The sequence below is a fragment of the Euprymna scolopes genome, chromosome 7 (assembly GCF_053919585.1).
Source record: "Euprymna scolopes isolate OS-2025 chromosome 7, ASM5391958v1, whole genome shotgun sequence".
NCBI classification, from domain to species: Eukaryota; Metazoa; Mollusca; class Cephalopoda; order Sepiida; family Sepiolidae; genus Euprymna; species Euprymna scolopes.
In genome coordinates, this window is record NC_136488.1 from 105,859,894 (window position 1) to 105,931,982 (window position 72,089).

Below are 72,089 nucleotides of genomic sequence, written 5' to 3' on the forward strand. Positions count from 1 at the left end.
CGGCATTGACAGGAAAAGAAAACGAAGAGAGCTCACCCAGCGTTACTTGAAAGCTTCGACAAAATAAAAAAGACTTAATGATGTCAAGGACCTTACAGCCACTACCACAATCTCGAAGTTTATATAGAAGAATTTCACACTTTGTCGAACGCATTTCGAAATGTCGAGTGCAATGGTCGTACCCTATCTTGAATTATCCATAAATCGACAGGTCCGCTCAGTTACAACATAATAACGATTACGATCAGCTGTTGAACGAAAATCACGAAACTTATATTGAACGTCCAAAGAGGCCAAGACTTTCCAGAAATTAAACGATTGCCGTTGACGAGCTTTTCAAAAACTTTGCTAATAAAAGTGAAAGAATAATAGTGCGATACATAGTTGGATCAGGCCGATCATCAACATTTTTAAAGATAAGGACAGCAGATAACTCCAACAAGAAGGGAAACGGACTGAGAAAAGAATGAATCATTTTGATAAAAAAGAAGAATGTTTAAGGGCACAAAGTTTGAAAATAACAGGAATTGAATCAGAGAAGAAAGTTTGAGACTTGCCAAGACGAATTCTAAAAAAAAAAGAAAAGAAAAGGTTGATCCTCGTGATTTTAAGAGAATCTTATAACATGATTATTAGCATGGTTATTCCTTATCTTTTTAATGGTCTTCGGTTTATTTCATCTTTTAATGATCATCGTTTTGTTGACAATTTTTCCTTTGATGATTCTGGTGTTGTTCCTGCGGATTTTCTTTCGAAAAATAATCAATCTCTTAATTTTATTCATATGATGGTTCTCTTGCAGACATTGATAACTCTTCTGTATGATTGTCTAGAAGCATTAGGAATATCTCGATAATACTGATTAAAATAACGATTACGATGGGCAATGACAGAAGACAAACAGATGAAAACCAGGAAGGAGAAGGGTTTTATATGAAACTTATTATGAGGAATGAAGGTGTCAATTACAACAAACTAGTCAGTAAGCGCATTAACAACACCTTTCAGAGACATACTAAAGATAGGATTGCATGGAATGTCACCTAAGAAGCTACGAAGCCTGTCTCAATCAACCTTTCTAGAGTTAAACGTATTTCAGTGGAAAAGACAATGAATTGAAGACTTCACAGAAAAGTCTTAATATGAACAACAGCAGGGAAGAATAAGAAATGATTCAGGAACAGAAGTGACAAAAAGATTCTGAAATGGAACACGTACATCAAATCTGTTACCAGGGACGCTGGGAAAATGGTGGGATCCTTCTACCGCTCAAGAAGATATCTCACTACTGATGCAATTCTCTATCTGTATTAAAGCCAAGTACGTCCAAGGATGGAGTACTGCTGCCACATCTGGGCAGGAGCTGCTAAAAACAGTCTATCCTGCCTTGACAGAGTACAAAATAGACTTCGTGGTTTAGTGGGGGATGCTCTTTTCTCTTCCCTGCAACCTCTTTCCTACAGAAGAGACGTTACAAGCCTGTCTTTATTTTATCGCTATTTCCATGGACGGTGCTCGTCTGAGCTCCAATCCTCGTCCCCCCTCGCCAATCTTTCACGAGAAACACCCATCTAGCTGAAACTACTGTCAATAATTTTCCCCACTCTTTATCTATGCCTAAATCTAAACGTAGATTCGATGAGCAAAGCTTCTTTCTTAGAAGTGCACGCCAGTGGAACTCTCTGCCGCTTGCCTGTTTCCCACCTGACTACAACTTGGACGTTTTCAAATCCAACATAAACAAACTCCTGACAAACCGCCCCCTTAAGTAAGACACTCTATCAAAACCCCAAATACTAATGATTACTACAATACTATCTCATTGGCTACTGTACACGCAATAACCCTTATCCCTGAGTGGCCTTCGGGCCTTGATAAGTGGTGACTGCCATGTAAAAAAAAACAAAGATCGAGGATGGTTGATGAAGGCCATTATCAGGAAAGCGTGTAATACGAAAATTTTAAACATGTCATGAGACCAAAAAATAAAACGCCAAATTTTACAAGCAAGACATGTACGATTAGAGTGAGGGAGTCAGTCAGAATTATTTGCATTGAAATCTCCGAAAACAAGAAGGATGAAGTAGTAATTTATTATCAATGTATATATATATATATATATATATATATATATATATATATATATATATATATATATATATATAGTACGGCTGTCATTTTTGGCAGTTACAAAGTTACGTGGTCGTTGTTCATTGTCTACACATTGATCTGTAATATGTATGTATATGTATTATGCGCTCTTATGCGTGCGTCAACGTCTGTATTAACTCTTAACTGTTTAAAAACAACCCACTATGAAATGAACAACGACCACGTAACTCTGTAACTGCCAAAAATGACAGCCGTACTAACCCTCTTCCCTCTCCCTCTCCGTCTCCCTCCCTTTCCTCCCATCTATCTCTATCCCTCTCTCTCTCTCTCTCTCCCTCTCACCTAATTAATATACCTTATCGAACAGGAAAAAAAAGTAGTCAAAATTTTAAAACCCCAAAATTGAAACTCTTTCCCCCTCCTCTCATTACCCCCTCTCTTTTTTCTTTTCTCTTTACAATCCTCTCTCCCCTCCCCCTCCCTATATTCACATATCTCCACCCAAGCCTACCTGAATCTGCTACCCCCACACACACAATACAACCTAATATACTTTAAACTTCAAAACTGAAATATTGTCATTACCCGCCTTCCTCCTCTATTATCTCCTACACTCAAACCCCCCTCATTTCTTCCGTATTCCTCCTAAAAACAATTCTTCCTAATACTAACCAACCATTTCTGTAAGGTCTGACGAGTCTGTTAGATCGTAAACACGGTCCAACATCCGAAACATATGTAACCAAACAGATAAAACGTTAATAAAAAATAAAACACATAATTGCTCTGCAATAGTATTGAGCACTCACTTCAGGTTTTTACTAATTACCAGTGTTACCATATATATATATATATATATATATATATATATATATATATATATATATATAACATCAACAACAATAACTGTCACTGTCAGAGAGGGAACGGTACGAAAAGAAAAATAAGGAAGGGAGTGCTTGAAGACAACCCCAGTCATATAAAAGAACATTCATGAGATTCACGACTGAGGAAACGTACAATGAGGAAATCCTAACAAAGAAAAATAGCAAGACGATGTAAATGCGTAGAAGAATCTTAGTGGACAATAGATAAATACCTATCAATAGTAGAATCTAAATTAGTCTCACAAACAACAAGAATATGAGGATATTTGCATCAGAGGAAGGAATGAACAGCAGGAAAGTTTTACCTGTGACCTCTGATGTTTCTATAAGAAATAGTAAAGTATTTGTTGTGTGGATTTATAGAAGGTATTATAATATGAAAAAATAAAAACACAAAAAGAAGAATCAGTGAAGACAAATAAAGCTTGAGAGAGACTCCGTTACCTTTATTCAATCCCCTGGACTCCAAACAGGGTAGTTAGAAAGATTACCTTTCTAGAGTACAGTAGAGAAGAAAGGGGTTACTCGGCTTACCGATACACGTCTACTATAAAAATATTAATGTAGGTCTACCCCAGTTGTCGATATTATTAATATTTCTGATCTTCATAAACGACCTACCTGATGCACTTGTGTTAGAGATAGATATATTTGCTGATGATACCACACTCTATTTTCAACACGTGGGAAGACAAACGTGCACATATCTAAGGCAATGGCTGAATCCATTAAAATGATCTCCAATTTGTAGTTTAATGGGGACATAAATGAATAGTAACATTTAATGATACCAATGCTTCTTCTCATTAACAATTAGAAGACCTTTTCACGCGTTAATTGCCATGGCTGATAGTACCCTGAACAAGAGTTCATCATTCAGATTCCTCGGACTAACATTCCGAGGTAGCATGTATTGGAACATGCATAGAAGATACTGCAAATACTGATGCTAGTAAAGTGGGATGCTCTATCATGCTAGAAAACTTCTGTCACCTTCCAGCATCCTATATCGCTACAAAACCCCCGTTCATATATGCATGGAGTATTGTTATCACATCTCGGCTTGAACATCTCCTTATAATCCTTCCCTCTTAGAAAGCGCCTTTACAAGATTCTCTAATCTAATATGTCTCTCACTGTCTACCAAGCCCCAATCACTATCGCATCGCCGTAATATTGCATCCTTGAGATTTTTATTTTTTTTACACAGTGATCACCACTTATCAAGGCCCGGAAGCCACCCAGGAATAAGGGTTATTGCAAGTACATTACGTTAGTGTGGAGATTTGATGAAGTGTTTAATAAAGGGCCGGTTCATTAGGAATTTGTTAACATTGGACTTGAAGAAATCCAAGTTATAGTCCGGAGGGAAGCAGGTAGACGGAACAGAGTTCCACAGGCGTGCAGTTCTAAGAAAGAAGCTTTGTTCATGGAACTGCGTTTTGATTTAGGCACAGGTATAGAGTGGGGGAAATTTTTCACAGTGGATTCAGCTAGACGGGTGTTTTTCGTGAAAGATTGGCGAGGGGGGAACAGAGATTGGAGTTCAGACGAGCACCTGCCATGGAAATGACGATAAAACAAGGATAGGCTCGCAACGTCTCTTCTGTGGGAGAGAGGTTGCAGGGTAGAGAAAAGGGCACCCCCACTAAGCCACGAAGTCTATTTTGTACTCTGTCAAGGCAGGATAGGCTGTTTTTAGCAGCTCCTGCCCAGATATGGCAACAGTATTCCATCCTTGGACGTACTTGGCTTTTATATAGATAGAGAATTGCATCTGTAGTGAGATATCTTCTTGAGCGGTAGAAGGATCCCACCATCTTTCCAGCGACCTTGGCAACAGACTTGATGTAGGCGTTCCATTTCAGATCAGGAGTAAAGGTCAAACCCAGAAGCTTGTCAAAACACGGGGCCTCACCCAGACGAGAGCCACCCATCACAATTGATGCCAGATGGGGATCAGAGCGTTGATGATGTAAGGATAGGAGTTTGGTTTTGGATGCATTAAAGGTAACCAACCACATCTTCCCCCACTGAACCACGCGCTCGAGATCAGAGGAGAGAGAATCAGAGAGAACTTTGTCATTTACAGCCTTTGATGTGTTGCCGTAGATGGTCGTGTCATCAGCATAGATGTTAACGAATGATTTAAGTATGTGTTTAGGGAGGTCATTGGTGTAGATCAGGAAGAGAGTTGGGCCCAGGATTGACCCCTGAGGGACTCCAGCATTTATATTGCAGGCCTCCGATTTTTGTCCATCTACCACTACTCTTATGAACCTATCGGAGAGAAATGATTTAATGATTGAGAAAACATTTCCAGTTATACTGTAGCTGGAAATCTTGTGAAGTAGACCCTTATGCTGTACCTTGTCGAAGGCCTTTGATATGTCAAGAGCAATTGCCCTAGAAAGGAAGCCTTTGTCAAGAGATTCACTAATCCTGTGGGATATAACCGTCAGCACATCTGCGGTAGATCTTGCAGAGCGGAAACCATATTGTGTGTCACTAAGAAGGTTATTCCTGCTGAGGTGGTTGATTATTTCTCTATTTAATATGGATTCCAGCAACTTACTCATAACACACAGGAGACTTATTGGTCTGTACTGAGAGGGAGATGACTTATCACCTGAATTCTTAAATACAGGGCAAACTGATGATGTCTTCCAGGGAGTCGGAAAGCACTTCTCCTGAAGGCAGTGCTTAAATAGTTTGGTAAGTATGGGAGCAAGTTCTGGTTGAAGCTTTTTTAACACTATAATTGGGATGCTATCAGGGCCAGTTGCTTTACTGGAATCTAGGTTCTTGATTAGCTTGGCGACCTCATGCACGGATATTTGTATGTTCCCTAGCTTGTTCTGTGTTATAGGAGGAAATATGAGGAGTTGATGGCCTTCGTCGTATATGGGTAGAATTAGCTGCAAAGTTCTTTGCAAATAGTTTGGCCTTGTCTGACGCTGACGAGATGACCTCTGGTTCATTGATAATGGTTGGGATAGAACGCACACTTCTGTTCAGGATCCTATTTGTTATTTGCCAAAACTGGTGGGAACCAAGCCGCTGATCAGCTACCTTGGATTTAACAGACTGGGCATATAGTTCTCTTGCATTTTTTATTACTCTTTTACAGTGGTTGCTGGCAGTCCTGAAAGCAGCTTTAGTCTCAGTGCATCTATTACGTTGGTAGCTATGGAAAAAGTGATTTCTGTGCGCGATAGCATCAGCACATTCTGGGGAGAACCATGGCTGGCTGTTATGTTTTTGTTGGAATTTTTAGATGGTATGAATTGGTCTATGCCTACAATTAACCATTCGGTCAGATCTGATACTATAGAGGACACTTCCTTTTTAAACATGGAGTGCAGAGGTAAATCAGATATGAATGTAGGAAGCTATCCCAGTCAGCCATAGAGTATCGGTATACAGTACGGTGGAGGGGTACGTCTGGGGGCTTCTTACATTTCGTTTTTATCTTAACTGATACGACAGAGTGGTCGGAGGATCCTAGAGGAGAATGAACGGAACATAAACATAGCTCAGGGGAAGTTGAGAGAAAAAGGTCTAAGAGGCTTGCATCAATATGCAAGCCTCTTAGACTTATAGACTTAGACCCAGTAGTATTGGGCACACGGGTGGGTTCGTGAACAATCTGAGTGAAGTCATAAGCAATGGCAAAATCATGACAAAACCTCCCCTCATCATCTGTCTTATTTGAATGGGTCAGCCATTCCACGTTATGGACGTTGAAGTCACCACATATGTGGATGTTAGCCGATGGATGTGAAGACAGTATGTGGTCTATTTTCTCAGATATGCTCTTAAAGATAGTAACTCCGATGTTGTGGGGCATATAGAGGGTAAATATAAATGCAGTGGTGTTAGCAAGTGCAACCCTGAAGCACATATAGGGTAAATTAGGATCTTCTCTAGAGATATCCCTGCCACACGGGAAGCCATCCTTAATGTAGGCACATATTCCATGCCCATGGCGATCTTGGGTGTCAGATTTAGCTGTTAAATTAGAGTATCCGTTAATTATGAACTCATCTAGGGAAGTGGTCGGCCCTATTCCAGTTTCACTTAGAAATACTATGTCCGGTTTTGTCTCCTGTAATTGGGTTTCAACCTCTGGAAGGTTGGAACGTAGACCCCTGATGTTGGAGAAGGAGACCTGGTAGTAGGGGTCTAGTTGGAAGATGGGGTTCTAGGTTTAATCGAGTTTTTATTCTGGAGATATTTCATGTTGAGGTTTTGGGATTTGTGGAATAGGTCGGCATACTTGGTTAGAGCAGTACAGAGAGGGAAAGTAAGAGAGAAAAAGACAGGAAATTTTTTTTTGTAGCACACGAAAAGGTAAAGCCGTAACAATTACCCACTAGTATGGCATCGAGAGGCCCTACCAGAGACTACTGCATGGTCCAGATCCACTCACCAAATGGCAATACAGCAGTCCCAGTACTTTGCGCCTGCTGATAGGACAGCCTCCTTAGTGGTTAATCCAAGGTTCGGGTCCCTGACTATCAGGCGGATAACGTCAGCCCAGACAAAACGTTTACCTCCAGCACCCTTACTAGTGACATGACCACAAGGACAGACAGAGACAGAAAAATTTCCGACATCTCAGACTACTGGTCACCAAGTAATACCTATTTTACAAGTAATTTAATCGGATGTTCCCCGATGAACTTACTGAACTGATTCCTTATCGACAGAAATATATTCGATTAAGATAGAATTAGTTAAATCCCACATTAAATCCACCGTTAAGGACCCCTGATGCCGGAAGCCATTCCCAATAGCTCCAATAGCTTCTTCGAACATTTCATTGCACAACTTCATACTTAGGATGCACTTATGGATATAATTCTACATTCATATATACATACTTACGCCCCACTGACGATGTGCCTTGCTTGAATTAAAATAAACTATATAAAAGCAAAGATAGACCCAACAAAACAGTTATAATGTAAATAAATAAAATGTTCAATATAAATAAAAACAAAAAATTTTCACAGGTAGTAATACAATTGAACCCGTAGTTGGACAGTAAGAGAGAGAGAGAGAGAGAGAGAGAGAGAGAGAGAGAGAGAGAGAGAGTGAGAGAGAGGTTAAACTTAAAGAAAACATAAACATGATTAAATAAAGTGTAACCCGTTATCCCTATATATATATATATATATATATATATATATATATATATATATATATATATATATATATATATATAAAGACTCATTTTCCTCTCTGAATTTGACCTTAATAGGAGTAAAAATGAAGACATTTCATGCAAATGTGATACATAAAAACTGCAACACAATATCTGAGGTGTGTTATAGGCCTATTACCTATCCACTTCATCGATAATCGTAGATTCCTATATTCTATTTGCTGAGAGTTCACTGCAAAAATCGATCAATGGAAGGGGTATAATCTTTCCTCTCTAATAAATTCCTCCTTTCCCCCCACCACTTAACACCGTTGCAGGATCGTCCACAAGAGACAGTTACGAAGGAACATCGGTTTGGGTTTTCTTTACTTCGTAGTTGCTTAAAAAAACTGGAATGGAATTTCAATTCTACTGGGTGAAATGCACCATGGAGTTAACCGAATGGAAAGGTTATTTATGCCATTTTTTTCGCTTTTCGCTGTGTTTTTTGTTTGTTTTTGTTTTTCCGAACACGTCCATCATTTTTTTCCCCTTGATTTATGCTTTTTGTTTTTCCGTTGCTTTTTTTTTGGTTTTGGTTTTGCCGATTTTTTTTAAAGAAGTATAACATCGCTTTTTTTATTATTTAAACAGGGTTATTACTTCGCTTATTCTTTACTTTACCCCCCCCCCGCTTACACAGACGCCTCCAAACAACCAGGCAACGTCGGGTACCCTCGCTAGTAGTTAAATAATCCCCATGTTTATATATTGTATATATCAGGACTGCTGCATCACTTTAACTTATATCCGTGCGAAAATATGTATCTAAACGGTTTGCTCATCTATAGGTTCACACTCGGATATATATATATATATATATATATATATATATATATATATATATATAAATGCATAGATCATGGTATAACGATTAGATCACTGTCTGACTTACGTAAATGAACATTTATAATTAAAATGTTTAAATTCAACGTTATTTCACGTAGTTAATGGTAGCCCAATTGATACGGTCTTCGCTAATTGAGCCAGAGATGTCTCGTGTTGCGGGGCTCGACTGGTGTTAATCGTGACATCCTGCACTGAAGATTCCCGAAAGGATGAAACACTAGTGTCTGTAGGTATTTAATTATTATAGTAAAAAAATAATTATATAATATATATATATATATATATATATATATATATATATATATATATATATATATATATATATATATATATACAGGGAATACACACATACACACAAAACACATACGCACACACACGTTTACATGCATACAAAAACAAGTACAAACATATGCACGTATCCGTTCACACAAACAAGTACGTGTATTTACATACACACATCGGCACCAACATTAAAATGCAGACATTCTCGTTTACACGGACACATTAACATAGTGTGGGTCTCATCAACAGCAACAAGAGCACGTTCTGCTACACAAAAGTATGATAATGTGAGCCACCTGATATCCAGCTGTAAGGTTCAACGGAGGGACGGCTACTATATAATGCAACACAAAGGAGTTTGTCAATACCTTCTTTGGACGATTTGTAACAAGTTGAACATCGAATCCAGCAGCAAATCCTGGCAACATATACGAGAAAGAAGAATTGGAAATATATCACCATTTACTACAACTATGCAATTTCTACAGCTTCGTATTTAGAAAAGGGAGCTGTTAAACCTGACATAGTGATAGGGGAAAAAGCAGCGATTTTAGTAGAAGTTAATATCACCCATAAATCTGTGTTAAACAGAGTTCACACGGGGAAAGATAACGAAATGCAAAAGTCATATGTACAACATATGACAACAAGAAACTGGAATCTTAAAAAGATCTCCATCATTTTTGTAATTATAGGAGCAACTGAACTTATGAAAAAGTACCTAGCAAATATACCCGGTGAACCATGTGTAAAACGATTTAAACAATTGGAACGGTTAGAATTTTGAAAAAAATCTCTTGGGTGTAAATATGAGATAGCGGTTGAATGTCTACCATTCCCCGTTTGAACTAAACAAAAATGAAAATGGAAATCTATCTATATATACGTTGACACACACGAAATCATATGTACACACACATACGCAGACAGAAACACCACGAAATAAAAATAAATAGAAGAAATACCTTGTTAACAAATTGATTTTTATTTGTGTTCTTTCTCGCTGACCCGCTCTTAAATCACCACATTATTTCATGATTATAACAAAATTCTCAAATGAACAGGTGCGAAAATCAGGTCGACTCACCATGGAAAAGGACTGCCACAGGTGCAATAAATCCTCTAAACACTAGAAAATCAAAACATCCGAAGGATCTGGAGATATTCGGAGATATATATATATATATATATATATATATATATATATATAATTAAAACATGTATAAGTATATATTGTATATATAATACATATATATTATATATAAGATATATATCAATCTGTATATAAGTATATATTGTTATATATTTGTATACATTTATATATACATTGATATATATATTTATATATATTTATTTATTTATAAATATATTTGTATATACATATAAGAGTATATATATATATATATATATATATATATATATATATATATATATATATATATATATATGTACGTGTGTGTATGTGTGAGATTTAGTTTGTCTGAAATATTGCGTATAATATACCTCTTATATATAAAAAGCACTGTGTGTGTTAGTTACTTCTCTATAGATTCCGAAACGGTTGAACCTATTTATTTTTAATTCACACAAATGTACTTTATATATCTAGTGTTGTTATTAGATATGCTTTGTATCGGAATGCCTCTGATAAATATACAAGATCGAAAACTGAAAAAATCCGATTAAAGTAGAAACAGTTCGGCTTTAGCAAAGTTAACATCTTTGTACTACATCCTAACCCTAACCCTTGTACATTCTAAGATCACAAGTACATTATGAAATTTTAACACCGCACAAGCAAAATAGAATTAATGTTTTTGTTTGGAGCACATTTAACCATGATACTTGACTTTTGCATTTTAAACTGTAAGTGAAGCCGTTATATATTAAATAAACTTAAAAATAAATCAACAGTAGGTTCTCTATAGTGCAATGTAGATTATAATGCCTTGTGTACTGTCACTGCGAGAGAAATGGTGGCTTTCTTACATTGCACCTCTGTGGATCCTCGTCTAGAGCAGGCAATTAATCGATTTGATTAAAAAAAATGGGCGCTTTCACTGATGTCGATGACAATAAAAGTATTAGAAGTATAGAACATTCGTTGATCCGCATTCAATCCCAAGCAACGTCATTTTGTTTTTATTTTGCTTTTTAACAGTGACCGTGTTCATTTGTACGTTTCGAGGAAAGACCTCTTTATTAAATGGTTTGCAATATTTTTGAAATACTTGTGGACTGGCGCAGTTGTTTTATGTTTACATCGCAGTAAATATTGCAGCAAATAAAATAAAGTTAAAATGTTTTTATTTAAGTGATGCAATGACTTATGTTACATTCGTTTAAACTCTGTTATTTCACTGTAAGTCTATAAACTAAATGTGTTATTCTGTATTTATTACTATTATCTATGTACTAATGCCTACTACTGTTCATATGCTGTCGAATGTGAGGGAAGCTCATGAGAAGATTAACTTTGTGCTAAGCATTTGGCAATGCATTAGGAAAGATAAGGTTTTCCAGAAATATGTATTATTTTTATAATATTTCATCTAAAAGAAATACGTTACATATGGAAAATAATTTATTAAAACATTTTTTTAAAAGTCAGTGAGTGCAAAAAAGATTACAATAAATAAATAAGAATAACAAAAAATCATATAAAACTATTTTCAAATAGTTGGTACAAATGAGTGTTCTGAAAGCGTTAAAAATATCGAGTACAAAACTGACTTTAAATCGGTAAGATTGGACAATACAAAACGAAGAATAACCAAGACAACGTTAATCCGGTCAAGAAAGTTCAAAAGCGCACATTTGTTTTTCCTTTTTTTATTTAGAAAATGATAGATTTAATAGATACTTTCTTTTGAGTAACTGTTTAATCGGATTTTCATCAATTCGTTTAAAAACTTATTTACTTTCCATACCAGCCAATTTTGTTAATCTTTTATTAGGGAAAATATGTCCATGTTTTGAACAAAACCGAAAATACCTTTCGGTCTCCGATCGAGAACGATGTTGTTGTTCATAAGTATTTCACTTTTCATCAGTAACGCAAACATGGCTTCTTTTTTTAGAGTCGACGGAAGATTTCTATTAAGTGGATTAACAAGTGTTTGTTTAGCTAACAAATAATGGCTTCCCCTCACCGCCATTTTGAATGTCAAATTTACTTTATTCTTATCTTCTTTTTATATTATTCGATTGAATAAAATAACGTACAATGGAATTCTATAATTTCAAGGAGTGTCATTGTACTGAAAACACTGGACGCGACTTGATGTATACATTAGATAGAATTGGGTTATAAAACTCAATCACAATAACGCTTTCATAGATCATTGGAAGATAAATCCGTCGTTTCAACGCTTCGACCCTTCTGGTGACATAGTTGAATAGAATACGATTCCTGCGTACGTCACGGCTTAGCATACACCCAAAGTCTCAATGGGCTGTCATCACATTCTTGTTTTCGGTTCAATATTGCAGCTTTATCATGCGACAAAAAAATAAATAAAAAGTCACATAAAAAATGGATTAAATCGTCATCTGGACAGCTGGTGTTGTTTAAAATGCGAATGGTTGAATTAAAAAAAGGACCAGTGTTACAGAATAGCTAATAAAAGCCTACGAGCTTTTCATATTTCTTTCGCAGCTGAATACTTATGTCAACAATGACCTCTGACCCAGTAGTTGCTTTTGAGCACACACAGAAAATCACTTACGTGTTCATCAGTGTTTACTTAACCCAATCAGAGAATTAATCTTTCGCTTTGTCAAGGCAGATAGTCAAATAGGCAGTATCTTTATCAAAAGTGACGGTAAAATCTCGAACATGACCTCTGTCGATAGTTATTTACAAAGTGTTTTTTCAGTCTCGTTTTGCCACACTCTCGCGAGATTTGGATCATTGCTGCTCTTTTTCTTCGTCAAACAAAAAAAAAGAAGCACAAAATAATGAACAAATATGACGACTGCTACAATTATAATAGAATGTTATTTGAAATCTCACGGTTTTTAGCATTTACTCTTTTAATGCTTAACGTTTCTATAACATTTATTTCTGGAGGTTGAAGTGTGGAGAAATCATTATTTTCGAATAGGGAAGTGTAAAGGTTATTGTATGTCTATCAGTGTATGATGCAGTTAATAAGGGTGTCGGGACAACATATTTATATTGTGTATATTTTTACTCGGTCTTCACTGGGAGCGGGGGTAGTACTTTTTATTTAGAGGGGAAAATAACAGCTACTTCCAGTGTAGATCGTTGCGACCGTGATGATGTTTCTCCTAGGATGGAATGTAAGATTTTAATATAGCAGATGTGTGTAAGATGGCGTTCGAAAGTTACATAATATATTTCCTAATAGTCTAGACATAATAATTTTTTATGTGGCCTTTTTGGAGCAAACCCAGTGTACATTGGTCCAGAGTGGAATTTCCGCAATCAAATTATTATATAAACGAGAATATATTTCATCGTTTCCTTTTGTTTCGTTTATTCTTTAGGATGTCTTTAGCTTAATAAATGCGAAACGTTTGATATATATATATATATATATATATATATATATATATATATATATATATATATATATATATATATATATATATATATATATATATTAGTGATTCTTTTTTCTTCCATTTTTCTAAATATATTTTATTGGATAATTTTTTAATTTACCGATCAGAGACGACACTATAATTGCATTTTCTTATAATAACCAATGCATAAACTATACTGTAATTACTTTATTATTATTATTATTATTATTATTATTATTATTATTATTATTATTATTATTATTATAGCCAATGGATAATAAAGAAATGGAGATTTTCAAAAGCTGTTCTTGCGTTCGGCGTTCATATCTGAAATAATTACGTCTCTTTCAAGATAAGTGAATGGAGAAAGACATGATTAAACTTTTCAAAGTATCAAGCAACGATGCGTGTGTTAAGGATGTGAACAAAAACAGAAAGAAAAATATACAGAGGAAGGAAGAAAGGAAGTCCAGTGCAGTGTACCGGACGTGAAGGACTACGGTATATGACTGCACAACACAAGCCTTGTCATCTTCCAATAGAAAAAGAGAAGAGACAACGGCGAGGTCTGACTCTGGCAATTTACACCCAGATATCTGTTCAATTATCGACCTTTATACTGCCGTATACGCCCGGGCGGCGGAGCAAGGAAGCGGTGTGTGTGTGTGTGTGTGTGTGTGTGTGTGTGTGTGTGTGTGTGTGTGTGTGTGTGTGTGTGTGTGTGGAGATTGATTGAAATTCATTATCCCCATCAGCATTGGATCGTCATCTCATATCATTAGTTAGCGATGGCGAAGCGGGGGGGGGGGGCGCTCATAAATCGGCGTTTCTTTATCGCGCGAAGGGGTTTTTATTACTGATTGCTTCTTCCATGTCTTTTCATGTGTACGAACCAAAAGGACGGAACGGAACAGTCGTCTATTACTTACGCTATATTTCTCACTTTGGTCGAATACGTGCAACGTGGAGATCTTGCTCAACAGCCAGCCGTGGACGACATTGAGCGCCAAACTATAGGTCGTCGCGCGAGCGGACCATGTCTGTGCCAAAGTTCTCATCATATACAATCGACATCTGATTCCCTCGTTTTCCAAATATATATATATATATATATATATATATATATATATATTTATATATATATATATATGTTTGTGTGTGTGTGTGTGTATATGTCATATATATATATATATATATATATAAGGCGAAAAGAGAAGGAAAGTGAGAGAGAAAGAGAAGAGAGGAGGATAAATAATGACGAGCCAGTTAATCAAAACATTTGTCAACAAGTTGTCTCTGCCAAAGCATAAATCATGCTAGCAACAATCTTTTTCTCTATATCCTGGTACTTACGTACAACACGTACATACACACATAAGTAAACGTATCTAGACATAAGTAATTTATTTTATCGAGTGCATATATATATATATATATATATATATATATATATATATATATATATATATATATATATATATATATTTATCTTCAGAAGTTTAGATATGATAATCCATCGTTAATGTCGGTTTCAAACTTGATAGGAGGGAAAATAGTTTAGATCCCAATATCAAGGTCTCTTCAGCCGATCTATCTTATCTGTCTATCACTCCCCCCTAAAAGTATAACTAAGCATATATATATATATATATATATATATATATATATATATATATATATATATATATATATATATATATATATATAAGGTAAAATTAAAAGCCAAGAACAATGCGAGCTTTTTTTTATATAGAGTAAAATTAAATGAAAACAAAAGAAATAAATTTCTTTTTTTTGTTGTTTGTTTTTTCTTTTTACACAAATTTTAACTCTAAACAACAGTAAATTTTTTTTTCCTGTTGTATTCAATGGTGTTATAAATCTCAATATATTTCAGACATATTAGTCCTTTTTCAAGTGAAGACAGCGGAAGAGTGTTCAAAATTGGAAAAGCAGTTACAGAGTTTGCCACGTGATACCGCGAAATATAGAACAAAAAATGACGTTAGGAGAATGTTAAAATAAATCAGTTGGTGTTTAAAATACTTGTTGCGTTTGTGAATCAAGGGAGATGACTATTCAAGCAAGGGTTGAAGGGAGGCAACTCTGTGAGATTTTATTAATCTTTTAATTATTTTAAAACAATAATTTTTTTTTATTATTATTTTAATTATTGTTTTTCTTATGTTTTAAACTTATATTATAAAAGCGGAGCTCAATTCCAGTCTATTGTTTAGTGTGGGAGTATTTTTTGAAATAATTAAAGATTCGAGAATACGAAGTTGACCTACGTTTCTTGAAGAAGCAAGAATGTTGATGTGAAAATCCGGTTCTGAATTAATGCAAGTGCGAATATGTTTATAGAACGACGAAGTAGTAGTGTTTAAATGCTCTTTAATGCGGTGGTGAAGCAACCTGGTAGTGCTTCCAATATAAGATGCACTGCATTTAGCGCATTATAGGTCGTAAACAACGTGGTTCTTAAAGCATAAACCTGTGTGTGATATTGGGCAATTAGAGAGTGAACAAGGGGAAGGTGTATGCGATGGATGTTTTCGGTTGAGCTGTTGTCTTAAAGTAGATCCAGTGTGGATGAGTTGAATGTTGAGTCCCTCGCTGCGGATGGCTTTTCGGATTGAAGATGAGATTTTGTCACTGAGGAAGGGTAGTTTTAGAAAACAATTGTTAGAGAAGGGTCGGGTGTTGCGTTTTTTTCTTTTTAAGTGAGGATAGGATCGTATTAGGGTAGCCGTTTAGTGAGAGGGTCTGTAGGAAATTGTTAGTGTGTGTATGTTTGTCGGCGATGTTAGTGCATTTGTCTTGTATGCGTGAGATTTCGGCATGTGCGTAGTTTAGTTTGTCCTTGAGAGGTAGTGCAGATTTGAAATGTACGAAGAGGCGTTTGCTGGCAGGTTTTCTGTAGAATTCAGTGCATATGGCACCATTTTTTTTTATTTGTATTTTAAAATCAAGTAGAGAAAGAGATTCAGAAGTGTCTGGGTGTTCTATAGTAAATTTTAAGTTTGGGTCGGCGTTATTGAATTTGTGGAAAATGTTAATAGCTTCTTCGCGGGAGTATGTGATAATTAAAATGTCATCAATATATCTAGTAAAAAGGAGATAAGAGTAGCAGGTACTAAGGGTGTATCTTTCGAGTTTGTCCATATAAGCAATGGCAAGAATACCGGATAGACTGGAGCCCATGGGTAGTACAGATACTACTTATATATATATATATATATATATATATATATATATATATATATATATGTGTGTGTGTGTGTGTGTGTGTGTGTGTGTGTGTGTGTGTGTGTGTGTGTGTGTGTTTATTTCAACCTCGTGGCATATTTACTTAAATCATAACAAGTTGTTTCTATAGAGAGGATAAACAAATAATCCCGTCCATGTCATCAGACGATTTAAGCCAAAAATAAATTATAAGAAAAGATTTTTTTTTATTGCATATGGGTATTAAATTCCGAGGTGGAGTAATGGATAGAGATGGGATAGGGGGAGGAGAGAGAGAGAGAGAAAAAGGGGTAAGGGATGGAGGGAAAAGTATATTTAAATAAATTAAATTAAAATTAGAATTAAAAAGAGAGAAGGAAATAAAGGAGATGGAAGATGTTTTGTCATATTTTCCCTTTCTTTTTTATTTTATCCTTTTTAACAAACAATTTCTTCTCTCCCCCCTCTCTCTGTCTCTGTCTCCGTCTCTCTCTCTCTCTCTCTCTCTCTCTCTCTCTCTCTATATATATATATATATATATATATATATATATATATATATTGCACAATCACCGGTTCTCGCCAGATCACCAAAGTTAAACTACGATGTGCCTGGTTAGTACCAGATGGGTGACCATTTGGGATGTATAGGCGCTCTATGTACCGCACCCAGTCGTAGAAATTTCCAGGTTGGTATCTGAAATATCCAGATTGGTATTCACTGGGAGAGATGCATTCCCTGTCTTCGTTAAGACATGCGTCTAGTAGAAGGAAAACTGATGTAAAAAAAAACAGTGGTCTACTGCATACTATATCTTGTTACAGTCATCTGCATTGACAAAGGCTGGTTGGTTCTACACAATGCCTTCACCACTATAAAGAAATCATCCGCGTGGAAATTATTATCCAAGCATGTATTGTGGAGCGAAGTGATCCTGTGTTTGCCATTTTCTCGAGCGCTTTCGATAGCGTGATCGTCATTGTCATCAGTAGTAGCATTTTTTGTTGAAGATGATTTATTTGGTTGTTTTTATATACTGTTTCGAAGTTGTCTGGCAGGGAGAGAGGACAAGGAAAGGGTGTGGTCGAGTCTATTTATTTCTTATAATTATATATAATTTTTAAACATGTTTATTATGTTAATATCTGTATAAAATGCTATTTTTATTTGGTTAGACTTTATTTTTTTAGAATTACTTTTAATAATTGCTGTCATTTTTATTCTTAATTATAGTTATTTCGACATACTTTACATATATATATATATATATATATATATATATATATATATATATATGTGTGTGTGTGTATATATGATTTTGCAATACGTTTTGAATGAATTCAATTATTCATACGAAAGTGCATTTTTACCTAAATGCGAGTTGGAAATAATTTTTCCTTTGATCAATTTGGTACCCCCAGATGAGGAGCGGCATATATATTGGGTTTTAAAATATAATTATAAAATGAAACGTGTTTCGTTGTCTAGGACTCATCAGAGTGGCTGAATCTAGCGAGATTCGAAATCGGGACCTTATGGTAAGAAGCCTAAACGCTTACCACTGAACCATCTTGACACACCCACAAACAGGCGCAGTATCTTACAATTTTTATTCAGTTTTCATGATTGCATGTTATGTTCCTTTGTGTTTTACATCTGTGGCCGTTTGTGTCTGTAGTTCATGTGTGTTAGTCTCCCCATTCAAGGGTTTCCCTTAATATTTCTGCAGTTTTCACTATTATTATCCGTTGTATCTTCTCTACCATCCCTCTGATTCCAATCTCTCTCCTCATTTTTCCAAAGTTTTTTGGTATTGTTCCTAGCGCTCCTACCTCTAATGGTGTTATCTTGACGTTCTTCATCTTCCAGATCTCTTTGAGATCTCTGGCCATGTATTTGCCCCGCTTCTTCGTCTCCTTGATCTATGGCTGTTGGACATCAAAATCTTCAATCTGGCAAGACTTTTCCTTCTTGTGAACTATTATGACATCTGATCTTCTTTCTTGGATGGGTATATCTGTTTGTATATTCATGTCCCATAGAATCTTGTGATTTTCGTTTTCCAGTACCGCTGCCAGTTTGTTCTTGTACCATTTTTATAGGTGTTCAAGATGCAATTTTCTGCATAATTGCCAGTGCATTGCTTCCCCACTTGATCGGGTCTATTTTTATATTCCTTCTGGGCTAGTTTACTGCATTCATTTACTATGTAGTTTATTGTTTCGTCTCTTTGTCTACAGAGTCTGCATTTGCTTTTTTCTTGTATCTTGTCGATCCTTCCTTTTTGTGGTTGGTTCTGAGCGCGTTATCTTGTGCGGCTGTTATTAGAGATTCGATTTCCCTGTTTAAGTTTCCTTTTTTTTTGTAACTATGTGCTGCGATTGTTATTCTTTCAGTGTTCTGCATTATGTATTTTTCTAATTCTTTTTTCGTGTTATTCTATACAGTCGTCTATACAAAGCAGTCCTCTTCCTCTGTCTTTCCTTTTCACATAGAATCGGTCAGTATCACCTTTGGGTGTAGCGCATTGTGAATTGTCATGAGTTTCCTGGTCTTCTGATCGAGATTCCTCAGCTCTTCTTTGATCCAACCTATAAACGGTCTAGAGTATGTTACACAGCCCATTAGGTTTCTACTATATAGTTTAGTTTCGAGGAGTTTTCTTCTTCTTCTAAAATATTCCTTTGCAATTTTCTCTTTCATTTCTGTTACTTTGATGGTGTCTGCTTCCAGGTATTTGTAGATTTCATGTTCACCTAGTGTCCTCATGTCTGTTTGATTGAGTAGTACTATAACTTCCGTTGTTTCTAGTTTTCTCCTCCTCATGATCAGCAGTGCGTGGATATCCTGTCTGAAACTTTTGGTTGTGTTCATTAGCGTCTCTAGTTCCGTCATTATTTTTGCCAACAGTTCCAGATCAGAAGGCCCGAGGCCACTCAAGGATAAGGGTTAAAGAGTGTACAGTAGAAATTGGTCAATATAGTAATCATTAGTAATGAAAATTTGGTAAATTTGATAACTTATATGGAACGGCTCATCAAGAACTTATTAACTTTAGACTTGAACACAACCATATTGTAGTCAGCCGGAAAGCAGGAAAACGGAAGACAATTCCACAGGCGTGCAGTTCTAAGAAAGAAGCTTTGTTCATGGAATCTACGTTTAGGTTTAGGCACAGATAAAGAGTGGGGGAAATTATTGATAGTGTTTACAGCTAGACGAGTGTTTCTTGTGAAAGTTTGGCAAGGGGGGACCATAGATTGAAGCTCAGTTGAACACTTTCCATGAAAATAACGATACATCAGAGACAAACTCGCAACATCTCTTCTGTGAGATAGAGGTTGCAGGGAGGAGAAAAGGACATCTCCTACGAGGCTACGAAGTCTATTTTGAACTCTATCAAGGCAGGACAAGTCCTTTCTAGCAGCTCCTGCCCAGATGTGGCAACAGTATTCCATCCTTGGACGTACCTGGCTCTTATATAGATAGAGAATAGCATCAGCAGTGAGATATCTACCGGATCGATAGAAAGATCCCACCATTTTTCCAGCGGCCTTGGCAACAGATTTGATATACGTGTTCCATTTAAGATCAGGAGTAATGGTCAAGCCCAGAAGCTTGTCAAAACTTGAGGCCTCCTGAAGACGAGAACCATTCATTTCAATTGATGACAAATGTGGATTAGAATGTTGATGATGTAAAGAGAGAAGCTTGGTTTTAGATGCATTAAAAGTAACCAGCCACTCCTTTCCCCATTGTACTACGTGCTCAAGATCAGAAGAGAGAGAATTGGAGAGAACTTGGTCGTTTACTGTCTTAGATGTGGTACCATAAATGGTAGTGTCGTCAGCATAAATGTCTACAAATGATGTAAGGATATGATTTGGAAGATCATTAATGTAGATCAGGAAAAGAGTTGGGCCCAGGATGGATCCCTGAGGGACACCGGCATTAATACTGTGAGCTTCTGATTTTTGCCCCTCAACTACTACTCTTATGAACCTATCGGAAAGAAATGATTTAATAATTGAGAAGACTTTTTCAGCTATACCATAGCTAGCGATCTTATGAAGTAAACCTTTTTGCCATTTCATCTGTATTAATGAATTTATATCCGGCTTGATATTTTCTTAGTATATTTTTCAGGAGAATCATGGCTATAATGAACAGTAGTGGTGATTGGAAACCACCTTGTAAAATTTGTATTTTATTATTATTATTATTATTATTATTATTATTAGTATTATTATTATTACTATTATTATTATTATTATTATTATTAGTAGTAGTAGTAGTATTTACAAAATGTTTAAAAATGGTAAATTAACCCAACCATTTTGTTAGAAACAGTCTTAGTTTTATAATTTTAACGATTAAACAAATTAACTTGTCAGGCTTATAATTAATAGTAAACATTTCCCTTTATATTACCATAATATACATTCATCTCTATAATTTAATGATTTATACATGCCTTCATTTTCAATTCAACCCAGATATTTCAATGTTTAAACTTTAAGACAAAGATGCATGAATCATAAAACTAACTAATATTAATTATAATACATCAACCTAAATAAAAAACATGAAAAATAAATATAATGAATAAATTAATAAAATAAATAAATAATGACTATAAAAAATAATTTTAATGTTTATTTGTCGCCAGAATTTTTTTTACATAGAATTCACCACTTATTAAGACCAGAGGCTACTCGAAGATAAGGGTTAAAGAGTGTACAGTAGTCAATGGGACAATATGATAGTAATCGTTAGTAGTGTAAATTTGGTAAATTGGATTACTAAAGAAAAATGGCTCATCTAGAACTTGTTTACGTTGGACTTGAAGAAGATCATAGTGTAGTAAGCTGGGAAGTAGGTAAACGGAAGACATTTCCACAGAGATGAGATATCTACATGATCCGTAGAAGTATCACACCATTTGTTCAGTGACCTTGAGAGCAGATTTGATGTACATGTTTCACTTCAGATCAGGAGTAAAGGTCAAGCCAGAAGCTAGTCAAAACATGGAGTCTCCCCAAGATGAGAGCCATTCATTCTAATTGGTGCCAGATGAGGGATCAGAACCCTATTTATTATTATTACTATGTTTCATTATTTTGTTCAAGTTTTGACTATTTTATTTATTCAGAGAAGTAATATATTATACAAAATTTAAAATATTTAGCCTTGTAATAAGATTAAAAACTTTTTTTTTAAATTGTAATAAGATTAAAAACTTTTTTTTTTAAAATTGTAATAAGATTAAAAACTTTTTTTTTTAAATTGTAATAAGATTAAAAAAATTTTTTTTTAATTGTAATAAGATTTTAAAATTAATTTTTTTAAAATTGTAATAAGATTAAAATTTTTTTTTTAATTGTAATTAGATTTTAAAATTAAATTTTTAATAAAAACTATGTTCTTATAAACAAATTCAACCAAGATCATTTTTAACAAGATTGACATAAAGCTTTAAAGGTCATCATCGTTGTGAGACAGACGTTTAACAGTTGAAAAAAGGGCTCAGCCATTCTTTTTCCCCCACATGCCTGGCTTTTTTTGTCTGATTCGTTACTTCCGAACACATGGGCGTTCTGACATAATTTAAGTAACGAAAGATACTGTCATTATAATTAGCGTCTCTTTTTTAAAAAACAAAAAACAAAAAACAAAACAAGCATGTCTACAGGCTTTGTTTTAAGAAGGAGTCTCTAAAAATTTTCTTTTTCTTCCTTTCTTATTATTTTTATTATCTTTTCTATTGTGTTTATTCGGTTTCCATTTCATTGTCTCCAATAAGAACACAAGTCTCTTGTCGCCTGACGATGTGTTTTTAGACTAAATTAGTAAATTAATTTTAGCGGCCTGTGTGTGCGCACGCGCGTGTGTATATACGATCTACTGATATAATAAAAAGTGATATAATATAATTCCTTGTATATATATTTTCTGTGTTTAATTTAACATTAATACATTATTAGAGATTCAAAATAGTATGAAATATATCTATGGCAAGTAAAATGTCCACGCCAGGCTTAATATATATATATATATATATATATATATATATATATATATATATATAGACGATACCAATATTTTCCCCATTCACGGGTTTAAAATTTTCGGATTCAGATATCGATTCCGATACCCCACAAGTTCTGATTTTTCTGATGCCCCATTCTAATTCCACTTAATCGTCACAACACTTATATATATATATATATAAGGAGATATCACTTATCAAAGGTTGAAGGTAACTCTAGGATAAGGGCTATTTATGAAACGGTCGTCATCGGGACAAAAGCATAATAATCATTAGTAGTGGAAATTTGGGTCTAGTTTAATTATTTAAAGAGACAACTCAACAGGAACCTTTTTACAGATAACTTGAAGACGATCATGTCGTAGCCAACTGGAAAGCAAACCAGTGGAACAGATTTCCACGGGCGGGCAATTCTAGGAAAGAAGCTTTGTTTATAGAATTTGCGTTTAGATTTAGGCCAAACAGAGTATGGAGTAATTGTTGATAGTTGTTGTAGGTAAACGAGTGATTTTTATGAAAGTTGGTAAGTGAGGACCATATATTGAAGTCCAGAAGAGTACTTACCAGTACAAAAACCGATAGAGTAGTGACTGGCTAACAACGTCTCTTCTGTGAGAAGAGAAAAGAGCATCGCCTTCCAAGTTTCAGAGATGGTGTTGAACTCTATCAAGTCAAGATATGTGCCCCGAGCAGCTCTTTCCGAGATATGGCAATAATACTCCGTCCTAGGACATACTTCGCTCTTAAACAGGTAAAGGATTGCATAATTTACTGGAACAGTAGAATGATCTAACTATTTTTTTCCGGCAATTTTGGCAACGGATTTTATGTGTTTAATTTCAGATAAGGACTGAAAGTCAGTCCCAGAAGATTTTGCAAAACATTGTGCTTCCCCAAAACGGGAGCCATTCATTTCAATTAGGACCACGTACTCAAGGTCAGAAGAGAGAGAATCAGATAAACCATTGCCAACATTTGAAGTGTTACCATAGATGGTAGTGTAGTTTGTATAAATGTCTACGAATGATCTAAGAATTTGATTTGGGAGATCATTGATGGAGATCAGGAAGAGAGTTAGGCTTGGGATGAAACCCTGAGGAACACCAGCGTTCATACTTTGAGCTTCCAATTTCTGCTCATTGACGACTACTCTTATAAACCTATTAGAGAGAAAGAATTTAATAGTAAGAGCTATTCTGTAGCTGGAAATCTTTAGATTTGTCAAGAGCAATTGCTCTATAAATGAAGTCCTCGTCTAAAGTTTCACTTATGCTGTCCGATATTACAGTTGGTACATCTGTAGATCTAACAGAACAGAAACCATATTGCGTGTCACGAAGTAAATAATTTTAATGAGGTGGTTGACCACTTCTCTATTTATCACAGATTCCAGCAACATGACATACAGGGGACTGATTAGTCTGTACTGAAAGGCAGATAACCAATCTCCAGAACTTTTAAATACAGGGCAAACTGATAATGTTTTCCAAGGAAGTACTTCTCCTTCAGCAACCATTAAACAGTTTTGTAAGTGTGGGAACTATTTCCGATTGAAGCTATGATTAGAATGCCGTCAGGATCGGTTGCTTTGCTGGAATAAAGGTTTTTGATAAGTTTAGTAATATCACGCATAAATATTTGTATGTTGCATAGTGTGTTTTCAGACATAGGAGAAAATACGGCGGTTAGTTGGCCCTTATCACAAAGTGTAAACATTGCTGCAAAGGTTAGCTTTGTTAAATGCTGACGAAATTATCTCAGGTCAATTGATGATCGTTGGGATGGAGGAAACGCTTTTCTTCAGAACCCTGCATGTTATTCGCCAAATCTTCGGGGAACCAAGCCGCTGCTCAGATATTTAGACTTGACGAACTGAGCATACGACACTCAGTTTCAGATCATCTATTTGGTTGAAAGCAGTGAAAATAGTATTTTCGGCCCACAATGGCAGCGGCACATTCAAGAGTGAACCACAGTTTGCTTTTAGTTTTTTTGCTAGTATTTCTCGGAGGGCATGTAGTGGCCTATACTAATAATTAAACAGTTAGTCAGGTCTATTACTATAGAGGACACGTTTTTTTTGAAACATGAAACGCAGAGGTATATCTAATATATATGTTCGGAAGCTATCTCAGTCAGCCATAGATTATCGCTACACTGTACAAGTATCGATACAATGTACAGAGGCACATTTGAGGACTTATTGCATTTTGTTTTTATCTTAACTGAAACAATGAGTAATCGGAAGATCCCAGTGCACTGTTGACAAAATGAAGGATGAGTACAGTTCTTGGCAATTGTAAGAAAAAGGTAAAGGAAACTTGCACACTGTCCGTCAGTGTCGGGCACATGGGTGGGTTCGTGAACAATCTGTTATAAGAAATAGAGAAAACATGACAGATCCTCCCTCATCATCTGTTTTATTTGAGTGGGTTAGCCATTCAACATTGTGGACATTGAAGTCTCCATAAATGTAAATATTAGCCGAGATTAGCAAACAGAATGTGGTCAATTTTCCCAGAGATACTCTCAATGATAGTAACTCTGCTAATGTGGGGGCAATAGACAGCAAATATGAATGCGGTGCTGTAAGTGCTACTCGGAAACACATATAGGGCAAGTTTTGACCTGTCCTTACCACAAAAGCCATCTTTAATGTATGTGCATATTCCATTCCCATAAGGAGCTTGGGAGATCAGATTTGGAAATCAAATTTTAAAATCTTTTAACCACGAACTAATCTAGAGAAACAGTCGGTCAATTGTCAGTTTCGCAAAGGAACAATAGGTCAGGTGTGGTCTCCTGTAATTGGATATCATCCTCTAAGAGGTTGGAACGTAGACCCCTGATGTTGGAGAAGGATACCTGATAGGGGGGGGATTTACGTTGGAAATTGGAGTTCTGGGTTTAATGTTGTATTATTTCTTTATACTTGCAATGTTGGAATGTGGAAATGTGTGGAAGAGGTCGGCAAAGTTGGGTGGAGCAGGTTAGAGAGAGTAGGAAAAGGAGAAATGATTTCTGCAAACCATGAAGAAGAAAATTCTACAATTTCCCCTCTAATATGATATCGGGAAGCCCGACCAGAAGCTATTGCATGGTTCAGAATCCACTCACCAAATGGCAATACAGCAGTCCCAGTACTTTGAACTTGCTGATAGGAGGCCTCTTTAGGGGTTAATCCAAGGTAAGGGCCGGAAAACGTCAGCCAGATAAAACGTTTACTTTCAGCAACCTTATTAATAAAAGAGCCACGAGGATAGAAATAGAAAGAGTAAAATAAAGACATCTCAAGCGACTACTCGGGAGAAGGACTGCTGAAAACCTTCCTTAGTATATATATATGTGTATATACATGTTTGCTCACCACATTTATTGCACGACCGTGCTTCTTGTGTTTGCCACGTTGATGACTTACAAACTTTATGAAAGCATAGATCTTTCATTGCATGCATTACATGTATAGTGAGATTTCAGCTTGGAGACAGCATTTGAATCGAGCTTTTATGATGTCTCTTTAAAATAGCCACTGATTTGCATTCCTTGGTAATAATGACATTTAATTGATATACGGGGTTCCTATTTAACAAGCAATGCATTATTTGAATGAGTGTGCAGTTCAGCGTCTTTCATGCATGCACGCTTGCAAATATAATGCATTAGTAAGAATCTTGAATCCCCTTTCTTGCTGGTCTTTTCACACGCCTCATTTCATATCTTATTTTATTAAATTTCTCCTCTTCATACGATTGGTTACATGCGTTTCGAAAGAAATATGTTAAATGTTGTTTTTCAACAAGTTCCAATTTTATTTGTCTTCTTACAAAAGAAAAGTTAGACACGAGCTTGATTTTTAATGTAGGGAAGAGACAGCTTTCCACAAGAGGCACAACGCTGGGTTGAAGTCAAAAGTAAAAAATATAAGGATTTTTTCGGTTTGGACTGAGAACATTTGTATTTTTTTTGCTGCATGTAGATATAACATGATCTCTATATAAAGTTAGGTCTCTCTGCACGTCTATATATTTCTATGTATAGGATTCACCTCTAAGCTAATTAAGCAATCATCATGAATTTTGTCGTAAGGATGGATAAGATGGGCTATATTTAATTCAATTTAATTTATGTATATGGAACAAAGAGAGAGAGAGAGAGAGAGAGAGAGAGAGAGAGAGAGCAATCCTTTTGTCTAAATTCAGATACATGAGAAAAAAATTAAACAATAGCGATCAATTAAATGAATGATTTTTAGGCGGCATATTTTCTCATTTGAACATATATTTCAAATTAACATGGCAGGGATCGAATCTCGAGGGTGCCACTAATGAGTGGTGAAACAACGAAAGGTGGAAAAAAGTATTATATATACGTTTGTGAAGAATATATATATATATATATATATATATATATATATATATATATAAATATATATATATATATACTAGCATTTCAGTCCGGCGTTGCCCGGGTGTTTGGAGGTGTATGTTGAGTAAAAAAAAAAAAAAAAGCGGTCAATTTTTTAAACTTCGACCCCGATTATGACCCCTTAACATTTATTGTTTTGGGTTCAAATCAAGTGATTAAGCGAGATCCATGTCCAAGGAACCTATATCTAAAATTTCAAGTGTTTAGACCCAAAATTGTCGGAGGTGTTTGATAGAGTTCTGAAAGGTTAAATCGTTGAACTTTGACCCCTTAACAGCCGAATTTCTGGCCAAAAATGGATTACAACGTTTTTCCCAAATTTCAGTACCCTGTATATCAAATTTCGAGCCTGTAGACTGAAGATTGACAGAGTTATTGCGTAGGGAAATGTACACAGACACACACACACACACACACACACACACGTTCACTTTTATAGATATATATATAGATAGATTAGACTTGATATATAGTAATGATTTAAAGAGTTTTAAAAAATGCCCCCCTGCGCCACGACTGAGAATCGAAACCAAAACGTTTAGCTTGTGATTTACTTTTTCCTCTGACGTTAATGCTTGAGCTATGAAGTTATGTTGAATTGAATTGTAAATGTCAAATGAATTAAAGGAATAAATTATAAGATGGTCAACATCATGAACTTTGGAATATAGACTTTTGCCATTCATTCACTACATATATATGTGTGTGTGTGTGCGTGTGTGTGTGTGTGTGTGTACATATATATATATATATACTAGCATTTCAGCCCGGCGTTGCCCGGGTGTTTGGTGGTGTATGCTGGAAAAAAACAAAAAAACAAAAAAAAAAAAACGGTCAATTTTTTTAAAACTTTGAACCCTATTATGACCCCTTAACATTTATTGTTTTGGACTCAAATCAAGTTATTAAGTTAGATCCATGTCCAAGGAACCTATATCTAAAATTTCAAGTGTTTAGACCCCAAATTATCAGAGGAGTTCGGCAGAGTTCTCAAAGGTCAAATCGTTGAACTTTGACCCCTTAACAACCAAATTTGTGGCCGAAAACCGATCACATGGATTTTCCCAAATCTCAGTACCCTGTATATCAAATTTCGAGTGTAGACTAAAAATTGACAGGGTTATTGCGTAGGGAAATGTACACAGACAGACACACAGACAGACAGACAGACACGTTCACTTTTATAGATATACTAGCAGTTCCGCCCGGCTTTGCTCGGGCCCTATATACTGTCCATAAGGTTATGTGCATATGTATATATTAAAAAGTGTGAATATGTAAAGTAATGTATTTCTGTATAATAGTCTTCCTTAATTACCATAGAGAAAAGACAGGCAGATATTTACACTTTTATAGATGTAGATAGATAGATAGATAGATTGGATGCAATATATAATAATGATTAAAAAAAAAAAAGACTCATGCGCCACCATTGAGAATCGAAACCAAAACGTTCAGTTCACGATTTATTTTGCCTCTGCCATAAATGACTGGGCTATGAAAACATGTTTACTGCAAGGCTAAAAATTAAAACATGAACCAATATTAACTACATTATGCATTCGTAATGGCGGCATTCGACCTTCACCTGGCAAATTTCATTTTTTTTTAATTTTCACACTTTTGCACGGATTTTTCCAGGCTAAAACCCAAATATAAAGTTTTGCATGGATTCAAACATCTTATATATGAAATTTTATGTCCGTAGACCAAAAACTCTAGGAGGAGTTTGGTAGGCAAAATCTGTGCAACAAAAATATATACGTATATATAAATATATATGGAAACAATTTTGTGTTTCCTGTAAACGTTTTACGCAAATATTACGCAAGTATAAATCATGTAGAATATTTGCATGAATATAATTACACGTAATAGTTAAATAAAGATGATCACCCCATGAGAAAACCGAAAAAAACTAATAGGAAATTAATTAAAATGAATGTTTAAAAGAATATGTAAATTAGCTAGATCTTTTGCAGATGGATGCAATTCCACAACCCATATATAAGAAAATTGTATTTTCTTTTTAAATAAGTAGAAAAGAGGGTTTTTAATATGAATATCAATACACCCAAAAGAAAAACGAATTTATAGGAATATATATATATATATATATATATATATATATATGACGAAATAAACTGGCCGATGAATTAAAGGCTGCTATCTGATTATTTCTTGATTCCTTTACTAATGGAAAAAAGTATTGATTTAAAACTACCAGTAAACCATACATCTACAGTTAATAACAAGAATAATAATTTAAGATAAAATAGGCGCGTGTACGTGCATAAAAATTGGCACGAGATAAAACATTGATGAGTTTATCAAAATATTAGGTATGATATATATAATAAAGGGAAACATTAAAAGTATTTCAAAATATTGGGTATGATATATATAATAAAGGGAAACATTAAAAGTATTTCAAAATATTGGGAATGATATATATATAATAAAGGGAAACATTAAAAGTATTTCAAAATATTGGGTATGATATATATAATAAAGGGAAACATTAAAAGTATTTCAAAATATTAGGTATGATATATATAATAAATGGAAACATTAAAAGTATTTCAAAATATTGGGTATGATATATATAATAAAGGGAAATATTAAAAGTATTCCAAAATATTGGGCATGATATATATAATAAAGGGAAACATTAAAAGTATTTCAAAATATTGGGTATGATATATATAATAAAGGGAAACATTAAAAGTATTTCAAAATATTAGGTATGATATATATAATGAAGGGAAACATTAAAATTATTTCAAAATATTGGGTATGATATATATAATAAAGGGAAACATTAAAAGTATTCCAAAATATTGGGTATGATATATATAATAAAGGGAAACATTAAAAGTATTTCAAAATATTGGGTATGATATATATAATAAAGGGAAACCTGTAAAGTATTTCAAAATATTAGGTATGATATATATATAATAAAGGGAAACATTAAAAGTATTTCAAAATATTGGGTATGATATATATAATAAAGGGATACATTAAAAGTATTCCAAAATATTGGGCATGATATATATAATAAAGGGAAACATTAAAAGTATTCCAAAATATTAGGTATGATATATATAATAAAGGGAAACATTAAAAGTATTTCAAAATATTGGGTATGATATATATAATAAAGGGAAACATTAAAAGTATTTCAAAATATTGGATATGATATATATAATAAAGGGAAACATTAAAAGTATTTCAAAATATTAGGTATGATATATATAATGAAGGGAAACATTAAAATTATTTCAAAATATTGGGTATGATATATATAATAAAGGGAAACATTAAAAGTATTTCAAAATATTAGGTATGATATATATAATAAAGGGAAACATTAAAAGTATTTAACAATATTGGGTATGATATATATAATAAAGGGAAACATTAAAAGTATTTCAAAATATTAGGTATGATATATATAATAAAGGGAAACATTAAAAGTATTTCAAAATATTAGGTATGATATATATAATAAAGGGAAACATTAAAAGTATTTCAAAATATTAGATATGATATATATAATAAAGGGAAACATTAAAAGTATTTCAAAATATTAGGTATGATATATATAATAAAGGGAAACATTAAAAGTATTTCAAAATATTGGGTATGATATATATAATAAAGGGATACATTAAAAGTATTTCAAAATATTAGGTATGATATATATAATGAAGGGAAACATTAAAAGTATTTCAAAATATTGGGTATGATATATATAATAAATGGAAACATTAAACGTATTCCAAAATATTGGGTATGATATATATAATAAAGGGAAACATTAAAAGTATTTCAAAATATTGGATATGATATATATAATAAAGGGAAACCTGTAAAGTATTTCAAAATATTAGGTATAATATATATATAATAAAGGGAAACATTAAAAATATTTCAAAATATTGGGTATGATATATATAATGAAGGGAAACATTAAAAGTATTTCAAAATATTGGGTATGATATATATAATAAATGGAAACATAAAATTATTTCAAAATATTGGGTATTATATATATAATAAAGGGAAACATTAAAATAATTTCAAAATATTGGGTATGATATATATAATAAAGGGATACATTAAAAGTATTTCAAAATATTGGGTATGATATATATAATAAAGGGACACATTAAAAGTATTTCAAAATGTTGGGTATGATATATATAATAAAGGGGAACATTAAAAGTATTTCAAAATATTGGGTATGATATATATAATAAAGGGAAACATTAAAAGTATTTCAAAATATTGGGTATGATATATATAATAAAGGGAAACATTAAAATAATTTCAAAATATTGGGTATGATATATATAATAAAGGGGAACATTAAAAGTATTTCAAAATATTGGGTATGATATATATAATAAAGGGACACATTAAAAGTATTTCAAAATATTGGGTATGATATATATAATAAAGGGAAACATTAAGAGTATTTCAAAATATTGGGTATGATATATATAATAAAGGGACACATTAAAAGTATTTCAAAATATTGGGTATGATATATATAATAAAGGGATACATTAAAAGTATTTCAAAATATTGGGTATGATATATATAATAAAGGGAAACATTAAAAGTATTTCAAAATATTGGGAATGATATATATATAATAAAGGGAAACATTAAAAGTATTTCAAAATATTGGGTATGATATATATAATAAAGGGAAACATTAAAAGTATTTCAAAATATTGGGTATGATATATATAATAAATGGAAACATTAAAAGTATTCCAAAATATTAGGTATGATATATATAATAAAGGGAAACATTAAAAGTATTTCAAAATATTGGGTATGATATATATAATAAAGGGAAACATTAAAAGTATTTCAAAATATTGGATATGATATATATAATAAAGGGAAACATTAAAAGTATTTCAAAATATTAGGTATGATATATATAATGAAGGGAAACATTAAAATTATTTCAAAATATTGGGTATGATATATATAATAAAGGGAAACATTAAAAGTATTTCAAAATATTAGGTATGATATATATAATAAAGGGAAACATTAAAAGTATTTAACAATATTGGGTATGATATATATAATAAAGGGAAACATTAAAAGTATTTCAAAATATTAGGTATAATATATATATAATAAAGGGAAACATTAAAAATATTTCAAAATATTGGGTATGATATATATAATGAAGGGAAACATTAAAAGTATTTCAAAATATTGGGTATGATATATATAATAAATGGAAACATAAAATTATTTCAAAATATTGGGTATTATATATATAATAAAGGGAAACATTAAAATAATTTCAAAATATTGGGTATGATATATATAATAAAGGGATACATTAAAAGTATTTCAAAATATTGGGTATGATATATATAATAAAGGGACACATTAAAAGTATTTCAAAATATTGGGTATGATATATATAATAAAGGGGAACATTAAAAGTATTTCAAAATATTGGGTATGATATATATAATAAAGGGAAACATTAAAAGTATTTCAAAATATTGGGTATGATATATATAATAAAGGGAAACATTAAAATAATTTCAAAATATTGGGTATGATATATATAATAAAGGGGAACATTAAAAGTATTTCAAAATATTGGGTATGATATATATAATAAAGGGACACATTAAAAGTATTTCAAAATATTGGGTATGATATATATAATAAAGGGAAACATTAAGAGTATTTCAAAATATTGGGTATGATATATATAATAAAGGGACACATTAAAAGTATTTCAAAATATTGGGTATGATATATATAATAAAGGGATACATTAAAAGTATTTCAAAATATTGGGTATGATATATATAATAAAGGGAAACATTAAAAGTATTTCAAAATATTGGGAATGATATATATATAATAAAGGGAAACATTAAAAGTATTTCAAAATATTGGGTATGATATATATAATAAAGGGAAACATTAAAAGTATTTAAAAATATTGGGTATGATATATATAATAAAGGGAAACATTAAAAGTATTTCAAAATATTAGGTATGATATATATAATAAAGGGAAACATTAAAAGTATTTCAAAATATTAGATATGATATATATAATAAAGGGAAACATTAAAAGTATTTCAAAACATTAGGTATGATATATATAATAAAGGGAAACATTAAAAGTATTTCAAAATATTGGGTATGATATATATAATAAAGGGATACATTAAAAGTATTTCAAAATATTAGGTATGATATATATAATGAAGGGAAACATTAAAAGTATTTCAAAATATTGGGTATGATATATATAATAAATGGAAACATTAAAAGTATTCCAAAATATTGGGTATGATATATATAATAAAGGGAAACATTAAAAGTATTTCAAAATATTGGATATGATATATATAATAAAGGGAAACCTGTAAAGTATTTCAAAATATTAGGTATAATATATATATAATAAAGGGAAACATTAAAAGTATTTCAAAATATTGGGTATGATATATATAATGAAGGGAAACATTAAGAGTATTTCAAAATATTGGGTATGATATATATAATAAAGGGAAACATTAAAAGTATTTCAAAATATTGGGTATGATATATATATAATAAAGGGAAACATTAAAAGTATTTCAAAATATTGGGTATGATATATATAATAAAGGGAAACATTAAAAGTATTTCAAAATATTGGGTATGATATATATAATGAAGGGAAACATTAAAAGTATTTCAAAATATTGGGTATGATATATATATAATAAAGGGAAACATTAAAAGTATTTCAAAATATTGGGTATGATATATATAATAAAGGGAAACATTAAAAGTATTTCAAAATATTGGGTATGATATATATAATAAAGGGAAGCATTAAAAGTATTTCAAAATATTGGGTATGATATATATAACAAAGGGACACATTAAAAGTATTTCAAAATATTGGGCATGATATATATAATAAAGGGAAACATTAAAAGTATTTCAAAATATTGGGTATGATATATATAATAAAGGGACACATTAAAAGTATTTCAAAATATTGGGTATGATATATATAATAAAGGGAAACATTAAAAGTATTTCAAAATATTGGGTATGATATATATAATAAAGGGAAACATTAAAATAATTACAAAATATTGGGTATGATATATATAATAAAGGGATACATTAAAAGTATTTCAAAATATTGGGTATGATATATATAATAAAGGGACACATTAAAAGTATTTCAAAATATTGGGTATGATATATATAATAAAGGGGAACATTAAAAGTATTTCAAAATATTGGGTATGATATATATAATAAAGGGATACATTAAAAGTATTTCAAAATATTGGGTATGATATATATAATAAAGGGACACATAAAAAGTATTTTAAAATATTGGGTATGATATATATAATAAAGGGAAACATTAAAAGTATTTCAAAATATTGGGTATGATATATATAATAAAGGGAAACATTAAAAGTATTTCAAAATATTGGGAATGATATATATATAATAAAGGGAAACATTAAAAGTATTTCAAAATATTGGGTATGATATATATAATAAAGGGAAACATTAAAAGTATTTCAAAATATTGGGTATGATATATATAATAAAGGGAAACATTAAAAGTATTTCAAAATATTGGGTATGATATATATAATAAAGGGAAACATTAAAAGTATTTCAAAATATTGGGTATGATATATATAATAAAGGGATACATTAAAAGTATTTCAAAATATTGGGTATGATATATATAATAAAGGGAAACATTAAAAGTATTTCAAAATATTGGGTATGATATATATAATAAAGGGATACATTAAAAGTATTTCACAATATTGGGTATGATATATATAATAAAGGGAAACATTAAAAGTATTTCAAAATATTGGGTATGATATATATAATAAAGGGATACATTAAAAGTATTTCAAAATATTGGGTATGATATATATAATAAAGGGAAACATTAAAAGTATTTCAAAATATTGGGTATGATATATATAATAAAGGGGAACATTAAAAGTATTTCAAAATATTGGGTATGATATATATAATAAAGGGATACATTAAAAGTATTTCAAAATATTGGGTATGATATATATAATAAAGGGACACATAAAAAGTATTTCAAAATATTGGGTATGATATATATAATAAAGGGAAACATTAAAAGTATTTCAAAATATTGGGTATGATATATATAATAAAGGGAAACATTAAAAGTATTTCAAAATATTGGGAATGATATATATATAATAAAGGGAAACATTAAAAGTATTTCAAAATATTGGGTATGATATATATAATAAAGGGAAACATTAAAAGTATTTCAAAATATTGGGTATGATATATATAATAAAGGGAAACATTAAAAGTATTTCAAAATATTGGGTATGATATATATAATAAAGGGAAACATTAAAAGTATTTCAAAATATTGGGTATGATATATATAATAAAGGGAAACATTAAAAGTATTTCAAAATATTGGGTATGATATATATAATAAAGGGAAACATTAAAAGTATTTCAAAATATTGGGTATGATATATATAATAAAGGGATACATTAAAAGTATTTCAAAATATTGGGTATGATATATATAATAAAGGGAAACATTAAAAGTATTTCAAAATATTGGGTATGATATATATAATAAAGGGAAACATTAAAAGTATTTCAAAATATTGGGTATGATATATATAATAAAGGGAAACATTAAAAGTATTTCAAAATATTGGGTATGATATATATAATAAAGGGAAACATTAAAAGTATTTCAAAATATTGGGTATGATATATATAATGAAGGGAAACATTAAAAGTATTTCAAAATATTAGGTATGATATATATAATAAACGGAAAAATTAAACGTATTCCAAAATATTGGGTATGATATATATAATAAAGGGAAACATTAAAAGTATTTCAAAATATTGGGTATGATATATATAATAAAGGGAAACATTAAAAGTATTTCAAAATATTGGGAATGATATATATATAATAAAGGGAAACATTAAAAGTATTTCAAAATATTGGGTATGATATATATAATAAAGGGAAACATTAAAAGTATTTCAAAATATTGGGTATGATATATATAATAAAGGGAAACATTAAAAGTATTTCAAAATATTGGGTATGATATATATAATAAAGGGAAACATTAAAAGTATTTCAAAATATTGGGTATGATATATATAATAAAGGGATACATTAAAAGTATTTCAAAATATTGGGTATGATATATATAATAAAGGGAAACATTAAAAGTATTTCAAAATATTGGGTATGATATATATAATAAAGGGATACATTAAAAGTATTTCACAATATTGGGTATGATATATATAATAAAGGGAAACATTAAAAGTATTTCAAAATATTGGGTATGATATATATAATAAAGGGATACATTAAAAGTATTTCAAAATATTGGGTATGATATATATAATAAAGGGACACATTAAAAGTATTTCAAAATATTGGGTATGATATATATAATAAAGGGGAACATTAAAAGTATTTCAACATATTGGGTATGATATATATAATAAAGGGATACATTAAAAGTATTTCAAAATATTGGGTATGATATATATAATAAAGGGACACATAAAAAGTATTTCAAAATATTGGGTATGATATATATAATAAAGGGAAACATTAAAAGTATTTCAAAATATTGGGTATGATATATATAATAAAGGGAAACATTAAAAGTATTTCAAAATATTGGGAATGATATATATATAATAAAGGGAAACATTAAAAGTATTTCAAAATATTGGGTATGATATATATAATAAAGGGAAACATTAAAAGTATTTCAAAATATTGGGTATGATATATATAATAAAGGGAAACATTAAAAGTATTTCAAAATATTGGGTATGATATATATAATAAAGGGAAACATTAAAAGTATTTCAAAATATTGGGTATGATATATATAATAAAGGGAAACATTAAAAGTATTTCAAAATATTGGGTATGATATATATAATAAAGGGAAACATTAAAAGTATTTCAAAATATTGGGTATGATATATATAATAAAGGGAAACATTAAAAGTATTTCAAAATATTGGGTATGATATATATATAATAAAGGAAAACATTAAAAGTATTTCAAAATATTGGGTATGATATATATAATAAAGGGAAACATTAAAAGTATTTCAAAATATTGGGTATGATATATATAATAAAGGGAAACATTAAAAGTATTTCAAAATATTGGGTATGATATATATAATAAAGGGAAACATTAAAAGTATTTCAAAATATTGGGTATGATATATATAATAAAGGGAAATATTAAAAGTATTTCAAAATATTGGGTATGATATATATAATAAAGGGAAACATTAAAAGTATTTCAAAATATTGGGTATGATATATATAATAAAGGGAAACATTAAAAGTATTTCAAAATATTGGGTATGATATATATAATAAAGGGAAACATTAAAAGTATTTCAAAATATTGGGTATGATATATATATAATAAAGGGAAACATTAAAAGTATTTACAAAATATTGGGTATGATATATATAATAAAGGGAAACATTAAAAGTATTTCAAAATATTGGGTATGATATATATAATAAAGGGAAACATTAAAAGTATTTCAAAATATTAGGAATGATATATATATAATAAAGGGAAACATTAAAAGTATTTAAAAATATTGGGTATGATATATATAATAAAGGGAAACATTAAAAGTATTTCAAAATATTGGGTATGATATATATAATAAATGGAAACATTAAAAGTATTTCAAAATATTGGGTATGATATATATAATGAAGGGAAACATTAAAAGTATTTCAAAATATTAGGTATGATATATATAATAAACGAAAAAATGAAACGTATTCCAAAATATTGGGTATGATATATATAATAAAGGGAAACATTAAAAGTATTTCAAAATATTGGGTATGATATATATAATAAATGGAAACATTAAAAGTATTTCAAAATATTGGGTATGATATATATAATAAAGGGAAACATTAAAAGTATTCCAAAATATTAGGTATGATATATATAATAAAGGGAAACATTAAAAGTATTCCAAAATATTGGGTATGATATATATAATAAAGGGAAACATTAAAATAATTTCAAAATATTGGGTATGATATATATAATAAAGGGATACATTAAATATATTTCAAAATCGTGGGTATGATATATATAATAAAGGGACACATTAAAAGTATTTCAAAATATTGGGTATGATATATATAATAAAGGGAAACATTAAAAGTATTTCAAAATATTGGGAATGATATATATATAATAAAGGGAAACATTAAAAGTATTTCAAAATATTGGGAATGATATATATATAATAAAGGGAAACATTAAAAGTATTTCAAAATATTGGGTATGATATATATAATAAAGGGAAACATTAAAAGTATTTCAAAATATTGGGTATGATATATATAATAAAGGGAAACATTAAAAGTATTTCAAAATATTGGGTATGATATATATAATAAAGGGAAACATTAAAAGTATTTCAAAATATTGGGTATGATATATATATAATAAAGGGAAACATTAAAAGTATTTCAAAATATTGGGTATGATATATATAATAAAGGGAAACATTAAAAGTATTTCAAAATATTGGGTATGATATATATAATAAAGGGAAACATTAAAAGTATTTCAAAATATTAGGAATGATATATATATAATAAAGGGAAACATTAAAAGTATTTAAAAATATTGGGTATGATATATATAATAAAGGGAAACATTAAAAGTATTTCAAAATATTGGGTATGATATATATAATAAAGGGAAACATTAAAAGTATTTCAAAATATTGGGTATGATATATATAATGAAGGGAAACATTAAAAGTATTTCAAAATATTAGGTATGATATATATAATAAACGGAAAAATTAAACGTATTCCAAAATATTGGGTATGATATATATAATAAAGGGAAACATTAAAAGTATTTCAAAATATTGGGTATGATATATATAATAAAGGGAAACATTAAATGTATTTCAAAATATTGGGAATGATATATATATAATAAAGGGAAACATTAAAAGTATTTCAAAATATTGGGTATGATATATATAATAAAGGGAAACATTAAAATTATTTCAAAATATTGGGTATGATATATATAATAAAGGGAAACATTAAAAGTATTTCAAAATATTGGGTATGATATATATAATAAAGGGAAACATTAAAAGTATTTAAAAATATTGGGTATGATATATATAATAAAGGGAAACATTAAAAGTATTTCAAAATATTGGGTATGATATATATAATAAAGGGATACATTAAAAGTATTTCAAAATATTGGGTATGATATATATAATAAAGGGACACATTAAAAGTATTTCAAAATATTGGGTATGATATATATAATAAAGGGGAACATTAAAAGTATTTCAAAATATTGGGTATGATATATATAATAAAGGGATACATTAAAAGTATTTCAAAATATTGGGTATGATATATATAATAAAGGGACACATAAAAAGTATTTCAAAATATTGGGTATGATATATATAATAAAGGGAAACATTAAAAGTATTTCAAAATATTGGGTATGATATATATAATAAAGGGAAACATTAAAAGTATTTCAAAATATTGGGAATGATATATATATAATAAAGGGAAACATTAAAAGTATTTCAAAATATTGGATATGATATATATAATAAAGGGAAACATTAAAAGTATTTCAAAATATTGGGTATGATATATATAATAAAGGGAAACATTAAAAGTATTTCAAAATATTGGGTATGATATATATAATAAAGGGAAACATTAAAAGTATTTAAAAATATTGGGTATGATATATATAATAAAGGGAAACATTAAAAGTATTTCAAAATATTGGGTATGATATATATAATAAAGGGAAACATTAAAAGTATTTCAAAATATTGGGTATGATATATATAATAAAGGGATAAATTAAAAGTATTTCAAAATATTGGGTATGATATATATAATAAAGGGAAACATTAAAAGTATTTAAAAATATTGGGTATGATATATATAATAAAGGGAAACATTAAAAGTATTTCAAAATATTGGGTATGATATATATATAATAAAGGGAAACATTAAAAGTATTTCAAAATATTGGGAATGATATATATATAATAAAGGGAAACATTAAAAGTATTTCAAAATATTGGGTATGATATATATAATAAAGGGAAACATTAAAAGTATTTCAAAATATTGGGTATGATATATATAATAAAGGGAAACATTAAAAGTATTTCAAAATATTGGGTATGATATATATAATAAAGGGAAACATTAAAAGTATTTCAAAATATTGGGTATGATATATATATAATAAAGGGAAACATTAAAAGTATTTCAAAATATTGGGTATGATATATATAATAAAGGGAAACATTAAAAGTATTTCAAAATATTGGGTATGATATATATAATAAAGGGAAACATTAAAAGTATTTCAAAATATTAGGAATGATATATATATAATAAAGGGAAACATTAAAAGTATTTAAAAATATTGGGTATGATATATATAATAAAGGGAAACATTAAAAGTATTTCAAAATATTGGGTATGATATATATAATAAAGGGAAACATTAAAAGTATTTCAAAATATTGGGTATGATATATATAATGAAGGGAAACATTAAAAGTATTTCAAAATATTAGGTATGATATATATAATAAACGGAAAAATTAAACGTATTCCAAAATATTGGGTATGATATATATAATAAAGGGAAACATTAAAAGTATTTCAAAATATTGGGTATGATATATATAATAAAGGGAAACATTAAATGTATTTCAAAATATTGGGAATGATATATATATAATAAAGGGAAACATTAAAAGTATTTCAAAATATTGGGTATGATATATATAATAAAGGGAAACATTAAAATTATTTCAAAATATTGGGTATGATATATATAATAAAGGGAAACATTAAAAGTATTTCAAAATATTGGGTATGATATATATAATAAAGGGAAACATTAAAAGTATTTCAAAATATTGGGTATGATATATATAATAAAGGGATACATTAAAAGTATTTCAAAATATTGGGTATGATATATATAATAAAGGGAAACATTAAAAGTATTTCAAAATATTGGGTATGATATATATAATAAAGGGATACATTAAAAGTATTTCACAATATTGGGTATGATATATATAATAAAGGGAAACATTAAAAGTATTTCAAAATATTGGGTATGATATATATAATAAAGGGATACATTAAAAGTATTTCAAAATATTGGGTATGATATATATAATAAAGGGACACATTAAAAGTATTTCAAAATATTGGGTATGATATATATAATAAAGGGGAACATTAAAAGTATTTCAAAATATTGGGTATGATATATATAATAAAGGGATACATTAAAAGTATTTCAAAATATTGGGTATGATATATATAATAAAGGGACACATAAAAAGTATTTCAAAATATTGGGTATGATATATATAATAAAGGGAAACATTAAAAGTATTTCAAAATATTGGGTATGATATATATAATAAAGGGAAACATTAAAAGTATTTCAAAATATTGGGAATGATATATATATAATAAAGGGAAACATTAAAAGTATTTCAAAATATTGGGTATGATATATATAATAAAGGGAAACATTAAAAGTATTTCAAAATATTGGGTATGATATATATAATAAAGGGAAACATTAAAAGTATTTCAAAATATTGGGTATGATATATATAATAAAGGGAAACATTAAAAGTATTTAAAAATATTGGGTATGATATATATAATAAAGGGAAACATTAAAAGTATTTCAAAATATTGGGTATGATATATATAATAAAGGGAAACATTAAAAGTATTTCAAAATATTGGGTATGATATATATAATAAAGGGATAAATTAAAAGTATTTCAAAATATTGGGTATGATATATATAATAAAGGGAAACATTAAAAGTATTTAAAAATATTGGGTATGATATATATAATAAAGGGAAACATTAAAAGTATTTCAAAATATTGGGTATGATATATATAATAAAGGGAAACATTAAAAGTATTTCAAAATATTGGGTATGATATATATAATAAAGGGAAACATTAAAAGTATTTCAAAATATTGGGTATGATATATATAATAAAGGGAAATATTAAAAGTATTTCAAAATATTGGGTATGATATATATAATAAAGGGAAACATTAAAAGTATTTCAAAATATTGGGTATGATATATATAATAAAGGGAAACATTAAAAGTATATCAAAATATTGGGTATGATATATATAATAAAGGGAAACATTAAAAGTATTTCAAAATATTGGGTATGATATATATATAATAAAGGGAAACATTAAAAGTATTTCAAAATATTGGGTATGATATATATAATAAAGGGACACATTAAAAGTATTTAAAAATATTGGGTATGATATATATAATAAAGGGAAACATTAAAAGTATTTCAAAATATTAGGAATGATATATATATAATAAAGGGAAACATTAAAAGTATTTAAAAATATTGGGTATGATATATATAATAAAGGGAAACATTAAAAGTATTTCAAAATATTGGGTATGATATATATAATAAATGGAAACATTAAAAGTATTTCAAAATATTGGGTATGATATATATAATGAAGGGAAACATTAAAAGTATTTCAAAATATTAGGTATGATATATATAATAAACGGAAAAATTAAACGTATTCCAAAATATTGGGTATGATATATATAATAAAGGGAAACATTAAAAGTATTTCAAAATATTGGGTATGATATATATAATAAATGGAAACATTAAAAGTATTTCAAAATATTGGGTATGATATATATAATAAACGGAAACATTAAAAGTATTTCGAAATATTGGGTATGATATATATAATAAAGGGAAACATTAAAAGTATTCCAAAATATTGGGTATGATATATATAATAAAGGGAAACATTAAAATAATTTCAAAATATTGGGTATGATATATATAATAAAGGGATACGTTAAATATATTTCAAAATATTGGGTATGATATATATAATAAAGGGACACATTAAAAGTATTTCAAAATATTGGGTATGATATATATAATAAAGGGAAACATTAAAAGTATTTCAAAATATTGGGAATGATATATATATAATAAAGGGAAACATTAAAAGTATTTCAAAATATTGGGTATGATATATATAATAAAGGGGAACATTAAAAGTATTTCAAAATATTGGGTACGATATATATAATAAAGGGGAACATTAAAAGTATTTCAAAATATTGGGTATGATATATATAATAAAGGGATACATTAAAAGTATTTCAAAATATTGGGTATGATATATATAATAAAGGGATACATTAAAAGTATTTCAAAATATTGGGTATGATATATATAATAAAGGGATACATTAAAAGTATTTCAAAATATTGGGTATGATATATATAATAAAGGGATACATTAAAAGTATTTCAAAATATTGGGTATGATATATATAATAAAGGGGAACATTAAAAGTATTTCAAAATATTGGGTATGATATATATAATAAATGGAAACATTAAAAGTATTTCAAAATATTGGGTATGATATATATAATAAAGCGGAACATTAAAAGTATTTCAAAATATTGGGTATGATATATATAATAAAGGGATACATTAAAAGTATTACAAAATATTGGGTATGATATATATAATAAAGGGACACATAAAAAGTATTTCAAAATATTGGGTATGATATATATAATAAAGGGAAACATTAAAAGTATTTCAAAATATTGGGTATGATATATATAATAAAGGGAAACATTAAAAGTATTTCAAAATATTGGGAATGATATATATATAATAAAGGGAAACATTAAAAGTATTTCAAAATATTGGGTATGATATATATAATAAAGGGAAACATTAAAAGTATTTCAAAATATTGGGTATGATATATATAATAAAGGGAAACATTAAAAGTATTTCAAAATATTGGGTATGATATATATAATAAAGGGAAACATTAAAAGTATTTCAAAATATTGGGTATGATATATATAATAAAGGGAAACATTAAAAGTATTTCAAAATATTGGGTATGATATACTTAATAAAGGGAAACATTAAAAGTATTTCAAAATATTGGGTAATATATATATAATAAAGGGATACATTAAAAGTATTTCAAAATATTGGGTATGATATATATAATAAAGGGAAACATTAAAAGTATTTCAAAATATTGGGTATGATATATATAATAAAGGGAAACATTAAAAGTATTTCAAAATATTGGGTATGATATATATAATAAAGGGAAACATTAAAAGTATTTCAAAATATTGGGTATGATATATATAATAAAGGGAAACATTAAAAGTATTTCAAAATATTGGGTATGATATATATAATAAAGGGAAATATTAAAAGTATTTCAAAATATTGGGTATGATATATATAATAAATGGAAACATTAAAAGTATTTCAAAATATTGGGTATGATATATATAATAAAGGGAAACATTAAAAGTATTTCAAAATATTGGGTATGATATATATAATAAAGGGAAACATTAAAAGTATTTCAAAATATTAGGTATGATATATATAATAAAGGGAAACATTAAAAGTATTCCAAAATATTGGGTATGATATATATAATAAAGGGAAACATTAAAAGTATTTCAAAATATTGGGTATGATATATATAATAAAGGGAAACATTAAAAGTATTTCAAAATATTGGGTATGATATATATATAATAAAGGGAAACATTAAAAGTATTTCAAAATATTGGGTATGATATATATAATAAAGGGAAACATTAAAAGTATTTCAAAATATTGGGTATGATATATATAATAAAGGGAAACATTAAAAGTATTTCAAAATATTGGGAATGATATATATATAATAAAGGGAAACATTAAAAGTATTTCAAAATATTGGGTATGATATATATAATAAAGGGAAACATTAAAAGTATTTCAAAATATTGGGTATGATATATATAATAAATGGAAACATTAAAAGTATTTCAAAATATTAGGTATGATATATATAATGAAGGGAAACATTAAAAGTATTCCAAAATATTGGGTATGATATATATAATAAAGGGATACATTAAATATATTTCAAAATATTGGGTATGATATATATAATAAAGGGACACATTAAAAGTATTTCAAAATATTGGGTATGATATATATAATAAAGGGAAACATTAAAAGTATTTCAAAATATTGGGAATGATATATATATAATAAAGGGAAACATTAAAAGTATTTCAAAATATTGGGTATGATATATATAATAAAGGGGAACATTAAAAGTATTTCAAAATATTGGGTACGATATATATAATAAAGGGGAACATTAAAAGTATTTCAAAATATTGGGTATGATATATATAATAAAGGGATACATTAAAAGTATTTCAAAATATTGGGTATGATATATATAATAAAGGGATACATTAAAAGTATTTCAAAATATTGGGTATGATATATATAATAAAGGGATACATTAAAAGTATTTCAAAATATTGGGTATGATATATATAATAAAGGGATACATTAAAAGTATTTCAAAATATTGGGTATGATATATATAATAAAGGGGAACATTAAAAGTATTTCAAAATATTGGGTATGATATATATAATAAATGGAAACATTAAAAGTATTTCAAAATATTGGGTATGATATATATAATAAAGGGGAACATTAAAAGTATTTCAAAATATTGGGTATGATATATATAATAAAGGGATACATTAAAAGTATTTCAAAATATTGGGTATGATATATATAATAAAGGGACACATAAAAAGTATTTCAAAATATTGGGTATGATATATATAATAAAGGGAAACATTAAAAGTATTTCAAAATATTGGGTATGATATATATAATAAAGGGAAACATTAAAAGTATTTCAAAATATTGGGAATGATATATATATAATAAAGGGAAACATTAAAAGTATTTCAAAATATTGGGTATGATATATATAATAAAGGGAAACATTAAAAGTATTTCAAAATATTGGGTATGATATATGTAATAAAGGGAAACATTAAAAGTATTTCAAAATATTGGGTATGATATATATAATAAAGGGAAACATTAAAAGTATTTCAAAATATTGGGTATGATATATATAATAAAGGGAAACATTAAAAGTATTTCAAAATATTGGGTATGATATATATAATAAAGGGAAACATTAAAAGTATTTCAAAATATTGGGTATGATATATATAATAAAGGGATACATTAAAAGTATTTCAAAATATTGGGTATGATATATATAATAAAGGGAAACATTAAAAGTATTTCAAAATATTGGGTATGATATATATAATAAAGGGAAACATTAAAAGTATTTCAAAATATTGGGTATGATATATATAATAAAGGGAAACATTAAAAGTATTTCAAAATATTGGGTATGATATATATAATAAAGGGAAACATTAAAAGTATTTCAAAATATTGGGTATGATATATATAATAAAGGGAAATATTAAAAGTATTTCAAAATATTGGGTATGATATATATAATAAAGGGAAACATTAAAAGTATTTCAAAATATTGGGTATGATATATATAATAAAGGGAAACATTAAAAGTATTTCAAAATATTGGGTATGATATATATAATAAAGGGAAACATTAAAAGTATTTCAAAATATTAGGTATGATATATATAATAAAGGGAAACATTAAAAGTATTCCAAAATATTGGGTATGATATATATAATAAAGGGAAACATTAAAAGTATTTCAAAATATTGGGTATGATATATATAATAAAGGGAAACATTAAAAGTATTTCAAAATATTGGGTATGATATATATATAATAAAGGGAAACATTAAAAGTATTTCAAAATATTGGGTATGATATATATAATAAAGGGAAACATTAAAAGTATTTCAAAATATTGGGTATGATATATATAATAAAGGGAAACATTAAAAGTATTTCAAAATATTGGGAATGATATATATATAATAAAGGGAAACATTAAAAGTATTTCAAAATATTGGGTATGATATATATAATAAAGGGAAACATTAAAAGTATTTCAAAATATTGGGTATGATATATATAATAAATGGAAACATTAAAAGTATTTCAAAATATTAGGTATGATATATATAATGAAGGGAAACATTAAAAGTATTCCAAAATATTGGGTATGATATATATAATAAAGGGAAACATTAAAAGTATTCCAAAATATTAGGTATGATATATATAATAAAGGGAAACATTAAAAGTATTCCAAAATATTAGGTATGATATATATAATAAACGGAAAAATTAAACGTATTCCAAAATATTGGGTATGATATATATAATAAATGGAAACATTAAAAGTATTTCAAAATATTGGGTATGATATATATAATAAATGGAAACATTAAAAGTATTTCAAAATATTGGGTATGATATATATAATAAAGGGAAACATTAAAAGTATTTCAAAATAAAAGCAAAATTATATAAAAATCATCGGCAAAATCTCACCCACCCCTGATGTGATTTTAATTTGTTAGACAAATTGATCTTATTTGTTTTTAATCAATACATTAAATATATATTTTTTTTAATTATTTAAATAAAAAAAATGTATTTAAAAACATATTTACAATTTTAGAGCCAGACCTCCTAAAGAAAATCTATTTTATTTTCTAGAAAAAAAGGGTAAATTAGTAATATTTATTTTTATAAAAATATATAGGAAGAAAGCGCACCTCTTACCCGTGAAAAATCGATTTTGTTTGTTTGAAAACAACTGATATTGTTTTAATAAATCGAACTACTGCTCTAATCTTGGATGTTATTCTTGCAAAGTTTCGACTGGCGAACACTCCTAACTCCTTCATACGTGTTTTATCGAATTCAAACATATTTTTATCGATTTTTTTCCTTATATTTTGCAACTTTTACCGAATCGTTGTTATGAAAACATTGAAATACGATAGAAATTTATTTTACTTTTGTAAAAGAAAAAACTTAAGTAAATGGGATGAAAATGATATAATTACACTTACAAAATTCTGATAAATGTTTTACATTAGATGAAAGACTTTTGTAAAACAAAAAACTATCGAAAAAAACAATCATTGATAATTATATTATGGAAAAAGTAAAATAGTAACAAATTATTTTTGAAATTAATTTATTTTATGCGGTTTTAAATTTGTTCGTTTCTAATTATCTGATAAGATTTTATCAGATCGATCAGCATTAGAAAAACTGGAATCGCATGATGGGAGTACAATGTTGAAAGAAAAATGAAAGAAGTTCGATTGGGTGTAAACGAATGAATTAAATTTGTAGTTTTCATGTAGGTGAACTGGTTCAAAAAGAAAATTGAAAAAAGTTCGACTGGGTATAAACGAATGAATTAAATTTGTAGTTTTCATGTAGGTGAACTGGTTCAAAAAGAACATTGAAAGAAGTTCGATTGGGTATAAACGAATGAATTAAATTTGTAGTTTTCATGTAGGTGAACTGGTTCCAAAAGAACATTGAAAGAAGTTCGATTGGGTATAAACGAATGAATTAAATTTGTAGTTTTCATGTGGGTGAACTGGTTCAAAAAGAACATTGAAAGAAGTTCGATTGGGTATAAACGAATGAATTAAATTTGTAGTTTTCATGTCGGTGAACTGGTTACAAAAGAACATTGAAAGAAGTTCGATTGGGTATAAACGAATGAATTAAATTTGTAGTTTTCATGTCGGTGAACTGGTTCAAAAAGAACATTGAAAGAAGTTCGATTGGGTATAAACGAATGAATTAAATTTGTAGTTTTCATGTCGGTGAACTGGTTACAAAAGAACATTGAAAGAAGTTCGATTGGGTATAAACGAATGAATTAAATTTGTAGTTTTCATGTAGGTAAACTGGTTACAAAAGAACATTGAAAGAAGTTCGATTGGGTATAAACGAATGAATTAAATTTGTAGTTTTCATGTCGGTGAACTGGTTACAAAAGAACATTGAAAGAAGTTCGATTGGGTATAAACGAATGAATTAAATTTGTAGTTTTCATGTCGATGAACTGGTTCAAAAAGAACATTGAAAGAAGTTCGATTGGGTATAAACGAATGAATTAAATTTGTAGTTTTCATGTCGGTGAACTGGTTACAAAAGAACATTGAAAGAAGTTCGATTGGGTATAAACGAATGAATTAAATTTGTAGTTTTCATGTCGGTGAACTGGTTCAAAAAGAACATTGAAAGAAGTTCGATTGGGTATAAACGAATGAATTAAATTTGTAGTTTTCATGTCGGTGAACTGGTTACAAAAGAACATTGAAAGAAGTTCGATTGGGTATAAACGAATGAATTAAATTTGTAGTTTTCATGTCGGTGAACTGGTTCAAAAAAGAAAATTGAAAGAAGTTCGATTGGGTATAAACGAATGAATTAAATTTGTAGTTTTCATGTCGGTGAACTGGTTCAAAAAAGAACATTGAAAGAAGTTCGATTGGGTATAAACGAATGAATTAAATTTGTAGTTTTCATGTAGGTGAACTGGTTACAAAAGAACATTGAAAGAAGTTCGATTGGGTATAAACGAATGAATTAAATTTGTAGTTTTCATGTCGGTGAACTGGTTCAAAAAGAACATTGAAAGAAGTTCGATTGGGTATAAACGAATGAATTAAATTTGTAGTTTTCATGTCGGTGAACTGGTTACAAAAGAACATTGAAAGAAGTTCGATTGGGTATAAACGAATGAATTAAATTTGTAGTTTTCATGTCGGTGAACTGGTTCAAAAAGAACATTGAAAGAAGTTCGATTGGGTATAAACGAATGAATTAAATTTGTAGTTTTCATGTAGGTGAACTGGTTCAAAAAGAAAATTGAAAGAAGTTCGATTGGGTATAAACGAATGAATTAAATTTGTAGTTTTCACGTCGGTGAACTGGTTCAAAAAGAACATTGAAAGAAGTTCGATTGGGTATAAACGAATGAATTAAATTTGTAGTTTTCATGTCGGTGAACTGGTTACAAAAGAACATTGAAAGAAGTTCGATTGGGTATAAACGAATGAATTAAATTTGTAGTTTTCATGTCGGTGAACTGGTTCAAAAAGAACATTGAAAGAAGTTCGATTGGGTATAAACGAATGAATAAAATTTGTAGTTTTCATGTCGGTGAACTGGTTCAAAAAGAACATTGAAAGAAGTTCGATTGGGTATAAACGAATGAATTAAATTTGTAGTTTTCATGTAGGTGAACTGGTTCAAAAAGAAAATTGAAAGAAGTTCGATTGGGTATAAACGAATGAATTAAATTTGTAGTTTTCATGTCGGTGAACTGGTTACAAAAGAACATTGAAAGAAGTTCGATTGGGTATAAACGAATGAATTAAATTTGTAGTTTTCATGTCGGTGAACTGGTTCAAAAAGAACATTGAAAGAAGTTCGATTGGGTATAAACGAATGAATTAAATTTGTAGTTTTCATGTCGGTGAACTGGTTCAAAAAGAACATTGAAAGAAGTTCGATTGGGTATAAACGAATGAATTAAATTTGTAGTTTTCATGTAGGTGAACTGGTTCAAAAAGAACATTGAAAGAAGTTCGATTGGGTATAAACGAATGAATTAAATTTGTAGTTTTCATGTAGGTGAACTGGTTCCCAAAAAACATTGAAAGAAGTTCGATTGGGTATAAACGAATGAATTAAATTTGTAGTTTTCACGTCGGTGAACTTGTTCAAAAAGAAAATTGAAAGAAGTTCGATTGGGTATAAACGAATGAATTAAATTTGTAGTTTTCATGTAGGTGAACTGGTTCAAAAAGAACATTGAAAGAAGTTCGATTGGGTATAAACGAATGAATTAAATTTGTAGTTTTCATGTAGGTGAACTGGTTCAAAAAGAAAATTAAAAGAAGTTCGATTGGGTATAAACGAATCAATTAAATTTGTAGTTTTCATGTAGATGAACTGGTTCAAAAAGAACATTGAAAGAAGTTCGATTGGGTATAAACGAATGAATTAAATTTGTAGTTTTCATGAAGGTGAACTGGTTCAAAAAGAACATTGAAAGAAGTTCGATTGGGTATAAACGAATGAATTAAATTTGTAGTTTTCACGTCGGTGAACTGGTTCAAAAAGAACATTGAAAGAAGTTCGATTGGGTATAAACGAATGAATTAAATTTGTAGTTTTCATGTAGGTGAACTGGTTCAAAAAGAACATTGGAAGAAGTTCGATTGGGTATAAACGAATGAATTAAATTTGTAGTTTTCATGTAGGTGAACTGGTTAAAAAAGAACATTGAAAGAAGTTCGATTGGGTATAAACGAATGAATTAAATTTGTAGTTTTCATGTAGGTGAACTGGTTCAAAAAGAAAATTGAAAGAAGTTCGATTGGGTATAAACGAATGAATTAAATTTGTAGTTTTCATGTAGGTGAACTGGTTCAAAAAGAACATTGAAAGAAGTTCGATTTGGTATAAACGAATGAATTAAATTTGTAGTTTTCATGTAGGTGAACTGGTTCAAAAAGAACATTGAAAGAATTTCGATTGGGTATAAACGAATGAATTAAATTTGTAGTTTTCATGTCGGTTAACTGGTTCAAAAAGAACATTGAAAGACGTTCGATTGGGTATAAACGAATGAATTAAATTTGTAGTTTTCATGTAGGTGAACTGGTTCAAAAAGAACATTGAAAGAAGTTCGATTGGGTATAAACGAATGAATTAAATTTGTAGTTTTCATGTAGGTGAACTGGTTTAAAAAGAACATTGAAAGAAGTTCGATTGGGTATAAACGAATGAATTAAATTTGTAGTTCTCATGTAGGTGAACTGGTTCAAAAAGGAAATTGAAAGAAGTTCGATTGGGTATAAACGAATGAATTAAATTTGTAGTTTTCATGTCGGTGAACTGGTTCAAAAAGAACATTGAAAGAAGTTCGATTGGGTATAAACGAATGAATTAAATTTGTAGTTTTCATGTCGGTTAACTGGTTCAAAAAGAACATTGAAAAAAGTTCGATTGGGTATAAACGAATGAATTAAATTTGTAGTTTTCATGTAGGTGAACTGGTTCAAAAAGAACATTGAAAGAAGTTCGATTGGGTATAAACGAATGAATTAAATTTGTAGTTTTCATGTAAGTGAACTGGTTCAAAAAGAACATTGAAAGAAGTTCGATTGGGTATAAACGAATGAATTACATTTGTAGTTTTCATGTAGGTGAACTGGTTCAAAAAGAACATTGAAAGAAGTTCGATTGGGTATAAACGAATGAATTAAATTTGTAGTTTTCATGTAGGTGAACTGGTTCAAAAAGAACATTGAAAGAAGTTCGATTGGGTATAAACGAATGAATTAAATTTGTAGTTTTCACGTCGGTGAACTGGTTACAAAAGAAAATTGAAAGAAGTTCGATTGGGTATAAACGAATGAATTAAATTTGTAGTTTTCATGTCGGTGAACTGGTTCAAAAAGAACATTGAAAGAAGTTCGATTGGGTATAAACGAATGAATTAAATTTGTAGTTTTCATGTCGGTTAACTGGTTCAAAAAGAACATTGAAGGAAGTTCGATTGGGTATAAACGAATGAATTAAATTTGTAGTTTTCATGTAGGTGAACTGGTTCAAAAAGAACATTGAAAGAAGTTCGATTGGGTATAAACGAATGAATTAAATTTGTAGTTTTCATGTCGGTGAACTGGTTCAAAAAGAACATTGAAAGAAGTTCGATTGGGTATAAACGAATGAATTAAATTTGTAGTTTTCATGTAGGTTAACTGGTTCAAAAAGAACATTGAAAGAAGTTCGATTGGGTATAAACGAATGAATTAAATTTGTAGTTTTCATGTAGGTGAACTGGTTCAAACAGAACATTGAAAGAAGTTCGATTGGGTATAAACGAATGAATTAAATTTGTAGTTTTCATGTAGGTGAACTGGTTCAAAAAGAAAATTGAAAGAAGTTCGATTGGGTATAAACGAATGAATTAAATTTGTAGTTTTCACGTCGGTGAACTGGTTAAAAAGAAAATTGAAAGAAGTTCGATTGGGTATAAACGAATGAATTAAATTTGTAGTTTTCATGTAGGTGAACTGGTTCAAAAAGAACATTGAAAGAAGTTCGATTGGGTATAAACGAATGAATTAAATTTGTAGTTTTCATGTAGGTGAACTGGTTCAAAAAGAACATTGGAAGAAGTTCGATTGGGTATAAACGAATGAATTAAATTTGTAGTTTTCATGTAGGTGAACTGGTTAAAAAAGAACATTGAAAGAAGTTCGATTGGGTATAAACGAATGAATTAAATTTGTAGTTTTCATGTAGGTGAACTGGTTCAAAAAGAAAATTGAAAGAAGTTCGATTGGGTATAAACGAATGAATTAAATTTGTAGTTTTCATGTAGGTGAACTGGTTCAAAAAGAAAATTGAAAGAAGTTCGATTGGGTATAAACGAATGAATTAAATTTGTAGTTTTCATGTAGGTGAACTGGTTCAAAAAGAAAATTGAAAGAAGTTCGATTGGGTATAAACGAATGAATTAAATTTGTAGTTTTCATGTAGGTGAACTGGTTCAAAAAGAACATTGAAAGAAGTTCGATTTGGTATAAACGAATGAATTAAATTTGTAGTTTTCATGTAGGTGAACTGGTTCAAAAAGAACATTGAAAGAATTTCGATTGGGTATAAACGAATGAATTAAATTTGTAGTTTTCATGTCGGTGAACTGGTTCAAAAAGAACATTGAAAGACGTTCGATTGGGTATAAACGATAAATTAAATTTGTAGTTTTCATGTAGGTGAACTGGTTCAAAAAGAACATTGAAAGAAGTTCGATTGGGTATAAACGAATGAATTAAATTTGTAGTTCTCATGTAGGTGAACTGGTTCAAAAAGAAAATTGAAAGAAGTTCGATTGGGTATAAACGAATGAATTAAATTTGTAGTTTTCATGTCGGTGAACTGGTTCAAAAAGAACATTGAAAGAAGTTCGATTGGGTATAAACGAATGAATTAAATTTGTAGTTTTCATGTCGGTTAACTGGTTCAAAACGAACATTGAAAAAAGTTCGATTGGGTATAAACGAATGAATTAAATTTGTAGTTTTCATGTAGGTGAACTGGTTCAAAAAGAACATTGAAAGAAGTTCGATTGGGTATAAACGAATGAATTAAATTTGTAGTTTTCATGTAGGTGAACTGGTTCAAAAAGAACATTGAAAGAAGTTCGATTGGGTATAAACGAATGAATTTAATTTGTAGTTTTCATGTCGGTGAACTGGTTCAAAAAGAACATTGAAAGAAGTTCGATTGGGTATAAACGAATGAATTAAATTTGTAGTTTTCATGTAGGTGAACTGGTTCAAAAAGAACATTGAAAGAAGTTCGATTAGGTATAAACGAATGAATTAAATTTGTAGTTTTCACGTCGGTGAACTGGTTACAAAAGAAAATTGAAAGAAGTTCGATTGGGTATAAACGAATGAATTAAATTTGTAGTTTTCATGTCGGTGAACTGGTTCAAAAAGAACATTGAAAGAAGTTCGATTGGGTATAAACGAATGAATTAAATTTGTAGTTTTCATGTCGGTTAACTGGTTCAAAAAGAACATTGAAGGAAGTTCGATTGGGTATAAACGAATGAATTAAATTTGTAGTTTTCATGTAGGTGAACTGGTTCAAAAAGAACATTGAAAGAAGTTCGATTGGGTATAAACGAATGAATTAAATTTGTAGTTTTCATGTAGGTGAACTGGTTCAAACAGAACATTGATAGAAGTTCGATTGGGTATAAACGAATGAATTAAATTTGTAGTTTTCATGTAGGTGAACTGGTTCAAAAAGAAAATTGAAAGAAGTTCGATTGGGTATAAACGAATGAATTAAATTTGTAGTTTTCACGTCGGTGAACTGGTTCAAAAAGAACATTGACAGAAGTTCGATTGGGTATAAACGAATGAATTAAATTTGTAGTTTTCATGTAGGTGAACTGGTTCAAAAAGAACATTGAAAGAAGTTCGATTGGGTATAAACGAATGAATTAAATTTGTAGTTTTCATGTAGGTAAACTGGTTAAAAAAGAACATTGAAAGAAGTTCGATTGGGTATAAACGAATGAATTAAATTTGTAGTTCTCGTGTAGGTGAACTGGTTCAAAAAGAAAATTGAAAGAAGTTCGATTGGGTATAAACGAATGAATTAAATTTGTAGTTTTCATGTAGGTGAACTGGTTCAAAAAGAACATTGAAAGAAGTTCGATTGGGTATAAACGAATGAATTAAATTTGTAGTTTTCATGTAGGTGAACTGGTTCAAAAAGAACATTGAAAGAAGTTCGATTGGGTATTAACGAATGAATTAAATTTGTAGTTTTCATGTCGGTGAACTGGTTCAAAAAGAACATTGAAAGAAGTTCGATTGGGTATAAACGAATGAATTAAATTTGTAGTTTTCATGTAGGTGAACTGGTTCAAAAAGAACATTGAAAGAAGTTCGATTGGGTATAAACGAATGAATTAAATTTGTAGTTTTCATGTAGGTAAACTGGTTAAAAAAGAACATTGAAAGAAGTTCGATTGGGTATAAACGAATGAATTAAATTTGTAGTTCTCATGTAGATGAACTGGTTCAAAAAGAAAATTGAAAGAAGTTCGATTGGGTATAAACGAATGAATTAAATTTGTAGTTTTAATGTCGGTGAACTAGTTCAAAAAGAACATTGAAAGAAGTTCGATTGGGTATAAACGAATGAATTAAATTTGTAGTTTTCATGTAGGTGAACTGGTTCAAAAAGAACATTGAAAGAAGTTCGATTGGGTATAAACGAATGAATTAAATTTGTAGGTTTCATGTCGGTGAACTGGGTCAAAAAAGAAAATTGAAAGAAGTTCGATTGGGTATAAACGAATGAATTAAATTTGTAGTTTTCATGTAGGTGAACTGGTTCAAAAAGAACATTGAAAGAAGTTCGATTGGGTATAAACGAATGAATTAAATTTGTAGTTTTCATGTCGGTTAACTGGTTCAAAAAGAACATTGAAAGAAGTTCGATTGGGTATAAACGAATGAATTAAATTTGTAGTTTTCATGTCGGTTAACTGGTTCAAAAAGAACATTGAAAGAAGTTCGATTGGGTATAAACGAATGAATTAAATTTGTAGTTTTCATGTAGGTGAACTGGTTCAAAAAGAACATTGAAAGAAGTTCGATTGGGTATAAACGAATGAATTAAATTTGTAGTTTTCACGTCGGTGAACTGGTTACAAAAGAAAATTGAAAGAAGTTCGATTGGGTATAAACGAATGAATTAAATTTGTAGTTTTCATGTAGGTGAACTGGTTCAAAAAGAACATTGAAAGAAGTTCGATTGGGTATAAACGAATGAATTAAATTTGTAGTTTTCATGTAGGTGAACTGGTTCAAAAAGAAAATTGAAAGAAGTTCGATTGGGTATAAACGAATGAATTTAATTTGTAGTTTTCATGTAGTTGAACTGGTTCAAAAAGAACATTGAAAGAAGTTCGATTGGGTATAAACGAATGAATTAAATTTGTAGTTTTCATGTCGGTTAACTGGTTCAAAAAGAACATTGAAAGAAGTTCGATTGGGTATAAACGAATGAATTAAATTTGTAGTTTTCATGTAGGTGAACTGGTTCAAAAAGAACATTGAAAGAAGTTCGATTGGGTATAAACGAATGAATTAAATTTGTAGTTTTCATGTCGGTTAACTGGTTCAAAAAGAACATTGAAAGAAGTTCGATTGGGTATAAACGAATGAATTAAATTTGTAGTTTTCATGTAGGTGAACTGGTTCAAAAAGAACATTGAAAGAAGTTCGATTGGGTATAAACGAATGAATTAAATTTGTAGTTTTCACGTCGGTGAACTGGTTACAAAAGAAAATTGAAAGAAGTTCGATTGGGTATAAACGAATGAATTAAATTTGTAGTTTTCATGTAGGTGAACTGGTTCAAAAAGAACATTGAAAGAAGTTCGATTGGGTATAAACGAATGAATTAAATTTGTAGTTTTCATGTCGGTGAACTGGTTCAAAAAGAAAATTGAAAGAAGTTCGATTGGGTATAAACGAATGAATTTAATTTGTAGTTTTCATGTAGGTGAACTGGTTCAAAAAGAACATTGAAAGAAGTTCGATTGGGTATAAACGAATGAATTAAATTTGTAGTTTTCACGTCGGTGAACTGGTTACAAAAGAAAATTGAAAGAATTTCGATTGGGTATAAACGAATGAATTAAATTTGTAGTTTTCATGTAGGTGAACTGGTTTAAAAAGAACATTGAAAGAAGTTCGATTGGGTATAAACGAATGAATTAAATTTGTAGTTTTCATGTAGGTGAACTGGTTCAAAAAGAAAATTGAAAGAAGTTCGATTGGGTATAAACGAATGAATTAAATTTGTAGTTTTCATGTAGGTGAACTGGTTCAAAAAGAACATTGAAAGAAGTTCGATTGGGTATAAACGAATGAATTAAATTTGTAGTTCTCATGTCGGTGAACTGGTTCAAAAAGAAAATTGAAAGAAGGTCGATTGGGTATAAACGAATGAATTAAATTTGTAGTTTTCATGTCGGTGAACTGGTTAAAAAAGAAAATTGAAAGAAGTTCGATTGGGTATAAACGAATGAATTAAATTTGTAGTTTTCATGTAGGTGAACTGGTTCAAAAAGAAAATTGAAAGAAGTTCGATTGGGTATAAACGAATGAATTAAATTTGTAGTTTTCACGTCGGTGAACTGGTTCAAAAAGAAAATTGAAAGAAGTTCGATTGGGTATAAACGAATGAATTAAATTTGTAGTTTTCATGTCGGTGAACTGGTTCAAAAAGAAAATTGAAAGAAGTTCGATTGGGTATAAACGAATGAATTAAATTTGTAGTTTTCATGTAGGTGAACTGGTTCAAAAAGAACATTGAAAGAAGTTCGATTGGGTATAAACGAATGAATTAAATTTGTAGTTTTCATGTAGGTGAACTGGTTCAAAAAGAAAATTGAAAGAAGTTCGATTGGGTATAAACGAATGAATTAAATTTGTAGTTTTCATGTAGGTGAACTGGTTCAAAAAGAACATTGAAAGAAGTTCGATTGGGTATAAACGAATGAATTAAATTTGTAGTTTTCATGTAGGTGAACTGGTTCAAAAAGAACATTGAAAGAAGTTCGATTGGGTATAAACGAATGAATTAAATTTGTAGTTTTCATGTAGGTGAACTGGTTCAAAAAGAAAATTGAAAGAAGTTCGATTGGGTATAAACGAATGAATTAAATTTGTAGTTTTCATGTAGGTGAACTGGTTCAAAAAGAACATTGAAAGAAGTTCGATTGGGTATAAACGAATGAATTAAATTTGTAGTTCTCATGTCGGTGAACTGGTTCAAAAAGAAAATTGAAAGAAGGTCGATTGGGTATAAACGAATGAATTAAATTTGTAGTTTTCATGTAGGTGAACTGGTTAAAAAAGAAAATTGAAAGAAGTTCGATTGGGTATAAACGAATGAATTAAATTTGTAGTTTTCATGTAGGTGAACTGGTTCAAAAAGAAAATTGAAAGAAGTTCGATTGGGTATAAACGAATGAATTAAATTTGTAGTTTTCACGTCGGTGAACTGGTTCAAAAAGAAAATTGAAAGAAGTTCGATTGGGTATAAACGAATGAATTAAATTTGTAGTTTTCATGTCGGTGAACTGGTTCAAAAAGAAAATTGAAAGAAGTTCGATTGGGTATAAACGAATGAATTAAATTTGTAGTTTTCGTGTAGGTGAACTGGTTCAAAAAGAACATTGAAAGAAGTTCGATTGGGTATAAACGAATGAATTAAATTTGTAGTTTTCATGTAGGTGAACTGGTTCAAAAAGAAAATTGAAAGAAGTTCGATTAGGTATAAACGAATGAATTAATTTGTAGGTTTCATGTCGGTGAACTGGGTCAAAAAAGAAAATTGAAAGAATTTCGATTGGGTATAAACGAATGAATTAAATTTGTAGTTTTCATGTAGGTGAACTGGTTCAAAAAGAAAATTTAAAGAAGTTCGATTAGGTATAAACGAATGAATTAATTTGTAGGTTTCATGTCGGTGAACTGGGTCAAAAAAGAAAATTTAAAGAATTTCGATTGGGTATAAACGAATGAATTAAATTTGTAGTTTTCATGTAGGTGAACTGGTTCAAAAAAGAAAATTTAAAGAATTTCGATTGGGTATAAACGAATGAATTAAATTTGTAGTTTTCATGTAGGTGAACTGGTTCAAAAAAGAAAATTGAAAGAAGTTCGATTGGGTATAAACGAATGAATTAAATTTGTAGTTTTCATGTAGGTGAACTGGTTCAAAAAAGAAAATTTAAAGAAGTTCGATTGGGTATAAACGAATGAATTAAATTTGTAGTTTTCATGTAGGTGAACTGGTTCAAAAAAGAAAATTTAAAGAATTTCGATTGGGTATAAACGAATGAATTAAATTTGTAGTTTTCATGTAGGTGAACTGGTTCAAAAAAGAAAATTTAAAGAATTTCGATTGGGTATAAACGAATGAATTAAATTTGTAGTTTTCATGTAGGTGAACTGGTTCAAAAAGAAAATTGAAAGAAGTTCGATTGGGTATAAACGAATGAATTAAATTTGTAGTTTTCATGTAGGTGAACTGGTTCAAAAAGAACATTGAAAGAAGTTCGATTGGGTATAAACGAATGAATTAAATTTGTAGTTTTCATGTAGGTGAACTGGTTCAAAAAGAACATTGAAAGAAGTTCGATTGGGTATAAACGAATGAATTAAATTTGTAGTTTTCATGTAGGTGAACTGGTTCAAAAAGAAAATTGAAAGAAGTTCGATTGGGTATAAACGAATGAATTAAATTTGTAGTTTTCATGTAGGTGAACTGGTTCAAAAAGAACATTGAAAGAAGTTCGATTGGGTATAAACGAATGAATTAAATTTGTAGTTCTCATGTCGGTGAACTGGTTCAAAAAGAAAATTGAAAGAAGGTCGATTGGGTATAAACGAATGAATTAAATTTGTAGTTTTCATGTAGGTGAACTGGTTAAAAAAGAAAATTGAAAGAAGTTCGATTGGGTATAAACGAATGAATTAAATTTGTAGTTTTCATGTAGGTGAACTGGTTCAAAAAGAAAATTGAAAGAAGTTCGATTGGGTATAAACGAATGAATTAAATTTGTAGTTTTCACGTCGGTGAACTGGTTCAAAAAGAAAATTGAAAGAAGTTCGATTGGGTATAAACGAATGAATTAAATTTGTAGTTTTCATGTCGGTGAACTGGTTCAAAAAGAAAATTGAAAGAAGTTCGATTGGGTATAAACGAATGAATTAAATTTGTAGTTTTCGTGTAAGTGAACTGGTTCAAAAAGAACATTGAAAGAAGTTCGATTGGGTATAAACGAATGAATTAAATTTGTAGTTTTCATGTAGGTGAACTGGTTCAAAAAGAAAATTGAAAGAAGTTCGATTGGGTATAAACGAATGAATTAAATTTGTAGTTTTCATGTCGGTGAACTGGTTCAAAAAGAAAATTGAAAGAAGTTCGATTGGGTATAAACGAATGAATTAAATTTGTAGTTTTCATTTAGGTGAACTGGTTCAAAAAAGAAAATTTAAAGAAGTTCGATTGGGTATAAACGAATGAATTAAATTTGTAGTTTTCATGTAGGTGAACTGGTTCAAAAAGAAAATTTAAAGAAGTTCGATTAGGTATAAACGAATGAATTAATTTGTAGGTTTCATGTCGGTGAACTGGGTCAAAAAAGAAAATTGAAAGAATTTCGATTGGGTATAAACGAATGAATTAAATTTGTAGTTTTCATGTAGGTGAACTGGTTCAAAAAGAAAATTTAAAGAAGTTCGATTAGGTATAAACGAATGAATTAATTTGTAGGTTTCATGTCGGTGAACTGGGTCAAAAAAGAAAATTTAAAGAATTTCGATTGGGTATAAACGAATGAATTAAATTTGTAGTTTTCATGTAGGTGAACTGGTTCAAAAAAGAAAATTTAAAGAATTTCGATTGGGTATAAACGAATGAATTAAATTTGTAGTTTTCATGTAGGTGAACTGGTTCAAAAAGAAAATTGAAAGAAGTTCGATTGGGTATAAACGAATGAATTAAATTTGTAGTTTTCATGTAGGTGAACTGGTTCAAAAAGAAAATTGAAAGAAGTTCGATTGGGTATAAACGAATGAATTAAATTTGTAGTTTTCATGTAGGTGAACTGGTTCAAAAAGAACATTGAAAGAAGTTCGATTGGGTATAAACGAATGAATTAAATTTGTAGTTCTCATGTCGGTGAACTGGTGCAAAAAGAAAATTGAAAGAAGGTCGATTGGGTATAAACGAATGAATTAAATTTGTAGTTTTCATGTAGGTGAACTGGTTAAAAAAGAAAATTGAAAGAAGTTCGATTGGGTATAAACGAATGAATTAAATTTGTAGTTTTCATGTAGGTGAACTGGTTCAAAAAGAAAATTGAAAGAAGTTCGATTGGGTATAAACGAATGAATTAAATTTGTAGTTTTCACGTCGGTGAACTGGTTCAAAAAGAAAATTGAAAGAAGTTCGATTGGGTATAAACGAATGAATTAAATTTGTAGTTTTCATGTCGGTGAACTGGTTCAAAAAGAAAATTGAAAGAAGTTCGATTGGGTATAAACGAATGAATTAAATTTGTAGTTTTCATGTAGGTGAACTGGTTCAAAAAGAACATTGAAAGAAGTTCGATTGGGTATAAACGAATGAATTAAATTTGTAGTTTTCATGTAGGTGAACTGGTTCAAAAAGAAAATTGAAAGAAGTTCGATTGGGTATAAACGAATGAATTAAATTTGTAGTTTTCATGTAGGTGAACTGGTTCAAAAAGAACATTGAAAGAAGTTCGATTGGGTATAAACGAATGAATTAAATTTGTAGTTTTCATGTAGGTGAACTGGTTCAAAAAGAACATTGAAAGAAGTTCGATTGGGTATAAACGAATGAATTAAATTTGTAGTTTTCATGTAGGTGAACTGGTTCAAAAAGAAAATTGAAAGAAGTTCGATTGGGTATAAACGAATGAATTAAATTTGTAGTTTTCATGTAGGTGAACTGGTTCAAAAAGAACATTGAAAGAAGTTCGATTGGGTATAAACGAATGAATTAAATTTGTAGTTCTCATGTCGGTGAACTGGTTCAAAAAGAAAATTGAAAGAAGGTCGATTGGGTATAAACGAATGAATTAAATTTGTAGTTTTCATGTAGGTGAACTGGTTAAAAAAGAAAATTGAAAGAAGTTCGATTGGGTATAAACGAATGAATTAAATTTGTAGTTTTCATGTAGGTGAACTGGTTCAAAAAGAAAATTGAAAGAAGTTCGATTGGGTATAAACGAATGAATTAAATTTGTAGTTTTCACGTCGGTGAACTGGTTCAAAAAGAAAATTGAAAGAAGTTCGATTGGGTATAAACGAATGAATTAAATTTGTAGTTTTCATGTCGGTGAACTGGTTCAAAAAGAAAATTGAAAGAAGTTCGATTGGGTATAAACGAATGAATTAAATTTGTAGTTTTCATGTAGGTGAACTGGTTCAAAAAGAACATTGAAAGAAGTTCGATTGGGTATAAACGAATGAATTAAATTTGTAGTTTTCATGTAGGTGAACTGGTTCAAAAAGAAAATTGAAAGAAGTTCGATTGGGTATAAACGAATGAATTAAATTTGTAGTTTTCATGTAGGTGAACTGGTTCAAAAAGAACATTGAAAGAAGTTCGATTGGGTATAAACGAATGAATTAAATTTGTAGTTTTCACGTCGGTGAACTGGTTCAAAAAGAAAATTGAAAGAAGTTCGATTGGGTATAAACGAATGAATTAAATTTGTAGTTTTCATTTAGGTGAACTGGTTCAAAAAAGAAAATTTAAAGAAGTTCGATTGGGTATAAACGAATGAATTAAATTTGTAGTTTTCATGTAGGTGAACTGGTTCAAAAAGAAAATTTAAAGAAGTTCGATTAGGTATAAACGAATGAATTAATTTGTAGGTTTCATGTCGGTGAACTGGGTCAAAAAAGAAAATTGAAAGAATTTCGATTGGGTATAAACGAATGAATTAAATTTGTAGTTTTCATGTAGGTGAACTGGTTCAAAAAAAAAATTTAAAGAAGTTCGATTAGGTATAAACGAATGAATTAATTTGTAGGTTTCATGTCGGTGAACTGGGTCAAAAAAGAAAATTTAAAGAATTTCGATTGGGTATAAACGAATGAATTAAATTTGTAGTTTTCATGTAGGTGAACTGGTTCAAAAAAGAAAATTTAAAGAATTTCGATTGGGTATAAACGAATGAATTAAATTTGTAGTTTTCATGTAGGTGAACTGGTTCAAAAAAGAAAATTGAAAGAAGTTCGATTGGGTATAAACGAATGAATTAAATTTGTAGTTTTCATGTAGGTGAACTGGTTCAAAAAAGAAAATTGAAAGAAGTTCGATTGGGTATAAACGAATGAATTAAATTTGTAGTTTTCATGTAGGTGAACTGGTTCAAAAAAGAAAATTTAAAGAATTTCGATTGGGTATAAACGAATGAATTAAATTTGTAGTTTTCATGTAGGTGAACTGGTTCAAAAAAGAAAATTTAAAGAATTTCGATTGGGTATAAACGAATGAATTAAATTTGTAGTTTTCATGTAGGTGAACTGGTTCAAAAAAGAAAATTTAAAGAATTTCGATTGGGTATAAACGAATGAATTAAATTTGTAGTTTTCATGTAGGTGAACTGGGTCAAAAAAGAAAATTGAAAGAAGTTCGATTGGGTATAAACGAATGAATTAAATTTGTAGTTTTCATGTAGGTGAACTGGTTCAAAAAAGAAAATTTAAAGAAGTTCGATTGGGTATAAACGAATGAATTAATTAGTAGGTTTCATGTCGGTGAACTGGGTCAAAAAAGAAAATTGAAAGAATTTCGATTGGGTATAAACGAATGAATTAAATTTGTAGTTTTCATGTAGGTGAACTGGTTCAAAAAAGAAAATTGAAAGAAGTTCGATTGGGTATAAACGAATGAATTAAATTTGTAGTTTTCATGTCGGTGAACTGGTTCAAAAAGAAAATTGAAAGAAGTTCGATTAGGTATAAACGAATGAATTAATTTGTAGGTTTCATGTCGGTGAACTGGGTCAAAAAAGAAAATTGAAAGAATTTCGATTGGGTATAAACGAATGAATTAAATTTGTAGTTTTCATGTAGGTGAACTGGTTCAAAAAAGAAAATTGAAAGAAGTTCGATTGGGTATAAACGAATGAATTTAATTTGTAGTTTTCATGTAGGTGAACTGGTTCAAAAAGAAAATTTAAAGAAGTTCGATTAGGTATAAACGAATGAATTAATTTGTAGGTTTCATGTCGGTGAACTGGGTCAAAAAGGAAAATTGAAAGAATTTCGATTGGGTATAAACGAATGAATTAAATTTGTAGTTTTCATGTAGGTGAACTGGTTCAAAAAAGAAAATTGAAAGAAGTTCGATTGGGTATAAACGAATGAATTAAATTTGTAGTTTTCATGTCGGTGAACTGGTTACAAAAGAACATTGAAAGAAGTTCGATTGGGTATAAACGAATGAATTAAATTTGTAGTTTTCATGTAGGTGAACTGGTTCAAAAAAGAAAATTGAAAGAAGTTCGATTGGGTATAAACGAATGAATTAAATTTGTAGTTTTCATGTCGGTGAACTGGTTACAAAAGAACATTGAAAGAAGTTCGATTGGGTATAAACGAATGAATTAAATTTGTAGTTTTCATGTAGGTGAACTGGTTCAAAAAAGAAAATTGAAAGAAGTTCGATTGGGTATAAACGAATGAATTAAATTTGTAGTTTTCATGTAGGTGAACTGGTTCAAAAAGAAAATTTAAAGAAGTTCGATTAGGTATAAACGAATGAATTAATTTGTAGGTTTCATGTCGGTGAACTGGGTCAAAAAAGAAAATTGAAAGAATTTCGATTGGGTATAAACGAATGAATTAAATTTGTAGGTTTCATGTCGGTGAACTGGGTCAAAAAAGAAAATTGAAAGAATTTCGATTGGGTATAAACGAATGAATTAAATTTGTAGTTTTCATGTAGGTGAACTGGTTCAAAAAGAAAATTGAAAGAAGTTCGATTAGGTATAAACGAATGAATTAAATTTGTAGGTTTCATGTAGGTGAACTGGGTCAAAAAAGAAAATTTAAAGAATTTCAATTAGGTATAAACGAATGAATTAAATTTGTAGGTTTCATGTAGGTGAACTGGTTCAAAAAAGAAAATTTAAAGAAGTTCGATTAGGTATAAACGAATGAATTAAATTTGTAGGTTTCATGTAGGTGAACTGGGTCAAAAAAGAAAATTTAAAGAAGTTCGATTAGGTATAAACGAATGAATTAAATTTGTAGGTTTCATGTAGGTGAACTGGGTCAAAAAAGAACATTTAAAGAATTTCGATTGGGTATAAACGAATGAATTAAATTTGTAGGTTTCATGTAGGTGAACTGGTTCAAAAAGAAAATTTAAAGAATTTCGATTGGGTATAAACGAATGAATTAAATTTGTAGGTTTCATGTCGGTGAACTGGTTCAAAAAAGAAAATTTAAAGAAGTTCAATTAGGTATAAACGAATGAATTAAATTTGTAGTTTTCATGTCGGTGAACTGGGTCAAAAAAGAAAATTTTTAAGAATTTCGATTGGGTATAAACGAATGAATTAAATTTGTAGTTTTCATGTAGGTGAACTGGGTCAAAAAAGAAAATTTAAAGAAGTTCAATTAGGTATAAACGAATGAATTAATTTGTAGGTTTCATGTCGGTGAACTGGGTCAAAAAAGAAAATTTAAAGAAGTTCAATTAGGTATAAACGAATGAATTAAATTTGTAGTTTTCATGTCGGTGAACTGGTTCAAAAAAGAAAATTAAAAGAAGTTCGATTGGGTTAAACAAATGAATTAAATTTGTAGTTTTCATGTCGGTGAACTGGTTCAAAAAAGAAAATTAAAAGAAGTTCGATTAGGTATAAACTAATGAATTAAATTTGTAGTTTTCATGTCGGTGAACTGGTTCAAAAAGAAAATTGAAAGAAGTTCGATTGGGTATAAACGAATGAATTAAATTTGTAGTTTTCATGTAGGTGAACTGGTTCAAAAAGAAAATTGAAAGAAAACATAAAACATATTTTAACTTATTATTACACACAAAGAACTTTGTGGCACGAAATAAATGTTAAACACTGTTTTTATATAAAAACAGACAGGTTTTAAAATTTTTAATCCCCATATACTTTCTTATGCATATAGCAGAATAAGACACAAAACATCCAGCTCCCACCTTTGTTAGTGTTTGGATAAGAATTAAAACCTTAGTCGAGAAGGAATTCTCTTTCATTGACGCGGAACAGAAAAAAATGAAGTGTAATATCAGAACAGGTGTCGATGACAAAAAGTTCAATTTATTTAGTCTGGAAACAAAGTAAAATACAGGATGAGAACAAAACAAGCAGGCTTGTTATTGAGTAAAAACATTTTAAATTGTAAGGATAGCAAGCAAGTAGTTTGTTTTCTGATTAATACTAGAATGGTTACTCGGCGTTGCCCGAAACATCAACCACATCCACCACCACCGTCGCCACCACCACCAAAAGAAGAAATCAAATAGAAACATCTTTATAATAAAACTTCGACTTCTCCCCCTCCTCTCTCTAATAGTCTTCCTCGCATCTCCCTTTTCTCTACTCATCCCATCTCTCTCTGTATCTCTCTCTGTATCTCTCTCTCTCTCTCTCTCTCGTTTAATATATTAAAAAATGTCATTCATTTTGAGGAGCTGTGTTACATGAAATACTATAATCATACATATATTGCTCCTGGACAATAGCCAGTAGATATATTTACAATTATAGAGCAGGGAACCTAGGCCCTCCCTAAAGAATTCTTGACCCCAAGTATTCTGTTCTTCCACCCACTTTCGCAATAATATGAAGAGAAATGATGGAACGTATGAAAATGGTCAAAAGTAATAAAATAATTCATATTCATTGCACCCGGACAACTAGATCAAATGTTTCGGTTATCCAGCGCATCACTTAATAAAGATAATATTGTAATGGTCGTAAGTTGGAGTTTCACAACCGAACGTACGATTTAAATGCAAATATGAAGAAAAATGATGTTTATAATGACAATTTATTTGCTCCCGGACAACGTCGAATAGAACAAACATTTCTGTTATTCCCCCACTTAATAAATGAAACACTCTAGGGGCCTAACTAGTATCTTAAAAAGTATGAAGAGAAATAATATTGACAAAATTATTTTTCTCAAATAATGCCGAATATAATAAATTTACTGTTAATCTCATTCACTTACCAAATATACTACGGAAATTCAGTAAAGAAACCTTCAAAACATAGCTAAAACACGGTTAAAATCAATGCATGATAATAATGTTGATAATGATTACTCATTCCAGAAAGCGCCAGGTAGAAGAAATGGTACTAGTAAATTCCGAATTTCTTTCCCCCATCCATTTTAACATATTCGAAAAATACGTGATTTGATGGAGTCAGTAATTCCCAAAGACGTACTATATATTCCATATGAAAAGTAATACTATAGTCTTAAAATTTTTGATCCCTGTCTAAGAAATAGTTCGGGTAAATTTATAATTACTTCCCTCCCCTATTTAACAACAATAATAAGAAAGTTATGTTGATAAAGACAATAGTCCGAAGAGAGTTAAGATAAATCATTTACCAAAAATTGTCGTTACTTATATAGAAAAGGCAAGTTAATGCGTACTTACATCTACCATTTAACTAAACATAGTTGTAAAATAGTTATAGATAGAAATGTTAATGCATCAGGTAAAGACTTGTAAGAAACTATACGCCCCCCTCCCCAGAAATGGAAAATATCAAACGCTGAAAAACAGAATGTACTTAATTTTATTGGTAATGCCATATAAAATTATTTATAAATGTTAAATTATTGGGTAAACTGAGCAACCTAACAGATTTGAAATTGTATTCTACCCCCCCCAACCCCGCAGAACCTGAACAATTAGTTCAGTTCCTGATATTATTAAATAAGAGTTTTCAATTAGTTTAAGAACGACATGCATGTTTGTATTTTTCTCAATCCGGACCAAACAAAATGGAAATTAACCCTGGCAAACAAATAGAATAATTTCAAATTATGAGTTATTTTAAAAATATTCAGTTTCTGATTTGATGAAATGGCAGTAATAAATTATCTAATCATAAATTTGAATGCATTGTTGAAAGTGAAAAAAAGAACAATAAAAGTTTCGCTTCTTTCATGTAATTAAGTGAACAAGATAACAGCCTTGAAAATGCAAATAATATGCATCCCGGAAAAAATAGAAATTTTTTTTAATTACAATAGAAGTAGTCGTTCTGATGTACTTGTTTAGTGAGTCAGTATGTATTTTTTTTTTTTTTTACCAAAACGAACATGAACAAAATTTGTGGAAAGTTTGACCTATTTCATACTGATGTAAATTATTGCATAGTTAAAAAAAAAACTATTAAATCAAATGACATAGATAAATAACAATTTCACATTTTATTTGAATACTAAATTCAAAAAACGTTAATCTAGCAAATGTGTAAGTTATAAAACAAAAATAAGGTAAAAGTTGAATTTAATTTGAAAATACTATGAAAACTATTGCGGTAACATATCAATGGTTATCATTTTTGTTATATTCGAATTATTTCATCAAGTAAAACTTCCATGCAAAGGTTTATGAGGATATTAAAAATTGCTAGGGTAACTTTTTAAATTTAGTAATATGGTAAAAACATGGAATTTTTACTTTAATGTTTCGAAATACGAAAAGTAAATTTTGTTTTAATTTAAATAGTTTTTATTGTGCAATCTATATAATTATAAAACTCAAATGACCTTGTCACTAGTGATGTAACCCACTTTCCCCGTTTACGACATCCGGTTGCGCATGCGCGCATAAACATCAACGTTTAAACAATTGAACAGAGTTATCCCCCTTACACTATTAATAACTATAGAACTAATGCGGCCCTTTATAACTACAGGGCGTGATTAAAATCTTTTTTTTCTTCTTCCAATTTTTTAAAAGTCGTCTGCTTACATCCTTATTGCCGATTTTCCAGTAGCTGATTAACCTTACCATAGCTTGGCATACTCCTGTATTTTATCTGCACACGGCAAACGGAAATCCGGATCGGTAAATGCACACGTTCCTATTACATTAAATAGTGTTTTCTTTTATTGTGTTTTAAACAGCAAATACTTGAATCTATTCGGTCATATTTTTTACAAACATTAAATCCATTTTTTTTTTTAACAAATTTAATATTTTAAATTCTTCATAAGTTATTAAACAAAGCTGTAAAAAATGTCGCCGGCGTTCGATTCGTAGGAAAATTATGTTTAATTTTCGATTTTTGAGCGATTATTCGGAAAAATAGGTAATTTTACACGATTAGGAAAGATTTTTTCCATGTTTAAGTAAACCGTACGGATGCCATTAATCCGGAAATATGCTTCTATATAATTAGAAAAAGAAATTTACAGAACTAATATATATTAGCGGCACTGATAAGTTGTGATACAACGAAACAGTACTGTATGTCGATGACTACAAATATATATATATATATATATATATATATATATATATATATATATATATATATATATAATAAAATAAAAATAAAAATTGCAATTAAATTTACCAAAATGATCCAAGATGGTAAAATTAAGGTATATTATAAATATTACAGAATTAATATTTATAAAGTTATCTCAGCCAGATGTAAAAGCCCGATAAAACCAAATAGGAGATAGAGCTTATAATACGAGCAAACAGTTAATATAACATATTAAAAAACACTTTGAAATGAGTTAAAAACATATTTAATCTGAAAAGGAAACACTAGATAAATGGATAGTCCTTAATCCGCGGAGTTTCGAAGAAACACTTTCCTTTTCATCAGAGGGTAGGAATTAGCAAAATGCGGGATCGGATTTTGCATGCAAAAGTATTTGATGAAAGAACGAGTAAGTCAAAAATCTTACTTGAAAACAAAAAAAGTGAAGCAGAGGGAATATAGTGAAGAAAAAGATGATTATACATGAATGGATAGTCTGGGGGAAGATAAATAATCCAGTGCCGGTAAAATCCCAGTATATAACTTCAAGAAAGTTAATTGAATTTCCATTTGTACAAGTAAAATCCAAGGAAATCCCGTAATTAGAAGAAGATGGTCCATAATAATCCAAAGGCAGAAATCCATGGAAAAATTCACAAAAACGTGTACAAGGAAAAAAGGAAAAAATTCCAATAATATTAATAAAAGAAAAATAAGATATGCTTTTCATTCTACTGCCAAGATATAAATATAAATAAGAAAGACCAAGGAAGAAAAAGTGGAGAAAAAAATGGTGATGGACTTAAATATAAATAGAGAAACAAATGTCAAAATGACCCAGACAGGAAATGTTAAAGGCGCGAAAAAATATATAGGGCAAAATAATATAGGTTAATAATATAGGCTAATAATAACAAAGGAACTTTATTAACTGTTTGCTCGTATATATATATATATATATATATATATATATATATATATATATATATATATATATATATATATTCAATAAATATTTTGGTTTCTAAATATTTTTGTGTTCGGAAAAAAATCTTGTTTGTTACTTATTTGCTGCGGTATTTGACCAAAAAGAAATTGGAGTTATCCCCCCACCACCACTATTGACGCCGTCCATATACTGCAGAATTGCTGAAAATAAAATAAATTAATAAAAACAAAACATTTTAAGTTAAATAAAAAATGTAATGCTTTCTTACTTACCTATTAAAAGTAACACGTGATTAGAACAAAACGTTTTCGATAAAATCGCTCGATCTGTTAGGGTTTCTAAATAATATGCTTTTGTTCTAAAAAATGTCGAGCGTTTCATTTATGTGGTAGAAATGAACAAATCGCAAATCGCTGTTTTCTAGGTTGGCAGTATTTTTGCGCAAACAGTTGGCAGAGTTGGTGGAAATTTTCTGTTTCTATGGCTATCCTTGTAGCCATGTCACTAGTAAGGGTGCTGGAGGTAAACGTTTTGTCTGGGCTGACGTTATCCGCCTGATAGTCAGGGACCCGAACCTTGGATTAACCACTAAGGAGGCTGTCCTATCAGCAGGTGCAAAGTACTGGGGCTGCTGTATTGCCATTTGGTGAATGGAATCTGGACCATGCAGTAGCTTCTGGTGGGGCCTCTCGATGCCATACTAGTGGGTAATTGTTACGGCTTTACCTTATCATGTGGTACAAAAAAAAAAAATTCTTCATTTCTTTTTCTCTCTTAGTTTCCCCTCTCT